The sequence below is a fragment of the Asterias rubens genome, chromosome 10, assembly GCF_902459465.1.
Source record: "Asterias rubens chromosome 10, eAstRub1.3, whole genome shotgun sequence".
NCBI classification, from domain to species: domain Eukaryota; kingdom Metazoa; phylum Echinodermata; class Asteroidea; order Forcipulatida; family Asteriidae; genus Asterias; species Asterias rubens.
In genome coordinates, this window is record NC_047071.1 from 18,369,806 (window position 1) to 18,430,372 (window position 60,567).

Here is a 60,567-nt window from a genome sequence, read left to right on the forward strand (position 1 = left end):
AGAGAATCTTATCTCCTAGCATGATTGTGCTGAGACCCATTTCTTTAAGGTCCCATCATACAGTGAGGAAAAGAAGGGAAGATTAAGGTCTTGTTCTTCTTTTGGTATTCGCGGTTGATTTGCTAGTGGCACTTAAAGGCTCTGGACACGTTTGGTGCTTGTCAAAGACCAGTATCCTCACGTCGTGGAACACAACATTGGCATGCATAAAATAACAAATCTGTGAAAAGTTGGGCTCAATTTGGTCACAGGAGTTGCAAGAAACAATAAAAGCAAACAAGATATTACAGTGCGAAAATAACTACCTCTTCATAAAAAATACACGTCACTTCAGAGAGAGAGTCGTTTCTCAAAATGTTTTATAGCCTTTTTACCAACAGCTCTCCACTGTTCGTTACCAAGTAATTTTTTGTATGCTAATTAACATTTTGAGTAACTACCTGGTCTGGTGCATTTAATCCTGATTTGTTATGGTCTGAGATCCAATATCCGTTTACGTGTACGAACTTTGAGAACAAGGTGTGACGTCATCTTTCAGATGAACTACATTTACAATAACATCGAGTCGACTATAGCTTTATGAAAAGCACGACGAGTCACCAGTTGGTTGTTGTTATTAATTGCTTATCATTCCATTCCCGCTTAGTACCCGGTAAGCTAAGCAATCAACAAATCTGATGCAAGATTGGTTTTATAATCAATGATTGAAATAACGTTGATTGAAACCGTATTAAGCATACAAACAAAAATGACATAAATAAAAAAACCCAAAACATTTGCCTTCTTTTGAATCCAAGTTCATTCTATGCAAGACTTATCTTCATTATTATTTTTTGACTATGATTCATTACAGAGACTGTGCTTTTGTCCGAGAACCGCCCGGCTTGGCAGACGTCGACCCAATCATACCGAGGGCTCGCTCGTGGGGCCAGGCTGGCACTAGACGGTGTGACGGATGGGGGCTTCTTCGGGGGAAACTCATGCACTCATACGGGTATAATGTACTTCTGAGACTGGGTCACGTACTGTTTGGTTTTTCTTCCCGGAGGAAATTCATATTTAGCTTTTCGTTTTCAATGAAACATGCGCTGGGATGATATTGAACGAAAGAATATGGTAAGGGGATGGGGGGGGGGGGGGGGGGGGGGAGGCAACACGTTTTTGAAACCACGGTGAAACAGTTTTCTCGCTTCTTTTAATATTCCGGCATTGTGTTGGCAATAGATATGGCTTTGTTTTATGAGATTATTGACTCATATCCCTAACTTGGAATATGATGAAGAGGTGATCCTAGGTCTAGTTGATAAAACACTCTGAAAAAATCTACAACAGTTTCTACTTTGACCATACATAGAAAAGGTTTTCAATGCAAGATTCAAATATGTAAATAAATTCAACTGTAAATGTCAATATAATTACGACTTGGACTTGGTCACTCAAGCGCAGGCATCAAAAGTTAGCAATATTTATGCGGGTAGGTTTTTTTGTTCAGTTTTTGCCTGATTGCAAAAAGGCTTTTGATGGAAAAGTTTCCTTTTAAAATAAAAGAGAGAAAAGAATATATTACTTTTTGTCGAAACGCAAAATAAGACTGAAAATATTCTTTTTGGAACCACAATTTTATTCACCAGTGATTAGTAATATCGGCGCCCACATGCCGTGATCAAGAAGATTGCCGTCTAGTAAATGTTCTCTAGCTGTTGAATAAATCATAAAGGGATGTTCAATCTTTTAACTCCATCGTGGGAAGGAAAACGACTTGGCATGGCGCTTTTTGTCCACTCTTGAGTTTTATTAAAGCTATTATGATGTAAACGAGTTCCACGTAAATAAATCCATGGCCGAGTTACATCAATTGCGTCGTGTTATATCACATCAGAAGAAAAGTATAATAACAAACGCACGCCTACTTTGACGTATACAGAATGTAAGTATACTATAATACCGCTATATTCACAGTACAAATATAACTTCGTGTATTGCGAAGGCCTACCTGTACTAAAATAACGTTTATAAGCTGACATTGTGCACCGGAAATACAACTCACTGAAGGTTGTTAAATGTCAATAAAACTATTTATAAGTTGAACATGCGGTTACAGTTTGATACTGTAAGGTTTTCTCTGGCATCATAAAATGGGTAGAAAATTGTGTGGTATAATTATGAACAGTGGTTTCTTTATCACCTGGTATCAGTTGCAAATGTGAATGTTATTTGTGAAAAGAATACTTTGTTTACATCATTTTCTCATACTGTGATTGCGTAAATGCCAATATTGCCAACTTAATCACCCTTGTGGTTTATGTACTGGAAACTTAATCACCAAACACACATAACCAACAATCAATGTGTACAGTAACAGCAAACAAAGTGAAATGGAAAGTTACACTTGATTTGAAGGCATGGTGAATTGCTTGTCAAGCCTACTACACAAGCCAATGGCCATTGAAACTTCCTTGGTAAATTAATGGTTAAGTGCACTGGAGAGCTGTTGATGTTATTATAATGCATTTAAAGGAACATGTTGCCTTGGATCGGTCGAGTTGGTCTTTGAAAAACTTTTGTAACCGTTTGTTATAAAATGCATGGTTAGAAAGATGTTTTAAAAGTAGAATACAACATTGCGTGGTTTTCCTTTTACTTTGTGAACTAACACGGACTGCCATTTATCCATAAATGGCCGACTGTGTTTGTCGACGAGGTAAAAGAAAAACCACGCAATTTCGAGTGATACTTGTTTGGATCATTATGTTGTACTTTTCACAGACCAACTGGACCAATCCAAGGCAACGTGTTCCTTACATGTACATTGTTTAAAACAGCCCCCTTTGACATGTTTCAAGTAACGTATAGTTCTAGAGAGAGGGTACTTTTTTCAGAAAAAATGTCTCTGAGAAAGGCTACTGGCATGAAGCCTATTCTGTGGCATTGTTGAAAGCACACAACAAGGGTGTTTTTCTTCTTTCACTTGAAATATCTTGCAATTGTTGATCAATTGAGCCCAAATTTTTACGAGTTTGTTATTCTATGCAACTTAGGATACACCGAGTGAGGATAGATACTGGTCTTTAACACTTACTAAACGTAACTAATACCCTGCATTTAATGCAAATTGATGATTTGTTTTTACTTTGAGAATTAAACTGATGGTGAACAATGTACATAGTCATACATGTATGTATGAAATGTTTACATTTGCTTCCACATAATGTACCATGGCATAATGGCCATAAATCAAGCTTAATCCTTTGATTTTTAACTTTTCCTGTCACCCGCAGTATCGATAAAGTGTCAAAGGTGACCTCACCAGTTCTGGTAATCCACGGCACTGAAGACGAAGTCATCGACTTCTCTCATGGCCTAGCGATCTACGAGCGCTGCCCTCGCACTGTGGAACCGCTGTGGGTAGAAGGCGCCGGGCACAACGACGTCGAGCTTTACGGGCAGTACTTAGAACGTCTGAAGCAGTTCATCACTCAGGAATTACCGGCAATGGCATGAATGTTGCCGACTCTCTCAACATTTTCTATCGACAAGTCTGACCCAACTCTGTTGTGAACACTTATGGGATGTGGATGAATGTGAACTGGTTGGTCCCTTTGCAGAAATCTCATCCTAAAGCCTTGTTCAGACTTAAAAGCGGATGTAAAATATAGAGCAACTTTGTGGCATCAGAAGTGTAAAATAGCACAGAAATCAGTCTCACAAATATAAGTGTGGAGTCACATTCTGTATTGCATTTACATATCTCTGTCCGATAATAAAAATCAGGATTACCTAAACCACTACCTTGAGCTCTTGAAAAGAAAGTATTTTCATATTAAAAGGGAAAAGCAAGGTGTTCTGAAGTGTACTGTTTGGCTTTTGAAACAAAAAGCTTCCTTTAACATTAGTGTATAATAGTACAGTACAAGGACCAAACCAATGCAGCATTATGCAGCTTTATAGCTCAGCTTTCTTAGTAGTTATTTGGGGGAAAAGTATTTAAGTCACGTTAGAAAATGTTTGAAGGTTGGTTCGTTTCTTACAGCTTGCAATACATGTACATTGTAGATTTCCAAGTTGACGAGTACACTGTATGTGCATCGTGTAGATGTTTTTAGTGTGTTGGTACATGTCTAAAATGCATTTATTCTCTTTCTGTAGGTTTAGGAACTTTCACTAATTCGTTCAACTTGAAGGCAGATTTATCACTAGGTTTCTCATCCGGTATTTAGTGATCAGCTCGAAAAAACGCTTATTCTTTGGTGTGCTTCAAGCGTTTAAAATGTAATCTGAATTCAAATTGTGTGACAGGATCAAAGTCCCAATGATCCATCTGTAATGGAAGTTGAATGATTTAGCCACGTTGACGGGTTGATTGCGCATCGCATAATTATACATGCTACAATTCAGCGGTATGGTAATATAATCAGCTTGAATGCAAATTATTGTAAGCTCCACTTGCCCATGCATTACTTACAATACAGTCAGGCATGCACAATAATTGCCTTTGCATAGATGTGTCTGAATTGCCCCTTTGCTTTATATTCCTGTTCTATAATGGGCAGTCACAGCTTGCGGTTACCCCTTCATTGCAATTAAACAAGGCTGGCAGATCACTTGAAGAGCTAATAAATTGTCACAATCGCAAGCAGACATTTAGAAAAGTTATGCATGATGAAGTACAATTTACATGGGTGCCACGTAGATGACTACATGTACATTGTAAGTCAAAAAGTACATTTAGCTTTTTTGGTAGCCTCTTCAGTCAAATCTTTGTAGGTCGATACTTCATGGAGACAAATAAGCTATTCCCCAATGCCACTGGTCAGCACCAAGGTAACCTTTGAAACTTTGAGGCAGGGCCAAATTTCATTGCACCAAATTCTGCGCTTTCAATCACCATTCTCAGCTTACTGTGCAAGCGCGGAATTCCTGCGCAAGCTGTGTAAGCACACAAAAATGCGAGTAATAGGGAGTACTCGCGCGTACAAGCAAATATTCCCTGCTAACCCGTGAAATGTGTTGGCGTAAGTAGTTATCCCTGCAGTTTCTGTCAGCTGATTCTTGAGTTAAAGTAAGCAGGGCCCAGGAGATTTGAGATGCCACCTGCACTCTTATTGGTTTCATTAGATAATGCCAAATTGTTAAAGGGTGCCTAAGAGCATACATGTACTAGGCCAAGTTTAGTTAGTCCAGTCCTGGTTAGTCTTCACCAAATAGCGGGGCAAAAAAAAAAATCCCACAAAATAAAAGCAATCTTTGTTTAGGTGGATGATTATTTTCAAAGCAGACTTGAAAGCTTGTCAAACAAAATGGCCCCAGGTGACCTAATGTATTTGTAAAATTGTTTGGCAGGTAAGTTAAGAACATTAATGTAATGTAAATAAAAACTGTACGTATGAACTGTATTCTTTAGAAATAACTATCAATAAATATTAAAAACTACCTTTGGACATAATAGTGTGTACATGTGCTGTACTGATACAGTATAGTGTACAGTGTATAGAATATGAAGAGAGGATCTTTGGTGTATCGTGTTAAATTCTGTTTTCAGATACTCTTGGGCCAATACCTCCATGATTTCACAAAGAGTTAAGATTAGTCTTATCTCGAGTAAGGATGAGTTACTCATCCTAACTTAGGACTAGCCTTGAGTTTTTAATATCTCCTAGGACTAGTCCTAAGGTGGCCTAAAGCCTGGTTCATACTAGACAGCGATGCGAATTTGACGTCACAACTCTATTTTCACTGCGAATATTCGCAAAAGTCAAGCACAGGTCATCTCCGGCAAATTATTTGTTGCAAATTTGTGACGTTGACATTCGTGCAGGAAGTATGAACCGGTCTTTACTCTTATCGACACCAGCATACACAGCAAGGGATGTATCGCGCTAAACACAACATTGATGGTTTAATGCTTAAATCCCTTACAATTGTTTTAATGAGTCAGTTGGTAACATACTTTGAAATTTCCCAATTATTTTTTAGCTTTTTTTTGGGGGGGGGGGGGGTAATTTAACAACATTAAACAAAAGCAAATGGTTGCACTACAAATCGGCTTCCATGCATAAAACTTTGCCTGTTGCCACCCTCCCTTTTAAAGTTAAGAAAGATAAGAATTATTTTTGTTAATTTAATTGTTTTAACGTCTTACTCTCGTACTTACTGATCATACATAAACTGTGTATTTTTTTTGGTTAGTACAGTAATGTTAAATAATTATAGTTTTACTGAACTTGTGTCAATGTGTGAAACATATATTCACTGATTTCATTTTTTTTATTTTGTGTTTGGACACATTTTTATTTTGAACTTTTATGTATGGTAGGTTTGGTGCTCATGTTAAATTGAATATCAAACATTTAATGGTTTTAAAAGTCACTTTATTTAAGTAAAAACTAAAGAAATTGTGTTAGAAGCACTTGTAAAAATAATAGTGAAGGAAAATTCACCTTAATTCTAATTTGCTTTCATTTTTGTACTGTACATGATAAAAGACGACTAGTCGAGTTACGACCGGAATTCCCTACCTTGGAGATTATGTCTGATTTGTTCAGAAACAAAACTTCCAATTTTTGTTTCTTTCCAACTTCTCAATAGGTATGTGTTGGGCTCATTTTAGCCATCGTCAGCTTGACCTTGTACATAGCCAGTGAAAGCATAGCCAAGCGGTTCAACACAAAAATTATTAAAGGAACACGTTGCCTTGGATCGGACGAGTTGGTCTATAAAAAGCGTTTGTAACTGTTTATTATAAAATGCATATGGTTGGAAAGATGTTTTAAAAGTAAAATACAATGATCCACACAAATTTGCCTCAAAATAGTGTGGTTTTCCTTTGACTTTGTGAACTAACACGGTTAGCCATTTATCCATAAATGGCCGACTGTGTTAGTTTACGAGGTAAAAAGAAAAACGTGCAATTTTGAGGCATTTTTGTGTGGATCATTGTATTCTACTTTTGCAACTTCTTTCTACCCATATGCATTTTATAACAAACGGTTTCAAAGACGGTTTCAACTCGACCTATCCAAGGCAACGTGTTCCTTTAATATCTATAACCAGTAATAACTGATTGTTTTTGTTGTGCTCATACCTTAACTTGAGACAGATCTGACTGCTGTCCACACATGTCATAGTTTGTATCTCTAAGGTGGGCTTTCCATAGCTTATTATGAAGTGTTTTCTCACCTGTAACTCCATTCAAAGTTGTTTTCTGTTAACACTTTCATAATCCTTGCCATTGAGGTTTATAGCAACTATGTTTGTAATTATTTTCAGGGGCTGGCATTAATTTATTGGAAAGTAGGTTTTGATAGCACATTTTTTAAAAGAGAACAGTGATACGGGCTTGGGCAGATTAATCGATACGTTGAAACTGGTTGCAACTCTTACAAACAAGACCCATCGGCTGGTGATTGTGAAGGTTCATTGTAGAACAATAATCTGTTCTATGGCATTGTTGAAATTAATTTGCAGGAAGTTGATTTTACACAGAGGCAAAAAACAGGGTCAAATTGGGAACTAAAAATTGCCGGAGCTGGTGGAAATTCCAAGTAAAAATGTTGTTATCTAAAAAGTACAGAAGAGAAAAATGTTGCATGACATTGATTATATATTTAAGCCATACTTTTTTCTTGTCTTTATGTGAAACGTAGTTCTTTATAAAAGTGTGAACTTGACACAAGATGTAGTAATAAAACGAAAAAAACTATTATGATCTTTGATAAACGGTTATCAGAATGTGTGTCTTTTTGTTCCTTTCTTGGTTCTATGAACCAGGATATAAATATGCTTGCTAGATGTCATATAAGGCATAGAAATGTATCTGCTCCAAATTAAAAAAGTAAAGTCAACCATTTTTTTTTTTTTGGGGGGGGCTTTATTCATTGCCAAGCATAGAACTACCCATTTCATGACATTGTCATCACAGTATTTCTTGCAATATTTAACTTTCAAAATGGCAAAGCATAAACTGAAGGCAAATTGCCTGTAGATCAAGTGTTTTTCAAACCCTTGGACAAACCCTTGGACCCGTTATCAAATTTTACAATGGCACCCTCATGCCTTTCTTCATGTAAGCCGCGTCAGTGCGCCTCCCCTTTTAACTTTATCGATCGTCAGTAATTAATTCATGTATGATTGTTGAAAACAAAATAATAAACCTGCAAATAATAAAAACAACACTAAAAACATGGCAATATATAAGCAGTTAATGTTCAAACCTTTTATAAAGTTTTTTTGTGTGACCTGGTCATCAAAAGTTTTTTAATGAACACCCAGGGCGAATGTGATGGAACAATCTACAGAATTCCAACCGATGTTCTCCATTAAAAAAAAAAAGGAAATAGAGCTTGGTTGATCTCGAGCACGAATCATGTCCCGTTGAATGCGGCTCAGACGCCGCCGTTCGGAGACCGTCAACCGTGGTCAAATCTCCCAAAGTAAAAAAGAAGATGACAAAAAAACCTCAAATAACATTAAGGCAGAAAATTATAATGTTTACTACACATTTTGTCTATGTGGAAAGTGATGGTATTTAATAGTACATTATCAGGTAGAACCAATTTACAATATTGTGTGAAAACAAGTTAGACATTGCATACAATAATTGAGGGCCAAGTTTATAGAAAAGGTGCAACATGTATGGCCCTATACAGTTCAGACAACCCAAACCCTTTACGAGCAACAACGCACATTAAATTTGGTTTCCTAAAACAAAAACCATAATGGGTTAAAAGGGTCAGTGCTCCAGGCGCAGTACAATAACAACTTTAGGTAAGGACACAGAATGAAAGAAAATAATATAGAAGCCTACCCAGTGTTTATTAGGCTCCATAATGTTGCCTTTTGACCCAATTCGCATGACTTCATCAAACCACAAACCAAGAGGGTTAAAAGACAGGGTGTACTTTTGGTAAAAACTATTTATGACCATAACAAATTACTTGGCAAAGAGCACTGGAGAGCTCAGCTGTTGGTATTTATAAAAGAAATGTAGCTTTAGAGGAAAGAGGTCACAATTTTTCACAACAAAAATTGAATCTGACAAGGCCGCATGCATGAGGCTTTAAGCAGGTATCTGAAAGTACACAATTCTATGCAACAAGGGTGTTTTTTCCTTTCATTTTTCTCTTGCAACTTCGATGACCAATTGAGCAAAAATGTACATTGTTTGTTATTTTATGCATAGGTTGAGATACACAAAGTGAGGATTCTGTTACCAAAAGTATATTGTTTTTGATCAGTGTAGTTAAAAATATTTTAACTATAGTGTTTTACAAAGGACCGCTCTGTCCATGCATATCATTAAAGAAGATGTGCATAGAATAGAATCTAAAAAAGATTTGTTAGTGACCCATCTATAACATTTAGTAAACCACACTTGCTCTTAGAGCCGAACTTGACTTCCGATAAGGAACAAACACCACGTTCTTAATTTAACTTAAAAATATAATAAAATATCATACCACTATAAAGTTCGTCAATAGAAATTTGCGCATAAAATCTCAATTTGTACACAAAATATACAATTATATTATACTATATCTTGACAGTCCGCACTTACATCGGGACCCAATTTCATAAAGCTATTAAGCAAAAAATACTTGTAAGCAAGTATCTTGGCCAAGCAAGAAATGACTGGGGCACCAGTCACAGCAACAGCAACTGTACGGTATTCTGGCTGATAATCTATATTTGCTTAGCAAAAGATTTTTATGCTTAGCAAGTTTTTGTGCTTACAGGCTTTGAAATTGTGCCATGATGAGCTTGGCATGTCATAAACTCCTTGATTAAGGACCAAGGCAGACAAAGGCAACTTGCAATGCAACACAAGTCCAACAACATACAGAATATACATTTTTTAAAGTTTAAAATTTGCTAAGCTACTTATGGTGTTGTAATCATACAAATATGACAATAAATTATATTATAACTAGTGTTATTATTAATGGAACCAAGGATGCCTCATAATCACTGTAATCCAGAAGCCAGAGGAAACCTGTAGACAAGGGGTTCTTGCAATGAACCAGAAACGCTCTTCCCCAATATAGACTTGTGGACAAGTCGTTATGTCTGTCGCGGTGATAGCGTTCCGGACTTTGGAACACTAGGTGGCAGCAGAGTTACCAGGTAAAGTTTAATTGTGTCTGTAGTTCTGAGCATGTGCACATTACATAGAACAATGCATTTTACGTGGTAAAGCGTGGTTGTTACTTTCTGTGACTGCAAATGTGATACAAATTTTGACACCACAAATTCGCAATGAATAATTCACATCAGTTGACTTGTGCTGATCTCCTGTGAAACATTCGCTGCGAAAACAGCACTGCGACATCTAACTCGCTTTGCATTCGCAGGAAGGAAGTATGAACCGGGCTTTAGTCTGCTGCCACCAAGCGTTATACAAAAGTCCTCCATAGTAGTATCTGATGTTTCCATTTTTTTTAGGCGAACATAACTTTTCAGATAGTAAGGCAGACTATAGGAACCTTGCTCTAGTGCACTTTTAACACCGCTTGACAAATCTTACTGAAGGACAACCTATCAACAGTGTATGATATCGCTTCACGCTTATTAGGCTATCTTCACTTTTTAGATTCTAAATCAGACTATGTAGGAATATTGCTCCAATGCACTTTGACTTCTTAACAAATACTATTGAAGGACAACCAATCAATAGTATCTGATACCGTTTCATGCTTATTAGGCTATCTTCACTTTAGGTAATCAAACTAGAAACCTTGCTCTAGTTCACTTTTGACAGCTAAATAATTAATGTTTTACTTTGTGCATTGTACAAAATGTCATACGCCCCTACAATGTTATCAGAAGGAATAGAAGAACTGGCTAGGAGTCGAATGCCAGAACATCAAAGGAACTCTACTTTTCATTGGAGGATTAGCATTTCATTTTTTAATAAGGGAATCAATGTGTGGTGAAGAGGTTTTCAATTAGTGGTTTAATCCCAACGAGGCCTGGTTCTTGATAATTTTACCGAGATGAAGGGTTAAAACCGATTCAACACACTTTGATTCCCATTCATAAATACCTTTTCAGTCAAAAACATCAACACTTTTTGGTCAAAAAGTAAAATAAATGCAAAAATTATAATTGTTCAATGATTTCTTTCAACACAACACCCCTCCAGCTATGAAATGGTAAAGCCCTCCGCCACCCTCGGGTAAACAACTCCTGATAAGGGAATGCTGTGCACGTCGCATGTATCGCGTGAGTGGCACAACTGTTTCAGCCGTTGCTCTCGACCAATAGGAATAAAGAAACTGTCTTATAAGAACAGGTGCAAGCTCGCGTGTCACGCCCATGTTTCAACACTTTTCACTGTTCATAAACAAAGGTTTATACACACCCACGTGACGCGCTCTCCACCAATAGGAATAGCGAAACTGTCTGAGGTATTTATGAATGAGAAATTAAGGTTGGGAAACAATGGGATAAAAACAGTACAACAGTATAGACCTTTATCACACTGTCACCATCTTGGTCATGTTCCCTGTTTCCATAACAGTAATGAATGCTAACATTCATTGCGTAAACATGGCACCAGAATATTATTTCCTCCAGCCTCAGTTTGGTTACAATGAGTTGGAATGGATTAAAATCAAGATGGCCACACCGTGATAAAGGTCTATTCAATGAGATCTGGGCCCAATTTCATAGAGCTGCTAAGCACACAAATTTGCTTAGCATGACATTTCTTCCTTGATAAAAACAGGTTTACTAACCAAATTGTAATTTGTTGCGTATTGCTTTTTACTGGTATTCAGCCGTTATTGGCTCATCCTGAAAATCATGTGGAAATAATTATGGTTGATAATCCTGTTTTTATCGAGACAGAAATTTCATGCTAAGCAAACTTTTGTGCTTAGCAACGCTATGAAATTGGGCCCTGGTCTCAGTGGATACAGTGATTGAAAACTAATAGCAATGTCATATGCAACTGTTGGGTACAGTCTCTCATCAGGCTGAAACAAATCGTGATCTTCTCAAGTGCGTTGTGTGTGGTGCATATTTATATGGAATGCTGGTGCAAGTCTGATTCTCTTGCCCTTTACTCTGTAGTCTAGGCTCAAGACATCAATCATCACTAGTGTATGTACGCTTGTTATATTTCGTAATAGAGCGCCCTCTTATGGCATGATTTAACCAACTTGATCTGCTCACACTAACGTCTTGGGAATCCTACAGCAAGGTTGACTTTTTCTTTCAGTAGGATTTGAAAGTTTGCATGGTGGGGTATACATGTAACTAGGTGAGGTTTGTGGTAGTACCATGTGCAAAATCTTTTTTTGAGTTGGTTCTTTTCAGAATCAACACTGCTCAAAAGAGATTTATACATGGTGCTATCGCCACCCTCACTTTGCCTTTGTTTGTCTTCTCCCCAGCTTTTTCTCAAGAACCAATCAGTGCTCAACCACAGTCAGTGATTGCTTGCTGATTTGATCCTGAGGAAAGTTTTGGGAGAAGACAAAGAAAACTTTACCACATTGTTGTACAACAAGAGACCCCACTATCGACCACTGACGTCTCGAGCCAAGACTATTATTACCACATTCACTCTACTAAAGATGGGTTCAGGGCCACTCTGCAGAACCGGCCCTGTACAGCTTCTTGTAAGGCAGAATCAAACTGATTGAGTGAGAAGGCTGGACCCACTAGTTGCTCAAAGGGATACTTGTTGGCTGTCCTGGACATGAAGGCCACAGCCTCGTCCAAATGGTTATCAGCGTAGTTGTGGATACCTGCAAAAAGATAAATATAAAAACACGGGTTGCTTGTGAATTGTCTCTTGTGAAATGGCCCCAGGATTCACTATTCTATTTCAAGGCATTAAACAAAAAACCTTTTATGGAGACATTTAAAGCTGAACCAAACGACCGGTGCCTCCATAAGCCTTTTTGAGATTTGGCAGACAACACTATAGGATTGCACTGTTTGGTGTGGGTGTATACAGTACAGAATTTACCCAAACTTAGTAGCGTCAAAGTATCGCGACCGCCATATCTCAAAATGGCTTAATGCCCAAATCCAATAAAAAAAAAAAAAAATGGCGCCTGTGTGCAGTGGTTTTTTTTACCTCTCCATCGTCATCTGCCTAACTGCAGTTCGTTTAGTACCTGCTACACAATTGAAGGTGAGGTTTGAAAGCCTTGACATTATAGAAATCGTAGGACATTTGATGGTGCAATCTAAGGGATTTTTCAGCTTTAATGGACTGGATTCTGTGTACTCTTGCAGTATTTTCAATGGTCAAGATTTCAACGTATCGGGCAGCCATGTAAACGCCAGTCGTTTGCATGCACAAGGTAACAATACATTTCACGCAACCCTGCTCTGTGTTCTTTTGACATGCGGTGATGTGGAACTGAACCCGGGCCCAGTGTATAGGTATCCATGTGGTACATGCGAAAAACCTGTAAAATCGAACCAAATGGGCTTACTGTGTAGCGGTTGTTCTGGTTTCACATAAAATGTCAGGATGTTCTACCAACTAAATATGCTCGCCTGTTCGACTTACCCGACGAACCCTGGATTTGTTTGACATGTGCCTTGCCCCAGTTATCGGACTCATATTTTAACTCTACATTGAGTGATGGTAGTGTCGTCGATCCTGATTCTACTTCGTCGCCATTAACAGGTATATTTGATAACACTGCAACTAAAGCGATATTCGGTGCCAATATTAATGCTAGGAGTGTGAAAAATAAAATCCCTGAACTTCAAGCGGTTGTGCATTCTATGAACTTGTCACTTGTGGCTATTACTGAAACATGGCTGGATTCATCTATACCGGACTCAATGCTTTTCGACAGCCATATTGTCTTTAGAAAAGACAGAAGTCGGCGTGGTGGAGGTGTTTTGGTCGCTATATCTGACTCTCTAAAACCAACATCTGTTGATGTGAAAGATTTGCCTCCTAATATTGAAATCGTTTTTGCAGAATTCGTCCTTAATTCTGAAAGATGGTTATGTGGTGCGTACTACAGGCCTCCATCGGACGATTGATTTGATATTTACATCACGTCCAGATCATGTATGTGATGTTAAAGTGGAGCCCGGGCTCTCTACATCCGACCATAACTTGGTTTCTTTCAGAATTCGCGGGTCGCCTGGAAAATTAACACGTCGTGTAAGGGAAATCTGCCAGTACCACAAAACGGACCTTGTTCATTTCCAGACTTTGCTAGCTGCAGTTCCTTGGGGAGTGATTGACTACAACGACATTAACGATGCTTGGGATACGTTCAGTGATTTCTTCCTCAAGGAGTGTGTTCCTGTCCGAAAAGGTAGCAAGAGAGCTAAGCCCTGGATCACCGAAGAACTAACTTCATCGGCTCATCCTTGAGAAGCGAAGGTTGTTTAAACGAGCTTGTGTAAGTGGAACTGAGACAGCTTGGAAACAATTTAAACTTGCCAGGAACAAAGTACGCAATCTCTCCAAAAGGGCGTACAGTGACTTCGTAACTGATTTGTTTAAGAAAAGAGATAATCGGAAAACTTTCTGGTCTTTTGTGAAGTCCAAACGCAAATCTTCTCAATCTACCGATTCTTACTTCATCAATGGTGAAAATATAAGTGACCCATCTCGGATTGCAAATGAGTTTAACTCTCTTTTTGCCAGTTTTTTCTCCGGATCCACCAACCAGGACCGTGTCACTTCTCCCACGTTGGAATTTCCCCCGTTGGAATGTTTTTCCATCACTTCAACTCAAGTTTCGTCTGAGATTCGGAATCTTTCCGCACACAAAGCAAATGGACCTGATGGTGTTAGCGCCTAAATGTTTAAACTTGCTGCTCCAGCCATTGTTCCTGTTCTCACAACTTTTTACAACCATACTCTTGCTTCAGGTTGTCTTCCAAGTGCGTGGAAACGTGCTAATGTAGTGCCCGTCTTCAAAAAAGGAGAAAAGAGCAACTTGATCAATTACAGACCCGTTTCTTTGACTCCAATAATCTGCAAGCTTTTAGAAAAAATCTTGTGTCGTCAAATTCTCGACCACTGTCAAAACAACGGACTTGTAGCTGACCAGCAACATGGGTTCATTCCTGGGAGGTCTTGTTCTACAGCATTGGTGTCAGCTAGTTCTCAATGGCTTCAATCTTTGGACGCACAGGTACCTGCAGTGGATGTAATCTCCTTAGATTTCAGTCTTGCGTTTGACACTATAAGCCACAATCCAACTTTGCTACAACATAAAGGGTGCTGCTCTTGACTGGATTGAGTCGTTTGTAACAAACCGCCTGCAACGAGTTGTCTACAAAGGCTTTACTTCAGACTGGCTACCGGTCGGTTCAGGAGTGCCACAGGGCTCTATACTTGGCCCCCTGCTCTTTGTTTTGTACGCGAACGATCTTCAACTTCAACTTTCTTCAAACCTTGTACAGTACGCAGATGACACATTTTTGTTCAAAAATGTTACAACTGACGCGCCGGATTCTCTACTTCAGAAGGACCTAAACACCATAGTTGACTGGGCTAAATTGAACTGTTTGCGCTTAAATGCTGACAAGTGCAAATCGATACGGTTGACATGGCGACGTATGAGCAAACCAGTATACAATCTTGGAAACTCCTCCCTGGAATGTGTGGACTCCATCAAGCTTCTAGGCTGTATATTCAAGAGTAACTTATCTTGGGATCTTCAAGTACAGGCTGTTACTTCAAAATGTAATAGACTGATTGGTTTGATTCTCCTCATCTCTGGCAACTGTCCTTCGTGCGTATCGCTCCATTTGTTTAAGACTCTTGTCCAGCCAATCTTGGACTACTGCTCACCCGTCTGGTGGATTCACCGTAAAAAACACATCAATTCAATCGAATCGGTACAGCGCAGAGCCAGCAGGATGATACTTCGGCAAAAATATATGGAACAGCCTTATCAAGAACGACTGAAGACTCTGGGTCTTATGTTGCTGTCTGACAGAAGAACTTTTTTAAATATTTGCTTTATTGTAAAACTGTTGATGTCCACTTGGTATAGTTTTATGAATGACTTAACTAATCTGTCTAAAGTTAACTCACGTCACACAGAATTGCCCACTTTTCATCACCTAAAACCTAGGACGGATGCTTAGAAATTTTCTACCATTGTTTGCTTTCCTAAAATGTTCTCAGAGCTCACATTGGATACCAGGGATGTTTTGATTTTGGAGGGGTACAAGTCTTTTCGTATGAAGCTGAGGGGGGAATTTTAATATGTTAATAGTGCTAGTTGTTTTTATTGTTGTTTGCTTTAATATTTGTCTAAGGGGTCTTTGTACTTTTTGGGTGGTGTTTGGGGAGGCTCTCTGCTATCATTGTCCTCAGCCCAGTGGGTTTGGGATGAATCTGTGAGGGTGCACTCTGTGCCAATTTTATTTTGGGTTTTTGAGGGTTTTTAGTCCATTCTATGTTTTTTAATTTTTTATTGTTGTCCTGTCCTCTTATCGCTGCGGTGTTTTGTTGTGGGTGTAGTTTTATGTCGCTGCGGTGTTTTGTTGTGGGTGTAGTTTTATGTTTTCAATAGTCTGGTTTTGCTTGTGTTTTAATGTTTTCTTTTGTGTGATTTTTAAATGTTTCAGTGCAATCACCTTTTTATATTGTATAATTATATTTTTATCGTTGGCAGGGGTCTGGTTTTACACATCTTTTGATGACAGTTTTATACTTTTGTTTTAACCTTGACAGCCCCTGTACAACTTGTAACTATTGTGTATGTCTAAAGAATTAAAATAAATAAAATAAAATAAATAACACTTTGTGGCCTAGCGTTCAAGAGCATTATAGACGGTGTGGGTGTGTGGGGTGTATACAGTACAGAATTTACCCAAACTTAGTAGTGTCAAAGTATCGCGATCCGCCATAACTCAAAATGGCTTAATGCCCCAATCCAACAAAACCACTTCAGGGCCTAGCGTTCTAGAGCATTAGACGGTGTGGATGTGGGTGTATACCATGTATACAGTACAGAATTTACCCGAACTTAGTAGTGTCAAAGTATCGTGTCCGCCATATCTCAAAATGGTTTATTACCCCACTCCTACAAATACCCTTCGTGGCCTAGCGTTCAAGAGCAGTATAGACCCAAAGCTCTGGTGTCTCTGGTCAGCAGAGTGTGAGTTCGAGTCCCAGTCATGACACACTTAACCATGGTGCTTCATCCTTCGGATTGGACGTAAAGTCAATGGTCTTAGTTGTGTAATGAATGTAAAGCCGTTGGTCTTATAGTTGTGTAACAAACATTAAAGAACCCAGTGCATTTATCGAAAAGAGAAGATGCTCGTGGTTTGATCAGTATTATTGCGCCACAGGAATAGGTTTCATACCTCACAACATAGCTCCACATATTTAGCAGGAAACAAAAACCTAATTACTTTGCCACGCCCCTTAGGAGCATGACAAAGCGCTATATTATATATATTACTCCAATCTTCAAAAAGAGGAACAACGATCCCGAGAGTCTTGCAAGTTATAGACCTATCAACAATTTGCCATTTCTCGCAAAAATCCTCGAGAAAGTTGTGGCACATCAACTCTCACACCACATGTCACAAAACCATCTGGATGAACCTTATCAGTCTGCTTATCGCAAATTTCACGGGACCGAGACTGCTCTTACACGCATACAGAACGACATCCTACTCAGCATGGACCAAGGGAAAGTTGCTATACTCGTTTTGTTGGATCTCAGTGCAGCTTTTGACGCTCTCGACCATCAAATCTTGCTGGAGAGACTACAGTCGCACGTCGGTGTGTCGTCGGATACGGCTTGTTGGTTCAAATCGTATCTCGCTGGCCGAACTCAAACTGTGAACATTATAACCGACTCGGAAACAGGTTCATCATCTTACCCTTTAAGGTACGGAGTCCCACAGGGGTCGGTATTGGGGCCCCTCCTGTTTAACATTTACATGCTACCCATTGGTCAAGTCATTCGCAATCATGGTTTGACCTGTCACTTCTACGCAGATGATACTGTCCTGTATGTATCAGCTTCACCAACTTCAGATGGTGTAACAATGTGCACTTCACTTATTGAGAGATGTTGCACTGACATCAAACGTTGGATGAACTCAAACTACATGAAACTCAACACTAACAAGACCGAGCTGCTTGTTATAGGTACACCTGGACATTTAAATAAAGTTCCTGCCTTCAACGTAAACATTGGAGATGACTGTGTAGAAGTTTCAAAACAAATCAAGAATCTAGGGGTTGTATTTGACCGTAACATGAAAATGCAAACTCATATTCGTGAAGTAGCTCGTAATGCCATGTACCATCTACATAACATCAGTAAAATTAAACAATATCTGACTTACTCGGTTACTGAACAGGTTATTACATCTCTAGTTATGTCCAGGGTTGATTATTGTAATGCTCTGCTTGCAGGTCTTCCTCAATCTACGATTGCACCTCTACAACGTGTCCAAAATTGTGCAGCTAGAATTCTTACAGGTACTAGAAAATTTGATCATATTACCCCTGTTCTCATGAAATTGCACTGGCTTCCGGTAAAGTATCGTATTATTTATAAAATTTGTCTGCTAGTTTTTAAATGTATAAACAGTCTAGCTCCAGGCTATCTTTGTGAACTATTGCTTACGGTTAACTCAACTTCACGTAGGACCACACGTTCATCCTCAGATAAAACTAGATTGCAACCTGTGAACACTAGATTATGTACTTACGGTGACAGAGCTTTCTCTGCAATAGCACCTCGTCTGTGGAACCAGCTAAATGTTTGTCTCAGGGAGGAAAACTCCCTCTGTAGCTTTAAATCTGGGCTTAAGACACATCTTTTTAGGGAAGCATTTTTAACTTAAAGTATTTTTCTATGTTCTTACTGCCCTGCTGCTTCATATTATTGTTGCGTTTTTTTTTTTTTTTTTTTTTGTTTTTTTTTTATTATCATAATTATTGTTTGTGTTTTTTACTGGGTCAAACAATTTCGGTGGCTTTTACTCAATGTGTTTAATTGATTATATTCATCTTTTTACTTGTACATGTATCTTTATTGTTTTATGATCATACTTTATGGATTTTATTTTTGGATCTTTTAATTATTTAGTTTTTGTGGTTAAAATGTTTTGTTGTTGTAAAGCGCCTGGGAGCATTTTTTATGGATTTGGCACTATATAAATGTTTATTATTATTATTAATATTATTAAGAACCTTGTGTTATTCATTACCTTTAATTGTAAGGCACTTTCTGATGATGCTTTCTGCAGTCACATTAAGGTGTGAATCTGGATGCACAAGGCCTACTAAGATGTAAGAACCTCCAGGCTTCAAAAGTTTCATCCCGATATCAAAAGCTGCACTCACGCCACACACCTGGAACAAACCAAATACAACATAATGTAAGAAAGATAGGGGGTCAGAAGTACATATTCTATTATTCTGATACCAGCTCAGCTGTCTTGGTAGGATTTGAACCCACAAGCTTGTGATTGCAAGTCTTGCAGTCTAGCCACTGGACCACAGGCTAACCAACACCACTTCAAATTTGATGTACATGTACAAAGACTTTTATCATAAAAAGCTATTATCATGACTGATTGCCACTTCTGTCAAAAACCTTGAGAATGGCATCAAGTTTTCAGGGGGAGGGGGGGGGGGGTGCAAGGCCTACTTCATCTCCTGACATGAAACACCATTGTCAGGTTTTGTATGGATGGATTCATAATATTGCTAAATGAATACCGACATATGGTTTCAGAATTATGCTTTTCAATGCCAGATGATAATACGATCTGAAGATATCCCCTCTCTCAGTTTATTTGAAGCTTGAAAATTGCGACTGTATCGTCTCCAACTCCAAAGGGACATGAAAGGAGATACAGTGGCGAGTAAGCTCTTACATGTAACTCTGTAATTTCCATTAGCTGGTGTGTGATGAATCGTGACCGCCGGCGTAATTGAGCAAATTTAAAATGTTACATCGACATGTCCAAACCTCATTAGCTACATAAAACATGACTGATCGTGTATAAAGGTCAAACTTGTGTTGAAGGCAGGTGTTTTTTTTCTTTTTGTGTGATATATAAAACTGAGATAATTAAAAAACGTGTATTTACAAAATTTAATTGATTAGCGGACTTGAAATTGGTAGCAGCATGACCTACATGTATCAAGAATAATGCTAATTACCATATAGCATTTTTCAGCTAGCAAACAACATAGTTAAACAACAAAGTTCACTTTTCAGAGGAAGAAAACACCACATTATTTCAATTAGACCTTGACTGGTCCTTGTATTTGTTGTACTCGTTCTCACCGGGATTTTCTGGGCCCAAATTTGCGAATGTTTGAATTGGCCGCTGAATTGAAACAAGGTCTTCATAGACCAGTATGTTCACTTGGTGTATCCCAACATGCCCTGGAAACAAGGTCTTCAGAATGTTCTCCTTCAGAACATGGCGTTTATCGTGGTTTTCAAGTCCTACCACGGAGTCTGGATGAGTCTATATATGGTTTTCTCTTGATTATTTTTCTGAAACATTTGCAATGTAACTGGAATTTCTGCGTATCATCACGCAAATCGCACGATCTGTTACCTATCATGCGAGAACCCTTGTCCACCTTAGAGAACAGTACACAATTCGTATCTACCAACATTTCTGTGACAGATCTGTACTTCTAGTTAGTGATTGGAATATCCATTATTATTATTTATATCAGGCTTCCAGAGGCAAAGATATATCAGCGTATTGAATGCTTTCGTAAAAAGTACCCAGATGACAGCAATATTGTGTCAGTAAATGTTCCCGGATGGAGCAATACTGCTTCAATATTGCTCCATCCGGTCATTTTAACAAGTTTAGTTGGTTCCCATATAGTCAAGAGCGCGCTCACACTGCTGTCAACCAGTGAACCAAGCTGCACATATAATTAACAACAATGGCTGCTTCTACAAGCGGCGCGAGATTCGCTTCGGTTTCCGATGAGGATTTTGAAGAACTTTTAAAGAACAAAGACGCAGAAAATACCTTGAAAGCAAAACAAGCACTACATGTTCTGAGAGCTTTTACCTGACGGGAAAAAAAATCTTCCAACGAATTCCAACGAGTTTTGAAACTTGGATGTTGTGTCAGAAAAAAACATAATAACATTGAATTTGAAAATCTGGAATCAGGTGAGCCAAAATAGTGCTGCTTTGGTCATGGAGGTAGTGCTTTGATCAAGTCCTCAGCCTGGTATAAATAATAATAATATTGGATGGCTTTTTTTCGGGGGATACAAGAATATATTGCACTCGCTATGACAATATTGCACTCGTCTTCTACTTGTGTACAATATTGTCATAGCTCCTGCAATATATTCTTGTATCCCCCTCAAAGCCATCCAATATTACATAATTATTAGTCATACCTCAATGACGATATCAATCTCATTATCCTGTAGCACGTCTCTCTCTTTTCCTAAAAGGTCAAAAAACAAAATGAGAAAAATTTAGATGATTTTTTTATTCGAGTATTGTGACCATGAACAGAGCCATTTAACCAGAAAAGAATATGCAGCAACGAGCGCAAGTAAACAATTTAGCCATCAGAGTCAAGAATGTCAGCATCAGAATATGGACTAATAATGGAAGCCTTGGATCTAACAAAGCATTGTAAGCGCTTGTATGCGACAGGTTGACGTATTAGTCCTTTGAACATTTCATTTGCAGTAGACTCGTTACGGAGCCCCCCCCCCCCCCAAGGTTTCCATTCCGCTCATTGTGAGTTTCCTCATTAGTCTGCTTCAGAGCTACTGAATTTCAACTGATTACGAATAAACAGAGTAAGCTTTTCACTGATGGGAGTCCTGTACATATTATGAATTTTTTCTTACACAAAAGTCGGTAATTATATTTTGAGTAATACAATATTTTGTGACAGACAAACATGTTGGTGACTTTTACTTCCCAGTTCTTAAAATATCTTCAAACTGACTTGTTTGTATTTATATGTTTCCCCTGTGGGTTTCATTTGTTTTGTTGTAGGGCTTTGTTACCGCTGGAAAAGGTAAAATAACAATATGGAACAAGAAGGCTTGCAGAGTGTTAAGTTTTTCTGAAATGCTTTGGACTTTACAGGAATTTTTTTTAAATTAAGGCCTGATTTCAAAGAGCTGCTAAAACAGAGAAAGCAAAAAAAAAAAAATATTTCTTCTTAAAATAAAAAAAGGTCTACCAGTCAAAATACTATGTCATTTGTACCATTTATGACTGGTTTCCTGCTTTTTCACTCAGCAGAAATTTTGTGAGCAATATTTTGGAGGGACTGGGGAATGAATTTACAAGTATTTTGAGTCAGATGTTTTTGCGATACAGATATCTCCTCTCTGGTTATTTGTTGTGCGTATCGGAGACTTAAAACAAAACAAACGTGACCAATCAAGACTATAGACCTTTATCACACTGTCACCATCTTGGTCATGTTCCCTGTTTCACATAACAGTAATGAATGCTAACATTCATTGCGCAAACATGACACCAGACTATTATTTCGTCCAGCCTCAGTTTGGTTACAATGAGTTGAAATGGAATAAAATCAAGATGGCCACACCTTGATAAAGGTCTAGGGTCTGGGTTGATTCAAATAAAATGTCAACATACCTGTAGGAATAGCTATCCCACCGAATAACGAGACCAACTTGAGTCTGTTGAGATTCAAATCAGAGCAGTATATCTTACCAAATCCAGCGTCATGAAGTAAGGCACAACCATACATCCCCAGTAATCCAGCACCCTGTTGTCAATATCAAAGAGCAAATTAGTAATTTATGTACAATATTCATGAATCGTGAAGTAGCGTATACATCCTTCATTGCTTTATTGTTAGGGATCTGTTCTACATGAACGGATACTCCAAACCTCAGTGACAAACAAAATAATGTGATATTTTGTAATAGCGCCCTGAGCACTTTTGTGGATATGTTTGCACTTTATAAAACTTTGTTATTATTATCATTATTATTATTATATGACTCATCACCTACCTAATGCAGTCTGTGCTGTAGTTTTATCAAAACAGAAAGTCTAGTAACACCAAACACTAAAAGCAAATGTGTCTGGTGCATCCAATCATTTCTACATTTAGACACATGACACAAGAAACAGAGTCTCAACAACGTCAGCCCACTGACTACAGTTAGATTCTCAAAATCTAATAAAGATCCCCACTATATAAACACAGCAAAGGGTGCTGCGGCTACTTGTCGCCATCTAAATCACGTTAAATGCGTGGTTCGTTTTCAATATTGCTTGTTTTGCCAAGTGTGCTTTTGCTTCATTATGCAAAAAATGTTTCTGACTTGATGTTCACTGTCTACTGACATAACACATAGAAAAAAAGGCAATAACAAATGTGATAGCCAAAACCTCACATTGAATGATTGAATGGTAAACCTTTGAGACGCTGGCATCAGACGTAACGGTCCCTTTTTGGTGGCTTTAGCGCACACATGCTCAGCATTGCGAGCAAAGGTATGAGCACACGGGTGAAAAAGGGTTGCCAAAAATCTCATTGCAGATGATACATTGGGTCTATAGGTGTTTGGGCACCCGAAAAAATAAAGAAAAAATGTAATGTACCGTTTATAGCATAAATTCTTCACAATGAGGCTGACTGTGGTATTGAAACCAACGATGCACAATCCAGAAGCAGCTAAAATCACAGAACCTTGAGGAAACCTATAAACATGGACACTTGTTTTTCTATACTCCTCACCAATATCCATTCTAAGCACTTACATGTATATAGTCTGTGAGAACTACTCATCCTAGTATATAAAGACCTTTTTAAAACATCCCGTCTGAAGGACATTTCCATTAACAGGTAGAGTGTCTGGGTCTAGGAAAATAAGTAAATGCTATCACTAGGACAGGCAAGTCTTTTAAAACCCATTATTCTGATTATTACAAATAAAACATGGTGAAGACTGTTCCAGCCACGCCATGTACTTTAAAAACTCATTTACCGTTTATCGGGAAAAGTGCAACTCACACGACTTGTAGCCCAAAAATAATTTGTTATATTCCACAAGAAAAGCATGACTCTAAAAGTGAACTTTTAAAGATAGGTTTGAATCAGCATGCAATGTTAGCATGTACCATGCTATAACAGAAAGTGTTATTTTCAAATGACATGCTAGTGTACGAATGCTTGGGGGCTATACTTAGAACCTATAGACAGTCCATGTTGCAAGGGGTGAGACTAAGAGTCACTGCTGACAGAAAAGTCTGAACTGGGATCCAGATCTTAGGAGGTGCATGTACATAATTGCTGTTTCAACCCGCTGAGTCCTTAGATCAAATTAAGTACAATTTTGTGATCAACAGTGTTGGGTCATGGAGACTCTAATTTTGTAGACAATTGTGCAATTTTTTTTATTTTGCTAAAAACTCCAAGGCCCAATTTTATAAAGCCTGTAAGACCCCAAAATCTGCTAAGCACAGGAAATTCTTGCTAAGCCCAAACAGGCCACCATTCATGATTTCTGAAGAATTCAGTCTGTGCATTCTCTGGTAACCATGGTAACTCAGCATATCCTAGTAAAGGCTTTTATTACATCTTCCTAGAAAATGGCGTACTGGCATCCATAACACCCTCCAAAACAAGAAAAACGGCCCGTTCTATTCCATTGTCCAATGTCTTAGAAAAGTGTTAGTATCATCTGGTTAGTAAGGAACACAAACACAGTCTACGCTCAGACATCTCATAACTCAGCACTTCATAACACATAAATTTATCCAACCAATTCTCAACAAAGAGAAAAAAAAACAAAAAAACAGCAAATCATAATTCAAGGTTATTTCTATTCACTGTTCAAATACAGACAGGAACCGCACAAGATTGTTAGTATTGAAATCGGAAACCCAATTTAATCCGATGCTATTATTATACCTTCGGATCCACTGAGTGTATCGCTTGAATGGCTGCACGAAATGATATGAGAAGTGAATATAACGAACATGATTAAATGGCAATCTGACTTGAATTGTGACGACTTGGAAATTAGCAGAACAGATATCAAAGGGGGGTGGGGTGGAGGGGAGGCCTTTACAGCTCGCATAATTTTGAATGAATTATCTGCTGTACATGTAATTATTGTTTGAAGCTTTGCATGGTGTGGAGAAATAAGTAGAAACTATAAATAACTAGTAAACTTGCGGGTACAACCATGTGTAAATCTCTTAGGGCGAGTGTTGGCTCTGAAAAGAGCCGGTTGGGTCTCTTTGTTTCGAACAGTATACTCGTTTTGAAGAGTATAGTCTGCTCGTCTTCAGAAGAAGACGAGCAGAGTATACTGTTCGATGCGATGTTTTGAGCCAACTCATGCACTTGAAAAATAGATTGTGAAATCTTGTATATTAATTTCTTATTCACAGACGGAGTCATTGAAACTTAGTGGAGTAACCGGGTGGGGGGGGGGGGGGGGGGGGGGGGGGGGGGCGGTAGGTGGGAGGATGAGCCCAGGAGCTGTGTCGTCATAATCAAAGCTGGCCTGTGCTGTACATGGAATTATGAACACTCATCCCATCAGTTAATGCTGCGACTTGGTGAGAGCTTTCATAATTCCATGTACATGATGCAGGCCTTCAGCCATAGACCTGCAAGTAGTTCATTATGACACAAACCCCCTTTAATGTTTATCAAAGGAGAGGCACCAAACCAACAAACCTTTTGTGTCTGTGACCCACACTAGCTGTAAAAGTGTAAGATCCAGCATAATTCGTTTCACTTTACTTACAGATTGAGTGGTCCAGTAATGGCATAAGTCTGTGTAATGTATACTGTTCCCCCCTATAATTACCTGTATGAGTACACTCCTCTTCGAGGGCCTCTTATGCTCAAAGCTTCCCACTGCATTCACCATTGTTGCTAAGGCACAGTTGATGGGGGCAGCCATTTTGTCAGTCACATGATCTGGTAGTTTCACGATGCGCGTTCCTTTGTGTAGAATGATATGAGAGGAGTAGGTCCCACTCAGCCCTGAGCGAACGTGTAGAGATGAATGACCATACTGGAAAGTAAGAAACGAAACAACAGAACTTTATCTTTCAGTGACACTCTATAAAACTATTAACAAAATGTGTCTTAATGGGCTATACTTCTCAACAGGTCATTTGTCATAAGCAACCCCGCTCGATGTTCTTGCCAAAAAGACACCCACTGTAAAATATGGGAGTCATTGGTTCAAATAACCCGAGATATAGCCTCCTTTTTTGTCCCCACACCGGAACATAGCATTCAGTAAAACACAGCTGTTATCAGACATCAGTGTAAAGGATTATAAAACCACATTTGACGAAAATAGTATAAAATCCAACAATTGTGTAGTAGGGGATAGTTCCCTTATCAAATGACTGTGGCTGCAAGGAACAGTCGACTCTTGCAGGGAATGGGCCAAACTACCTCCTTATAATAGGAACATCGTTATAATAGGACCGCAAAACCTTGAAGTAGAAAATGAGATTTGGGACTTCAGAGTGTGTAGGCTACTCTTTATAAGGAAAACCTCTCTATAACCAGTGCTCTTTATAATGGGAGTCGACTGTATAAAGTGATATTCAGTTTGGTTTTACCCATACATACATCAATGTGTGTTCGCTCTGTGTACTTATACTTAACCGAGTTCTGTGAAAAAAATCACTTACTCGGGTGGGATTCGAACCCACAACCTTTGTAGTTCTAGATCAGTGTCCTACCAACAATAGACCACAAAGATTGCGTGGTGGCTAGAGGCAGTTTGAATCCTGTTTTAGTAGCGGGTCATGCAAACGATTGTATAAAGTAAGTTTCATTCCAATCCTATTACACTGTACGATACAAGGTACAGCATTTTTTACACGACATCTGAAAGCAGAGGTCCAACACGAACAGAGTTAAAAGTCAGGAGATTTCTCCCTGCCCTGCATCCGTTCAGCTGAAAAGCGGAGCTAAAATTAATGGATAATTTGTGCACTTAGACTATCTGAGTAGACTCAATAGACGAGCCTTACTGCCTATTGTCTGTCATTGTAGATCTCAATGTACATTGAAGGTCAGGTTTGTCTAACCTAGAAAAGAGTTAATTGCATATTACTAGCTATCAGTAAAGCAAAATTTAATCAATGTGAGTGCATGTGGAGAAGTACAATGTTCATGTTGTTAGCTTTTTGAAATATTTTTTCGAACACAAATTTGTACTTACACTGTTGGTAATTACTCAAAATAATTATCAGCATAAAACCTTCCTTGGTAATGAGTAATGGGGAGAGGTTGATAGTACAAAGCATTGTGAGAAACGGCCTTCTCTGAAGTGACGTAGTTTACGAGAAAGACGTAATTTTCCACGAAATTGATTTTGAGACTTCAAGTTTAGAATTTGAGGTCTCGAAATCAACCATCTGAAAGCACACAACTTCGTGAGACAAGGGTGTTTTTTTATTTCATTCATATCTCGCAACTTCGACGACCAATTGAGCTCAAATTTTCACAGGTTTGTTATTTTATGCATGTTTAGATACACCAAGTGAGAAGACTGGTCTTTGACAATTACAAATAGTGTCCAGTGTCTTTAAGTTATTTATTTATTTATTTATTTATTTATTTATTTTTAGGGGGGGGGGGGGGTTTAAAAACTGGATTTGCGGTTTCGAATCGAGAAACCACAAGTGAGCTGCATGTACCATTGTACCGAGAGTGAGATCACTCATGTCTCCTCAGATTATTTTCCTTTTGTCCGAGCTTACAAGGAATTTTTCCAAACAATTTGCTCACAGCATCCATGGATGAGTTTCCAATTTATGAAACATTATTCTGTTCTTCCTCAAGGTTACAGCTGGATGTAAAAACACAATATGCTGATTAAGCGCTATACCTTGAAGATACTGTGGCATTTCTGATTCATTCCCTCTGCGCATCTCTCACACTCCCCGCAGCTGTCAATCACCGAGAACGTGACGCGGTCTCCAGCAAGCAGGTTGCTAGGGTTACAGCGCTCATTCAGGACTATTTCTGCAACTCCTTCATGTCCGAGAATGCTGGAAAATAAATGAAAAAGACAGATGAAATTAGATTACGGCTCCACTGACATAGTTTGTAAAAGCTATGCATTATACTCATTCCATGAAATACGTTAAGGTCAGGGTTGCAAATGTTCCGTTAATTCATTGTGCAAAACAAAGATTAATGGCAGTACGTTTCGACACTAGCAAAGTCTTTCTCGAAGGCTAAGTGACAACACAACTAACATGAACAGGTATGTAACATATCTGTACTAGCATGACTAGGGGAGCTGGAAGCAAAAGTGAATTTAGAACAACATATAAAAAAAAACTGAAAAAAACAAGACAAAATGTAAAAAGGGAGGTATGTAAGATCACCAAAGCAGAACCCCAACAGATCATTTAAAATTTACTCAAGTAGAATTTGAAACTTTGCATGGTGGAAATACGATATAGAAAGGTTTGCAGTAACACCATGTAATGACTATATAATGAGTTGGGGTGGTTCTGAAAAGAACCGTTGGCTTCAACTCGGCGTTTCGATCAGTATGCTCTGATCATCTTCTGGAAAAAGCTGGACTCTGATGCTGCATGCTGCTTTTAAGCAGTACTGTGGAGGTGGATTAGCTTGGTGATGCACGAAGGCGGGAAATAGAGGCGGGAAATTTACTCAGTTGCACCCCCTTAAGGTGATCCCTTGGTTACCACTTTCCAGGTTGTTTGGGTGTGATCCCTGGCTACACAGCAGTTAATTGTATCGCTTTTGAGTTCTGACTAGCACACCCAACAAAGATATTGACACTTATTGAGAGATCATGCCGGCATAGGGCTAGGTAGCTCAGTTGGCAGAGCGATGGCACGTTAATCTGGAAGTCCTTGGTTCAAATCCCACTCAAGTAAATTTGTCTTTGTTCAACCCCAATAATATTATTTCCATTATCTGTATCACAACCATTCTGTACAATTCTTACAATAATAAATGGACAACAACAGTTTTTCATTTGTCTTTGTTGCGATATTTTCTGTTTCTAAACTGTTTGTGTCAAGATTACCTGCACTTTACAATACATGGCAGTGAGATGCTTTAGTGATTACATAATTTGTCAATTTGTATAAGTGTGCACATAATTAGGGCAAAGACTAATCTGTTTGTACAAATATTTCAGTGAATCCATCTGCATCAACAGAAAAAGCATTTAGCTTTAATGAAGTCTTCAAGGTAAAAGAGAGAGATACATGCATTAGTAGAGAAAGCAAGAGCAAGAATTGGGGGGGGGGTGGAGGGGGGGGTGAGAGGCAGCGAGCTAATGTACAAACATGCATGAAATTCTCTTGAAGGCTGAGCATACAAAAGCAAATTAAAACAGATAAATATGTAAATAAAGCATGTCATATTTAAGCCATGATGTAGGCGACAGACAAACAACAACAGCCATTCTGAATAAACTAATGTAATAAACATAAACATTTCTCTAAAAATTGTTTTTCAGCCACCTATCCATCCTCCATCCCAATGTTTTATTGCATGCAAATAAATTTCAATAATTCAATAATTCAATAATAAAAGGGCAGAGATGAAACAAAATTAAAATAAAGCATACTATTTTTTTCTTCTAAAACTTAAAAGAAAGACAAACAGTGGCTATTCTTATACAAAACCAATGTTATAAAATTTCATATTTTTTTTCTCAAAAATTGTTTTTCGCCCACCCATCCATCCCAATTTGTTTCTGTATGACAATAATATTGACTGGCAGATCAATCACACTGCAGGCCTAACATTAAGACAAAGTGGTGCATCAAATGAAGCAGATATTTAAGATTAACTCCTGTGCCAAGCCCATGTCATTTCTCAATTAATGTGGTATGACTGAACTGACAGAAATAATAACAGTTTGAAACGAAACTTCAAGAGGGACAGGTGAACTTTCATTGATCAAGAGTCTGTTCATGTGAAAACAATCTGTGGTCATATTTTGTATAATGAGAGGAAGGAAGGGTATAACGAGCCCCCACAACAACAAAATAACAATACAAAATCAACAAAGAAATAAGTAAAAAAAGAAAAAAATCTAATAAACAAATGAATAGATAGACATTACCCGCCTAAAGTGTAAATAAAGTACATATTAAAAAAATAATTTATTATAATAACAGCAAATATAAATGTTTTATTACAAAAATGGTAATGGCAAAATAAGTGGTCTGTCCCGCCAACAGAGAACTAATTAGTTACTTATTACATAGGCCTATCTCTGCTGGCATCGGTAATGTTTTGACCTTTTCAGGAGACAGACGCCTCTAACCCAAAAATACACACCCCAAAGAAGCTTTAGGCCTACTAATTCACTTTCAAAGAGGAAACATTTGTGAGGATTTTTTGTTTACTGTCAGGGAGAATTTAATTTGTTTTCAATGTCAGAAAGCATACTGATAAACTCTCTTGCTTTCCAAAAATCAGCAAAACCAACTCTCTTACTTTGAGGCATAATGTTTGATGGTAATTTAAGACCTCAGGTTGAACTAACTCAATCAAGTCTTAGCTTTATGCAATCGGTATGGTACAGTAAGCCCCCAGGTGCACTCATTAGCTGTTAATGGCGTTAATTGCCGTTTAATGAAATTATTCCTGCTGTTAAAATCTCTTATCTTGTTTTTATAAATCTGCGTAGTTTAACGATCAATACGTCAAATGTATTATGTGAAATGAATGCAAGTTTTGCTACCTACATGTAATAAAACCTTGAATGACTTTCGGTGATTATAATTTTAAAATGTAAAAAAAATTAAAAAATGAAAAACAACATCTTAAAGGGAGAAGACTACAACAATTTCATTGAGTTGCACTTTTTTTTAAAGCCAAAATTGGGTCCACCTAAGTTTCATTGAAATGATTCTCACACTGCGCCACGCAAAACACTAGTACCCATTCCCCCCTCCCCCCAATTCATGCGCTGAACAAAGATGCAGAATAACCTCATAAAATGTACAGTCTTCTCTTCTTTTCAAGCTTTGCATCGTCTACAACAATTGAATTCTCAAATTCCTTCCTCATTATTGTACTCCAGGTCTCCTGGTCGCAATTACATTGTAGATTGCAGCGTCTTCAAACATTGTATTATTATCGCAGTCTCTCGCTGTTTGATGCGAGCGTGGAATATTGAACTCCATCATTTCAAATCATGCGGAACGTTTCGTTTGGGTCAAGTGTGTACAATTTGAGGGTGTATTGATTTGAATTACAATAAATCACAAAATTTTCGTTCCAACATTTCAAAAAGATGATTTTCACCTGCACTGCGCAAGACAATGCCCCCCCCCCCACACGCACCCCCTGAACAAGATGCAGTTAGTTAACCTCTTTTATGTAGTCTTCTCATCTTTATTATGTAGCTTTGCATCATCTACAATTGAATTCTCAATTTTCTTCCTTGTTATTGTACTCTAGGTCTCCTGGTCGCAATTAGATCGCAGCGTCTTCAAAACATTGTATTAATATTGACGTTATATGCACACGGTCTCTTTCTGTTAGAAGCGTGGAATATTAAACTCCATCGATTCAAATCATACGGAACATTTGATGCAGGTCAAGGGCTTACCATTTAAGGGCGTATTAAGTTTTTTTTTTATGAGCCTAGGAAACCTACACTGATGTGCAACGAGAGCAGGAAACAGATGCGGCCGTTCCCTGCAGCAGAAATCTATGTCAGTGTTTGTTCAAAGTGAAAGTAAACACATCTGTTAGGTTGATAATATTATCAATTTTTCTTTATCTGACTTGTTTTTTATCTGATACAAAAAATAAAAACTGTCGGCTTAATTTCAATCATAGAGGAAAAGGAATTTACAATGCTATACATTTATAAGCTATTGATTTTCGATTGACACTTCTTTTGCTTTTGTATTTAAGTCGTTAGGGGCTTAGCCACGACCCAGATCCAAACAAATGCGCATTGTACAAGTAAGTGGGTATAAAATATTATACAAATATTGAGTGGCTCAGAGTGGAATGGAAGGAATATTATCGCAAGGTAAAATTTGGACTGTTCCATTTCACGAGGCAAAGCCGAGTGAAATGGACAGTCCAAATTTTACCGAGTGATAATATTCCTTCCAGTCCACGAATTAAAGCCACTCAATATTTGTTTTATATAGCTGACATATAGATCCTTCTCATTTGATGTGTTTTAAAAGTATAACATTATGAAAACATGACACTACTTTCAGGGCTCCAGTTAAGGGTGAAAACCACAGGACCACAGGGCTTGTACTTTTGTACGTATGTAGGTCATCACAATATTGACTAGACTAGAAGCCTGATTATTTCACAGAAATTTACAGTACCTGGCGAAGAGAGAGAATTTTCCACAATCTACACAGTTCAAAATGTATGTTAATGCAGGACTTATGGGATGCTTCTTGGCCTATGCAGAATTTACAAGGTAATCCTTTGTTCTCGGTGATGTGCAGGTGAGCAGAACAACATAAAATATGGAAATTTACTTGTAAGTCGTCTAGGGCCTATTCATGTAGCAATCCAAAGTCTGACTCTCCCGCTGTCAACTGTTTTTATTTGAACAAACACAAACAGAGAGCTTATTCCAATGCACAATGACGACAGAAAGGGGGGGGGGGGGACACACACCAAACTACATAATCCAGCATCAATAGTTTCAGCCTTTATTAAAAATTGCTAGGCCTTTTGCAATTTCACCTAACACATGTCAAATATCCAACCAGTGCAAGAGCAGAGCTGTCAGCAGCATTTTCACATTTAATACAATTTATTGGCAAAGCGTCAAGCAAAGGCTGATCCATCCACTGTACATTACACGCCATCCCTGTCTAGAAAAATGTAATAAAATTTAAGCCTTTGAAACCCCCCCATTTGCAATTTCCACACCAGCAGCCTATTGACAGATAATTTAATAACCACCGGAGCTAATGGAATCTCTAAGCCAACATTCCATGAAGGATGAAAAAGTTCCCTGCCAACTGATTCCCGACACAATCAACAACGCTTGCTTTTATCAAACATGCTTAACATATTAATCAATTGGTTAAATATCAGGTATGAAAACTCTCATAAAAAAACCTTATGGGTCAATACAACATTACAGCACTCCCAAACTCCTAATGTTGACACAGTAACTGTTGGAAAAAAAATTAATAATAATATGTTTTTAAATAAAAAAATATACTATGGCAATGCACTGCACAGAAGAGGGAGAGACTGTTTCTACATTCCGGGCAGGGCCGCAAATCTGCAGCTTATAGTTTGGTTTTTACCGTTATTTCGGTATTAGGATTAGATACTCAGGTAATTTCTTGAACTTTGTGGTACAAACCAACAGGCAAATCACTGGGATGGGATTCAAACACATGACCTTTGTGTTGCTACATCAAAATGTCTTACAACTATAGTTACTAGACCACCCAGCTACATGTAGCTAGAATAGAGGCAGTTTGAATTCTTAGCAGCGGGTACTGCACAGATTTAAACCTGTCACAGTGAAAGTGCTGGCACAGTTTTCCTATATTTGTCAAACTGCACAGCTAGACTTTGCAAGTTTAGTGTTTCTTTGATGAAATTTTGTTGGGCATCCGAGAAAACCAACAAGGAAATCAACCACTCCACAGGAAAAGATACTGGATAGGCAACGTTTCCAAAAGTTTCTACATCCTCTGTACACAGTGATTTGATTGCACTTTTAATTTCAATTTGTGTTACGCACTTTAACAGTTGCCGTGTACGTTTATTGATAAACATGTCTGTTGTTGTTAATCATATGTATGCATTGATAGTTAATCTGTGCATAACATCTGATTGACAGTTATCAATATGTGTTCGTACGTTTGCGAGAAGAGTGAGATTTTTGTATTCATGTGGGATGCGATCGCCGATGCTTCCGTGAATAATATGACGATCTGATCAACGCAGTACAACAACATTAGCATGACTGATAAATTATGATAACACGATCAAAATAAGAATGAACAAGTGAATACCATGTGTACTGGTATACTAATATACAGATGTCCAGCTTGAATTCTTTCATCTTCATACAGTATTTTATTTTTCTTAAAGCCATTATACACTTTTGGTACAGAAACAAAAATTAAAGTTCACAGATTCACAAACAATTTACAGGGTTTACAGAAGGTAATGGTGAAAGACTTCTCTTGAAATATTATTCCATGAAATGCTTTACTTTTTGAGAAAACATTAAAACAATATAAATTCTCGAATCGAGAATCACGGCGAAACGTGCGGAAACAAGGGTGGGTTTTTCCGTTATTTTCTCCCGACTCCGATGACCGATTGAGCCTAAATTTTCACATGTTTGTTATTTTATATATAAGTTGTGATACACGAAGTGTGGGCCTTGGACAATACTGTTTACCAAAAGTGTCCAATGGCTTTAATGAACAATTTAGTAATAATCCTCCTGAACAAAACCTGAGCCTGCACTTTTCTGTTGAAGTCCCACAACCACTAGCTCACTGTCAAGTCTGGCAACTTGCTTGAGCCATCTATCATTGTCTATCCATCTCAGCAGACTGAGTCATTTACTTGCAGTTATTGCGCACAAAATAATGAGAAAACTATCTAGCAAGCAGTTTAGCACTATTGTATTGTTGTAACTTGTATTGTAATAATAACAACACTTACACTTAGAATTCGAACTGCCTCTAATCTCGGTAGTCTAGTTGGTAAGACACTGCTCTAGAATTGCAAGGGGTGTGGGTTCGAATCCCACTTGAGTAACATGCCTGTGATATGGTTTCACAGAACTCGGGAAAGTACTGAGTATACAGTGCTAACACACATCGGTGTATGGGTAAAAACCCAAATTAAAATTCTTATCACCGATGCAAATTTAACATCTATTCAGATGTTAAATTTGCATCGGGGATAAAGAATATTAATTTTGGTTTTTACCCATACACCGATGTGTGTTAGCACTGTATACTCAGCCTGTGATATTTTTTTCACAGGACTCGGGAAAGTACTGAGTATACAGTGCTAACACACATCGGTGTATGGGTAAAAACCAAAATTAATATCTATTATAACGTTGCGGTACCTGCTGCCAAAACATAGGATTTGAACTGCCTCTAGCTACCGGGCAATCTCGGTAGTCTAGTTGGTAAGAGAAAACTAAGACACTGCTCTAGAGTAGAATTGCAAGGGTCGTGGGTTCGAATCCCACCCGAGTAATATGCCTGTGATATTTTTTCACAGGACTCAGGTCAGGAAAGTACTGAGTATACAGTGCTAACACACATCGGTGTATGGGTAAAAAAACAAAAATTAACACTTTCCCTGCCTGACAGTAAGCAATGTTAAGCATGGATGGAGATAGTGTGCTAAGTAGTGGCCATGTTATGTAATCAGGTATGCAATAACCATGTGCTGTGTGTGTACTGTACTTGCCCTACTATAAACACATGGTAAACGTTGACAGTGTAAAAAACAAACCATACACAGATTCAAATCAATACCTCGGTGTTGCTTCTTTCCTCTTCCCCTGCAAAGTATGAATATCTGAGCCGCATATTGTTGCCAGACGAATCCTGGCGAGGACTTGGCCCGGTCCGATCTCTGGGATAACTGAACTGTCAACGATGTATTGTGGGCATTTATTAGCGCCTAAAAATACAGCTCTTTTGCACATGCCGTTTGCCATGTTGACAAGTTCAGCTTCACCGCGGCGCTGCTAGCTGTTGTTATGCTGTGTGTAGAGTGTTGGTCCGTCTGTTCATCACTAGCACTGCATGCTGTGTGTGTGCTTGGTGAAAAGGCTATACGATCCTAATGCGGAAGTGTAGTGTGCATGCACACGATGAGTTTTGTTTACCTGAAACTAGTCTTGGCCCAAGACTATGATGCTTGATATTGGATAGTGTACTACGCGCGGTTTAATCACCAAAGCGCACCCGCCACGGTATGATTTAGTTAACTGGACGGCTTGAAATCTAGACTATACCAGCAATATTGTCTAGATTTCAAGCCGTCCAGAAAACTAAATCATACCGTGGCGGGTGCGCTTTGGCGATTTACAACTGCGCGTAGTACACTATCCAATATCAAGCACCATAGTCTTGGGTCAAGACTAACCTGAAACGTGTGCATTTTTATACGAACATAGAGGGCGTTATTGTCAGATTCGAAGATCTTTACGGCCTGTGTCTTTATAACACAGAGTGAGTCGACGGTGTTTGTTTTATTGTTATGTATTAAAGACCTGGACACTATTAGTTATTGTCAAAGACCAGTCTTCTCAGTCTCAACATATGCATAAAATAACCAACCTGTGAAAATTTGAGCTCAATATTGGTCGTCGAAGTTGCGAGATAATAATGAAAGAAAAAACACCCTTGTCACGGAAAAGTTGTGTGCTTTTTAGATGCTTGATTTGAGACCTCAAAATCTAATTCTGAGGTCTCGAAATCAAATTCGTGGAAAATTACCTCTTTCTCGAAAACTACGTTACTTCATAGGGAACCGTTTCCCACAATGTCTTATACTATTAACTCTCCATTACTCGTTACCTAAGGTTTTATGCTAAACATTATGTTGAGTGTCTATGTAACAGTTAGGCCTAGCTAGGCCTAACTAGGCTACTTGATTGGTACAACTCATATTTACTCATGTTTTTATCTTCGTTTTTGGTAAACCACCTTTTTTGTTATGAGAGATTGTGGCTGTTTATGTCAGCCTGGTTTTATACCCTTGTTGTTGTGGGGGGGGGGGGGGGTACTGGCAGGCTGCACGAGATTATTCTAGATGGAATGGTGCTTTACAATGTTCTAACGTGTGCTGAAAGAGGATAGTTTAAGGGGATATTATAAACACCAGGCTGACATAAAGAGGGCGCTGTTTCCGGAGGACAGAATCCCCCAACCGCACTCAGGACATGATGGCTCTTTCACTATGTTTCCAGCAAACAGTTATCTGAGATTCAACATTAGTGTGTATTTTCCTATTTTCAGAAGCAGCTATTGTTCAACCTTTGGTGACGTACCGACCCATGCTATCAAGTTGTACACCTCGGTGCATCGATAGCAGTATTGCCATTAGGCATCGGGGCCAAGAGGTCTTGCTTCCGAGCAACAGCAAAGACGCCACTTGGACATTGTTCCTTGGTAATTGTTGCTTGCGCCGTATGCCTTTTGCATGCTCGGATTCGGGCTGTACAGTAATGAAATATTCATCTTAAATAAATAAGCCATTTTCACGTTGATGTCTTTTTTTCAATTTCAATTCCATTCGGAGTCATTTATTTTTCAATAATCATTGGTTAACAATAAACATCCAAAATAATAATAGAAAACTTAGAGAAGTTGAGGCAAACCCCGGTAAGCAGAGGCTTTGTTTAGGACAAGAGAGGCATGGACAAACAAACAGCCAAAGGAAACATGACACAAAAACAAGCATACAAACGACTTCAGACAGTAACAATTTGTAAATTATTGTAAAATTACCATTTTCATGAATAAATGCCTGAATTATGTCATATCTTTACAATAAGAATTTTCAAGACAGATCTTATCTTGTATAGGCATAATGACTCATCTGAATGCTGCCCTCTATCGCTTATTCGACAAAATCGTTTTATAAGTATTATTGTCAGTGTTTGCACGCTGCTCACGGTCGCTGTACTATTTCTTGATTGTAATTAGCCGACGCAGGCCTGTAGGCCGTGTCAACACTTAGAGTAAGTGTTTCAAAATGTGTATGCTTTGTTTCAAATCTTCAAACATCTCTCGTCCATCCCATCGCTAACCTGCCCCGGGCGTTGCAGCTGCTATGCACGGTCTAGAAACTCGCCTCATCCCGCCCCATTTCTCGGTGAGTGGGACATCCGCCTCTGATGAGATTAATTTGGAGTTGTTTTATCGACCTGATGCTTTTAAAAAATATTGTCACTACTAGAACAACAAGATGAGGTAGCAAGATGATAATGACGAACGGTCAACAGTGGCAAAGTGGTCTTCTTCTTGTCTCTGCTACTGGATGTGGAAACATTTAGTTAATGATCTTTATTGGCGATTCATTTAGTGAGTGGGAACTTGAGTAAACACTAATATCTATCTTCCATTCGGTACATACATTCATTCAAGACATGCAGGACAGCCGTGGAATTAGAACTGTGTGAGGTTCAGCATGTGAACTAGCAGACATAATTATTGAGCATAATTTTATGGTTTATAGTAGCACAAAAACAATGCTGATCACTTGTAATTTTTTTATTTTTTTTTATTTATTCGTTTTGAATTAGTCTGTAAGTTATTATAATCTTTATAATGCCTTCCAGTTGTTTTTATGAAAAATGTTTAAATAGTTATATCAGTTAACGTATGTTTCTATAATATGAAAACAAAACCATAAAAATGTCCTTTGGTGTAAACATTCACTCTTATAACTCCGTAATCTGGACTGTGGAGATGTCATTATTAGGCCTCTATTTATCATGTAGTTTTGATAAATTCACAAGATGATGTCTTCATAACCCGCCTCTAGACTATAATCTATACTAATTATTCCTGGCCGGTGAGTAGTAACAATCGAACAAGAAGTGTCCTCAGGTGATTCTTTCACTGAACCAATCCAGAGGAGAAAAACGAGTTCAATGCAGAGTCAACATCGAATTAACAGAGAATTGGTCGATTAGTAGTTTTCTATGATTTCAAGACCTCCCAACTCCCAACCCCATCATCCCTCCAACATCCACCCGGGCAGCTCTCTCTCTCTCTAAACACGGTAGCATAAACCAGTCCTAAGAGGGGATCGATATGTAAGTGTTTCTGTTATCTAAACACACCAAAGGCTATAAGGCCGGGCTGATCCTGATGAGAGGGCCGGCCATCTCACTATTGTTGGCTTTTGTCCGGTTAAACGAACAAACGCCTTTCACCCTACCCCACCACGACACGGGATCGCAAGGTGAGGACTTAGAGGAGTAATTTGTCATCTTGCTTATCAATATTCATAAGGAAGACGTTGCTTGTCCACTTGACAGCGACTTGATAGACATGACAGACAAACTGATGAGTTTGTTTTAAAAACTGAGACGATCGAAGTTGTTATACAGTCATCAATAATCGCACCCGAGTGACGTGACCACGTCGATTTCTGTTAACTTCAAACCACAAGCTTTTTGGGTGTGTAATAAAACTTTTTTTATTTAGAGGAGGAGAGAAAATAACGAGAACTGAAACAAAAATGACTGCTGAGTTTGCAGCCGATGTGAGTGAGAGTGATGAATGCTACATCGAGAAACATCCTAGTGATGGAGAAAGGGTGATTAATAGTCATCATATTTCGGCTTCTCCGTCCTGCGAGTTACTGGCAGAAGATGACAGCGGGCTTGTACCGTACCGTGACCGGTACGGAAGCACCGGGAGTGGAGGCTCCATGACCCCGCAGAAACGCCGCTTCGCCGACGTGAAGCCACCCTACTCGTACATCGCTCTCATTACCATGTCCATCCAGAACTCCAAAGACGGTATGGTGACATTGAACGAGGTGTACGCATTCATCATGGAAAAGTTCCCGTATTTCAGGGAGAACCAACAGCGGTGGCAGAACTCTATCCGTCATAACTTGTCTTTGAACGACTGCTTCATCAAGATCCCGAGAGCGCCGGGCCGGCCTGGGAAGGGGAACTACTGGGCGATGCATCCGGACTGTGGGGACATGTTCAGCAATGGGAGTTTCCTACGGAGAGCAAAGCGTTTTAAAGTCTCAAAACGGAGGAATGAACCGGCGCAGATACAGCACGTGAATTCCTTCGGACATTTCAGCCTGTATGGCCCCACCTTCTCACCGCCTGCTACGGCCTACCACACGGCGAGCTCATTCAACCCTTACTCGGCACATTACCCGTCCAGTCTCCCACCACAGTCAAGACAGTATTCCCCTTCGTTTGACTCATACACGGACACCTGGCCCACACAAACCTCATCCTCGCAGAACTATTGCTCTTCGGCCACACCGTACTACCCATCTTCGGCGATCGCACCGAGCAGTGGCTACCTGTCCCTCGGGGGAATGAGCGGCATTCAGACGGCACACCGGGCTGCTGCCGCCTCGCTGACCGGTTACCCGAGCTTACAACAGACTTACGGGGCAACCTCGTGTTGTCAGATGAATCGACGAATTTCACAACATGCTCTGTAAATAATATCAAAATGCATTTATTGTGTGTTAACTATAGTTTTATCCTTGATGTAACATCGGTCAAAATGCGTGGATCATTGTCTTTGTTGGAGTTCTCGTCCAAAAACAACGAGAAACATTTCGCCAACTTGAAAGTAACATTTCTAGTCTAGAAAAGTAACATAATTTTATAGGCTGACGGTTCAAAATATTAGTATCTTATTTCTCAGTGGGAATGCCATCCTGGTTTTATCAAAGAACAATTTTCTAGAAAGATTTTGTTAGTTTACTTGTATCTTGGATTGTTAAACCGGTCAACACAAGTGGATAGTCTTGTTGTTGCAGATACCATCCAAAACAATGAGAAACATGTTGTACCGAGTTCAACTTCAAAGTAAAGCCATCTCTTAAAAAAAAAAAATATATCATTAGCCTTACGATCCAAAATGTTAGTATTATTATTATATTTCTCAGTTCGACTTTCATTAACCTCCAGGTTTTATCAAAGAACAACTTTCTGGAAAGACTGGCGCTTAACTTTTATGATTTCTTCACTCGTTCATAACCATGCTTTTAATTTTGTTTTAATTATACCTATTTGGGTTTCGCACAATCCAAAATGCTGTAAACTTTATAGTCACACCATGGTAGAATCATGTAACATGCAAATTTGAACTTTTTTGACAGAATAGCTTGTCTGACGGAAAAATCCCCAAGTATGATTGCAACTTTTATAGTATAGCTTTTAATACAGTTTCAGAAACGCTATTTATTTTAAAGAAGAGTATGTAATTACAAATGACCACAATTTATCTTTGAAAGAAAAAGCAAATGTACTTTTGAATGCATACATAATTTGAAGAAAAAGCTCATGAACCAAAACCTTATCGGAACCATAATATAATAGAAAAACGAAAATGTCTGTGTGCTTGAAAACGAAACTGACGGAAAAGATACCAAATTTTGATTTAATCAGGGGACAATGCGCAAATTCGATTGTTTGTCAAGGTGTCTTTGGTTAACGCAGCTCTTTTTGGAAATGTTCCCCTTTCAGTTCTCCTTGTGGTTTGTTACTGGATAAAAATCGATGGTTGCTGATCGGGAAAACCTATGCTTTATTTCCAAGTAGCAATTAATGCGCATTTACTGGAGATTCCAGTAAATGCACATTAATTGCAACCATAAAAAATATGCAAAACCTGTCTCACCTCGGGTGGAGGTCCCACTTTTGCTTTGATCTTTGTGACCGTAGGCCTAATTGTGTATTTTATTGATAATCAAGGTTGATACAAACCTTTTTAGAATGAATCGACAGTGACTGTTTCATCTCCATTTTAACTTACTTGGCATCTTTTCTTCAAATATTTTTTACTATTTAATTTGAGATCACACATTCTTCTGAAAATGAGAAAAATATTTTGCGAACAACGTCCGCAAAAGCATGGGCCTAAAACAAATGAATATCACTGGTTCAATGCGAATGAGATTAGTACTTTAAATTTACCAAAAGTCAAGTGTGATGAAAGAGATAAAGAGAGATCAGAAGAAAAAGAAACTTTCCCAAAGAATGAAAACAAAACTGTCACACTTTTGCAAACAAAGAACATTGAGTCGGGAAACATGCAACACTCCAGTATAACACTTTAACTGGTGGCACACGTTTGGGTGACCGCCATATTACACAATGATTCAATGTGATGTTTATTATTTGTTTTCTAAAAAAAAACCCGTGGAAATAATTTGTTCTCACAATTTGAAATGCTCATTCATCTGTATTTAAAATTAGCAAACACAGACTCATTGGAAAATGAAGACCCACTTTTTTATTATACAAAATGGTTCTTATAGATGTTAAATTTAATTGCATCAGTGACAAAGAACATCAATTTTGGTTTTCTCCTTACACCGATGTGTTAGCATCGATACTTTCCCGATTTCAGTGTCTTACAAACTAAAGCATGTGTCTTACCAACTAGACAAAATATTGAATTAACTATTACTTCTACAAAATGATGCAAATAGTTGGAGGGGATAATAATTTCGGTATAAGAAAGTGTTTATTTAATTTTTGTTTGTAACTTCCTCTCAATTTCTAAATTTGTATTGAAGACACTTTTGACAATGAAAACAAACTGTTAGTTAGATCTTATAAGAATATGGCATTTTTGACTAAGAAATAAGGTGCGTGAAATTATATTTTGTATGTTTATATTTAAACAGAGAATGACATTTGCAACAACTCTTTAGTATAGTATTTTGATGATTTTAACAAGAATATTATTGTACAGTTTTTGACTAACACAAATACCAAAGATAACTTAAATAAATTTGTGCCTACAATAATTTTGTTCGTCTCTCAATTTTTATAAGTTTTTCCCCGATTTTAGTTAAGCCATTTTATATCAAATCGTTTTGTGTTACTTGCCTACCCCCGTTCCCTTAAGAAGGCAAAACGTTAAAAAAATTATTCTTCGTTTTTCCCCAGTGCAGATATACCCCCTTAAAACATGTATATTATAACATTTTTTGGTAATTGTAAAAAGAGTACCTGCACTATCTGAACCAACAATACATGACATAACCAACCCGGGAAAATTTAAGCGGCCATCGGAGTCATGAGAAAACTGTGAAAACACACATAAAAATAATATTTTCACTGTTTTTAGACATCGAGTTTTGGCAGGACGCGCGCATTAACAACAACTTAATTGTTTTACTCATTTTCTGAAAGCTATTAACTGCATTTTAAGCAGAACTAGTTCAAGGAAGGTTTTCCCACCACATTTTGCCCAGCACTCACTTTTCAACCAAACAAAAGCTGAATGAAGCAAGAAAAGCTTCCTCGTGTTCACCATACGGCATCAATGTCTTCTTCTTTCGGGTTATCATCTATACCCGTCATTTGGGCGCATCTCACAGCCTTCTCGTTTTGTGTGTGGTTAAAAATACAAAACGACGGGATATAGGACAGCAATAATCAACTTTTTTTACAAGATCACTTCAAGAAGGGAAACAATTAATCTGGTGACTCTGCTGATCTCTCATTTGACAAAGTTCCCAAACTTGACACATTGGCCGAGTTATGGACGTTTGAAGATTAACGATGTCACTTCCAGCTTCAAAACGCAATCAAAACATCAGCAACTTCAAGTTTGTCTTTTAGACAGTGGACACTAATTGTAATTACTCAAAATAATTTTTAGCACAGAAACTTACTTGGTAACGAGCAATGGACAGCTGTTGATAGTATACCTAAAACAATGTGAGAAACGGCTCCCTCTGAAGTAACGTATTTTTATTTTTTTTTTAAAGAAAGAGGTAATTTCTCACTAATTTTTTTAAAAGTCTTCTGGCCTGAATGAAGCCTCTTTATACATCTGAAAGCAAACAATTTTGTGCAACAATAAAAAATTTTTTCTCTCTCATTATTCATTACAGATTCGTTATTTCATGCATAAAATATGTTGGGAAACAAGTGAGAATACTGGTCTTTGACAGTAAAATTACCAAACGTGTCCAGTGCCATCACATCAGTGTAAGAGTACAACTAAATAATTATCCCTCATCTTTCAAATACATGAATCTTTCCACTTCCAAGAATTGTCTTTTAAAGACAATGGACACTATTGGTAATTGTCAAAGACCAGTCTTCTCAATTGGTGTATCTCAACATGTTTAAAATAACAAACCTGTGAGATTTTGAGCTCAATTGGTCGTCGGAGTTGCGAGATAACTATGAAAAATAAAAAAAATAAAAAAACTTGTTTGAGTGAGAAAGTACCTCTTTCTCATAAACTATGTCACTTCAGAGGGAGCCGTTTCTCACAATGTTTTATACTATCAACCTCTCCCCATTACTCGTTACCAAGTAAGGTTTTATGCTAATAATTATTTTGAGTAATTTTTACCAACAGTGTCCACTGCATTTAAAGATTGGAGTTATACGATTGCTAATCATATCATTTCGGAGCTCTACAGTTAACAGATATAATGTCACTCTGTCTTCCTCCTCCACCGAACAGGATCAAACTATTACACAAGACCGGAACAGATCTGCTTAAGTCCGATTGTTCGCAGAAACCGTACAGGTACACCACTGCACTGTCCGATTTCCCAGCAAAGTGCTTTTTGTTTTGCTGTTGCACACAGGAACCAAGCCAAGAATCCGTATAATTTAACGAGCGGAAGGGAAACTTTGGAAAGTTGATACCGATGTTATTTCAGTCACCACAAACATCATTATTGTCCCATGATAGAGCTCGGGTGAATAAACCAAAACAACAGCAACAACAAGACATTGTGAATAACACACTATAAACAAACTTTTGAGCGCAAAATAAGAGCGCTAGTAGTTAAACTAATATCAGGTACTAAGTACAAAGAAAGTAAAAAAAATAAATCCTGATTTATAATCAGAGTATATTCTACTTTTAAAAACCGTGGATATTCGATAAGATTAATTGTTAGTTTCGTTTTGTTTGCGCCTTGTTTTCAGACGTACATTAGATAGATTGCATATATTGCCCACATTTAAAACGTAAAGCATGATAAAGTTTCTCTATGATACTGTGTATACTTTACGATGAGCGATCGAGCCTCCAGAATGTACCTATTTGAACATTTATCAACATTTGAATTTGTATTTTGTCTAAAATGTTAAGTTCACCACAATGGGTGACTTGTAGGTTTAGTCCAAAATTGAACGTTTATACCTCTTCGAAAAGGTATGTAAGGTTTGAGGTTTTTGCAGATAGTTCTTAATAATTAAGAACTATATAAAATCAACAGTTGACATGTGACTTCATGATAAATACTCAATATGACAGCGGCTAATCGAAACGTTGAGAAAACATTGTGTTTGTGTTATAGGCAGTGGACACTATTGGTAATTACTCAAAATAATTATTGGCATAAAACCTTTCTTGGTGACGAGTAATGGGGAGAGGTTGATGGTATAAAACATAGTGGGAAACAGCTCCCTCTAGAATGTTGTTTTCGAGAAAGAAGTAATTTTCCACGAATTTGATTTCGAGACCTCAGATTTAGAACTTGAGGTCTCGAAATCAACTATCTAAAAGCACACAACTTCGTGTGACAAGGGTTATTTTTCTTTCATTGTTATCTCGCAACTTCGATGACCGATTGAGCTCAAATTTTCACAGGTTTGTTATTGTATGCATATGTTGAGATACACCAACTGTGAAGGCTAGTCTTTGACAATTGCCAATAGCGTCCAATGCCTTTAAGAACTTTATCTGATGAACGGTTCGTGTGGCAGAAATTTTCTTTAAAAATAACAATAGCGTTAAATTCCTCAACAACAGTTTTATTTTTGACTTTTTCTGTTTTGCGGTGGCGTTACACAACTTTGTTGATACCAACTCTACAATGAACCATTTCTCATAGCTCATTGTATTTCCCTTGGGCTCTGAATCACTTCTAGACGCCAAACATTGTTTTTTCTCTCTTTGCATCCTGTTGTTCTCCTTCGCAAGTTTTCCTAAGTGGTTTGCTCTACGTTATCATTCCAAAACACAAGAAATGGTTTCTCGCCGAAAGGTGCAAAATATTTGCATGGGGGAATGGAATTTTGTACAAGGGACAGAACAACAAATCAAGGGAAGGGGTTTGGAAATGGGCCCGTCACATTTATAAGGGAAGCCAAGAAGTCAGCAAATATCCATAGGGTATAAGGGTCTTATTAAGATCACCGTAAACAGAAGAAAACCCTACCGTTCTGACTCGCAAAGATACCCGTGTGTCCCCAGTGCCTTTACTTGGATGTCCCCAGTGCCTTTAATGCTTGCCTGATACAATGGTGTTTTCCCGGTCTTTTAGAGTGACCAGGCCCAAGACAAACATCGCAACAGGGGGTTATTTTGAAGAAATGTCGAGGAAGTGGGGTTTATAAAAGAAAAAAGAGAGCAGGAAATTAGCTACCAAATTCTGGCTTCAAAGGTCGCTGGACAAGGTGGATGGTCAAGAAAGAACCAAATAATTATAATCACTTTCACATGTAGCAGAGATTTCTCTGCACTATCGTTATCATCATGAGGTTGTGTTCGTCCATAGTTGGATGAAGCCCCACTTTCCATCATGCTCTCCTACTTGAACTGGTCCAAGTGGCCGAGTCTCAACTATATACCTTTATCGTGCTGCCTCCATCTTAGTCATGTTCCTCGTATCGAATAACAATAGTGAATGCTAATGATCATTTTGCAATTAGAAACCAGACTATTTTGTTTTTACAGCCTCGGTTTGGTAACATTGATATAAATGGGAGAAATTCAAGATGGCTGCACCATAGGTCTATTTTCTGCCATAACGATAACCAGAAGGGCAGTCGTGTGCAATTTGAATGTCCAGTATTACGGGGAAAGGACGATTGAATTACCATGACAGTAACGATGCAAATGAAGATTTAAAAGTTGTAACTCTTCTTCGAAATACACCAATATGCTCCGATTATAACCGTACATTAATCATTACTTATTTCAAACAGAAATGTACACACCTTAAAGCTAGGCTATACCAACTGATGCAAATTAGTAGTATCGTCTGTAACGGCCATCTTATCACCGTTTTTGTGTGGTCTTGTAACAATTCCAGACTAAAAACAAATTTGCCATAAATGGTATTTTCATGCTATTTGTTTTTAAATATTAAAAAAAGACACAATTCTCAAAAATAAAAAACCCGGAATACTTCGAAATAACGTAAGCCCGAATTTTCCAGAACATTCGCTTTAAGAAGTTCGGGCCGATGATTGACGTACGCATAAAAGAAAACTGTTTTGTTACCCAAACAAAAAGATAACTCTTGTTATTTACTAGAAGACACTTTTTCCGTACCCAACCGGACGAAGGACTGCAACCTCGGGGGGGACTTTTCGCTCTTTTCAACGGTACAGAATTGGCAGCCTGCGGCCGGGGCAACATGTTGATTTTAACCCTGTGTGCGGCTGTCACCGTAGCTAGCGATAGCTTACTCGTGATGAGAGTATACCCATTCACTAACCGTACAAAGAGAAACATCCCTTGATTTTGCTATTCATTAGCCAGCACAAAGACTGATGAAGTGGGCATTTGAAGAATCCGATCAATATTGACCAAGGAAGAGATACATTAAATGGGGTTGGGGCTGTTCTGCCTTAGTCTCTTACACCCCTTGGTGGAGCTGCTAAGATGTCCACTTCAGATATAAATAGAACTCAGTGTTATTGTAGATCAGAAATTTCACCAGGTCTATGGAAGTTTCAAATTTAATTTACCTTCCTTGCTTGGATTGTTATAAGTTAGTACTATTTCATCTGCTGCTTTTGAGCAAGAGTCTAACTAATTTGTTCAATCTCGGTGGAAATCATTTTACATTGCCATGGAAACAAATCACTGACCACGAGAATAACACTATTTACAACGTGAAACACGCATCATGTGACGACGAAGGAACAGGGGACCAGAAAGAAAACACATGTTTGAAGAAAACGTTTGTTATGCGCTTTGTGTTCACACTCTCTAATGATTTTTTTCATGCGATCGAAATCATTTTTAGCAATAGAATGATTTCGAGCACCTGAAATAATTTCTATCGAATGCACAAAATGATTTCGAACGTAACGAAGTAACTATTGTCGAGTGCGTGAATTGATTTAATGAGCACAACTTATTGCAAAAACTAAAAACATGGCTGATTGTCGCTTATAAAGGGCACGAGTAATGCAAAAGAACTGTTTGGAATTGCCCGAGTTTATATTGACTTTTTGTCTACACATCGATTATAAAAACCAAAATGATAACACATTTTAAACTTTTTATGTGACGTCACTCTATTGATGAAAGTGATTTTTTTTGTATATGAATCTACACTCAACTGTAGATTCTTACAAATGTACCCTTAATAGCCTTTCTTGGTCCACTTGTTCTATAAGAAGATTTTAGACCAAATGAATGATGACAGCACTCTCGTCCATTCTCCTTAACTGCATCACATAGACATGACGATACACCGCAATCACGTTATCAGAATCAATTATGCTGATTTCCTGAAAATAATAACCCAGCCAGTTTCCCTTGTGGTTTATTGTTTGATTTTTCTTGAATTGTAGGACTTTTAAGCAATACATAATAGTTAAACTTGCGATACAACAATGCAGTCAATCTGTTTTGAGGGGGTCCATGCTGGCCCTGAAAAGAGCCGATTTAGTTTCGACGTTTCGACAAAAATATTGCTCGTCTTCAGGAGAAACAGTAAAAATTACCTGTGTAGGACTTTTGTTGGAATTAAATGACTTTCAACTCGAAATAAGAAATCTTTCAAAGGAGTTATACGCTTTTTTATATATTTTGTTTATCATTTTGTTCACACTAGAGCATTCTGTTCATGACAGTTGGTGCCAAGTTTGAACTTCCGGCTAAATTGAAAGCATTCGACCCTCCCCAAGTCCCGCCCTTTCAACGTGTATTGAGAAGTCGGATGTAGAAGCATTTGTTTCTGAAAAAGTGAGACGTGTCAAATCCATTCATTGAGGACGATTGTGCCAAAGGGCACTATAACACCAAACCTCTGTTTGGAAAATAAAAACAAGTCGCAGCTTCGTGTGAGGGCCAAACAAGTTCGACTTTCTACCAGAGTGCAAGTTGTTCACTTCCATAAAACATCTTTTCATTTTGTCCCTTTTCGGAAGCAACGCCTTCGCTGTGAACATTTGCTTAAGTGGTCTTTTGTAACAACTGTCCGATGTTAGAAACAAGAGGAGAAAGTGCATGCCTTGCTTGCAACCAAAAACCTCACCGCAGGCTAAACCAAATCGATAGCTGAAAAGGGGGCCTGCAAAGTCTTTAATCCACCGCCCTTGGTTATTTGAACGACCGTCTTAACTCGTGGACAACATCCAACCTCTTCCCATCTTATGAGGAACACAGAGACAATGGCCTGTCAGAAGTCGCTCTACTCAAAGGACTCAAGCCAAAGCTTCCGCGAAAGATGTTCCACCTAAAAAGTGCCGTCGTTTACGTGGGCAAACAACCGTGCAAATATTTTCGTATTGTGGGGACTATCAAGCGGATTTTAGCTCCACCGAGTTACGCCCGAATAAAGGCACAATTACTCGGTCGTCCCCGGGCCAGAGGTCTGTTGACAGAGTCTATTAATACTCCCAAGGAAGCTGCCGTTAGCACGGGGTTGTTGCAATTCCACGCACGCTCAAAAATACATGTTTACCATACTTCTACCACTTTCTTGTTCTACTGTTTTGTTGCTTACGGGAAGTAGTCTCAAAGAAGAGCTTCCTCGCGACAATGAAACTGCCATTTAAACCAAAGTCCTGCTTTTCATCCTTGGACGGAAAGAAAAGAAGAAGAAGAAAGCTTCCTTCTGACAGGTTGTTAGGTAGTTAGTCAATTCAAAGAGCTGTGTGCAAATAAGTGTATCAACAACCCTGCTCTAATTTGTCCGTAATAAACTAACCACTCATAGGGTGTTTGAAGAGGCCAAATTGGTTTCATTAGTAACCACAGTATTGACAACTACACAAACTTGTTTTTGTGTTGACAAAAACTCATCTGCTCAATATTTGAAAGAAACCTTGTTAGGGGGAGAAACCATGAAGCAATACCTTACTTTGCAAACCTATTTTCTTCTTTCTTTTAATGATAACTACAGTGGTTTGCAGTGTTTATTCAACGTGACGGAGTCAGTGGTTGCTTCGTGGGTAGAATAGGGGAGGTCTGGGGGAAGGGTTAACATTGTAAACATTTTCGTTATAATTATCTGGCGATGTGACAGACTGACGAAATATGTTCTTACTTTTTTTCTTCTTCAAGAAAACTTGACATTTTTAGTAATTTAGTAATTGTCCAAGACCAATATTCTCACTTTGACACAATCTGTGGAAATTTTGACTCAATCGGTCATCAAAATTGCAAGATAATTATAACGAAAAGAAAAAAAAGAAAAGAAAGAAAACCTTGTTGCACAACATTTGTGTGCTTTCAATTGCTGTGCTTTCAATTGCATAATAAAATGATTCAGGTCTGAAGTAGCTCGAGTGTTAACATACATATTTCTCAACAAGAAGGGCGTTCCTCACAACGTTTTATACTATCAATAGCTCTCCATTGCTCGTTAATGCCTAGTAACTTTTAATACTAATATTATTAATGCGAGTATCTACCAATGTTGATGCGCAGCACTTGTGTGAATCAGCTTTACCCAGTTAGGTTTCAAAAATATATTAAATCGAATGGTTTATATTAAGATAAAAATAAGGCAAGACAAGTTGATAATCGATCTGTCTGAACAAGGCAACTACTGGTAGTTGACATGCCAAATATAACAGAGTGGTTCTGGGAAAAAAAACCGAACGCCCACACGGTTCGGAAGACGCAAAAGCGTATCAAGGTGTAAAATACATTTCTTTATTTACGTTGACACAAAACAAACGTTTGACTTTTGAACCCCCTCCCCGCAGAGTGCCGAAAGGTGTGAAATAAAGCTAACCACAAACTTGTAACGGACTGCCGTTTAAGTTTGAACAAACAGTTATGCATATACAACAGTACTTTGCGCAACCAAACTGTGGTCAGTTAAGATTACACTTGTCCAGGCAAACATGGTTTCGTGCTCGTTACAAATTTATTTCAAGTGGTAAAACAACATTAGTGACTGTGGACAAAGTAAACCTTTTCACAGTCATAATTTTGTTTGTGAAGCCTACCACTACATTAGTAAGGTCTTCGTCATTTAGGAAATATCAACGGCCCTAGATGAGAGCTTCTACAAGCTTGGGTTGAACGAAAGAAAATAACAAAAATGTAATTCAGTCTCTCAGTCTCTGAGTTTTTTGCAATTTTGGAAGGAATTTTTGAGGAATATATGACGACCAAAAACCACTGCAGAAAAATGTATGCTGCCATTAGATGTGCATCTGTTGAAATCAGTGGCCTCTTGCAGGTAAGATTTGAGTTATAAAGCCTTGGAAATTTTCCGCCCCAGAAATGGACCCCGATATCCAGGACGTCACTGTAGTAAAGACGAAAGTGTAAGGCCGCCAGGGCTATGTCTGAAGCGGTTTCGCCAGGCAATCAGATTTCCTAAGGAGAAAACAACAAGAATTTACATGTATACCATAGAGCCACGTTGTGGAATTTCGCAATATCGATACATTAGGGCTACATTTTTTGATAATAGACCGAGACCCCCTTTGTACCTTAATTGTCATTAAGTGCTCCTTCTTTAAATTGTTATAAAACAACCTTATGTGACCTCTTGTCTTCTTTGCTGCGACCCCCGAGAGGTGGTTTGTTGCAATAAACACTGACACCTTCAAGATGGGGAGCAAGATAAATAGGTGATAAAAGCTTTCTTTGTACTACCGAGCTTCTTTCAAAACCACTCGCGTTTGTGCAAGACAAATGCCATCCCCAAAAGATCAGCTCAGAAGATACTTTATTTGGGGGTGTTTCGGAAATCAAAAAAGAAGAAGAAGAAGAAGCCACCTTTAAAGGGAACGTCTGCGTTTGGTAATCACTCCTAAAGATAATGACAATAACAACTTTTAAGTACAGCTTTCGATAAAAAAAACACTAATTTATGCCAAATCAATTATAAGATGTTTTAATATCAACATATTTGTTGTATTATCTTTTTGATTCTCCAGTATGTGACAACACCAATTTTAACACCATAATTATTTTTTCTAAACCTACGGCGCTCTGGAGTGGTCGTTCATTTAGCTCTTGTCAGGGGCTCACCCGAGTGAGCACCGCGGGGTAGACCCATGGAAGCTAATCGAACGCACCCATTATCTCATCTCAGGCTATCAACAAGTTGGATGGCATTTCCTGAGATCCGTACTTTACTACTCTGTCTGTCCATATAGAAAGGACCAATGCCCTTTAATATGTACTTTTGTAACACTTAAAAACTACCAGACATTTCATGCTCCTCTTCACTGAACCGGTAGACCTGAATTGACCACTAAAAGTGTGCCCATTAATGCTCGTATGCCACGGCAGTTTATCGGGCATCAACTATTCAATTCACTTGATCACCCGTGATAAATTTCCACCACAAAGCCTTAATCCGGTTCAAAAGAGCTGAAATAATAAATTAGCCTATTTGTTTTGCCAATGAAAAGCCCCTTTCAAAGGATCTGTCACACAGAATTGACTGCCCGAGCCGACCGGAGCTTTGGATTTGTTCACTGTAGATCTGTCTTTTTAATACCAGTTGTGTTTGTTCAGAAAGCTTAAGGAGGAAAAATAGTTTTGCTTTATTCTCTAGAAGAGGCTTTGGGCACGAAAAGTGACACGATGACCCGGAGGAGTGGACAGGGGATGAATGGGCGGTGGTAAGGAAGACCACTTCGATGTGTAATAATCCTATCGATTAGTGAGCCCGTTTTGAGGTACAATCTGTCTTGTTTCTGACCGGGATTGTTCGTCTAAAAGCACGGGCTGGGTGTTTGGAGTTGACTGTTCTTTCATTGGAGCATTAATCGTGGGGAAAGGTGTTGTTCCCTTTTGGCCCTGGTGACACCTTCTAGGCTTGGGTTAGGGGAGAAGGTGATGAAGTGAGGGAAGAGAAAGGTTTGTGGTTCTTAAAGGTCCGTGGTCCTTTCTCTATGGTGTGAGTTTAGGAGACGGTGATGGATAGATAGGAATTGATTGATTTGGTTAAATCGATCAACTTAACTTGTTAGTTGTTTCGGGAGACTTTGTTAAGAATGGCGGGATAAAGTACCATTAAATGCTAAGACCCGTCTGTGTTATTTCAGAAGTGTGTTTTGGACCCTTGCATAATTGATGCACGCGGGACCTTATTTATCCTTACAACCTTCACCAGGTGTTCGGGAGACAAATTTGGCACAGATACAAAAAGGTTGTTTGGAAATTTGAACCATTTGAGTTGAAATTATTTGAACAATTTGAGTGCAATTGTAACTTGGTATTGCAAGAAATATCTTCCTCTTTAAAGTCACCTGGAAGTGGTATTTTTTTTTCAAAATAAAATGTTTGTCACCAATATATGTGTTTTGATGAGTGGAATGTGAATAAACAGTTAACTAAGGTTCTTCAAAATTTGTTCTTTTTTTTATTTACAAATTTAAGAGTTTACCCCGGCCCGAGAGGGCGCTGTTCGTGACGTCAATCGAGGCGCGCTATTTGAAGAGAAAATGTGCAGACTGGCCCCGTACACTACGTCTGGTACTTGATCGGTATGATGCCTACGTACACAGAACTACGGTCCACGGAGCAGACTGCACACACTTCGGCTGCTGTGCGGATGGTCCACTCGGATTACCCTGCCCGGTGAATCGCATGCAGTGCCAACCAAAAATCGTGACGCTAGGCGCACGCTAAAAACATGCCCTCAAAGTTTAAACTTATTGGTCTTGTGAGTCTGACTATGCAAACTGACTCACCTTTTGTTTTGCTGCATCCAGCAGCTGCAATACACCTGGTCGGCATTGCCGGAAAAATGTGAGAACAAAACTTTTTTTTTTCAAAACGTACAAACTCACGACCCACTCACATGTACTTGCATGTTCGATCGAGGCAAAGTCTGCCTCGATTGACGTCACACAAAGGGTAGGCGGAGTCCACCCCGTCCAAACAACTTTATTTTTTTTTTAAACATATAAATCGTGGCAAACAATTATTACTAAAAATATTTTTTTTATTGTTCATAAACATATACCCTTATGTTTGAAAAAATAAAAATTCAATTTCCAGGTGACTTTAACTCTCCACAAAAGGTGGAAGTATTTTCAGAAATATTTTTACAACTATTCATATTTTGCAATGTTGTCACATGACCAAACGAATGTAGGTTTGTTTAAAAAAGTCATAATGAAAGTTATCTGGGTGATAGCGGTTGGTCAGAGCCGTATATTGGGAGAGTTACGACAACTTGCGATTAGAAGCCATTTTGTTCCCCAAGAAACGCATGGGCGAATATGTGTTGCATTTTGAGACAACATGGCGTCCAGCAACCACGTGACCAAAGAAAACTGGTCCCTCCATGTCGCAACTCTCTCAATACACAGCTCTGTGGAGTGATAGCGCCCTCTATTGTCTGAAATTTGTGGAAATACAAAACGGGGACGTCTTACATCAATACTACTTTGGCCGCAGCATTCACGAACGGACACCAAGACACAGTAATATGAGAAACATTTATGCATGAATCGTATCTGGAAGTGTAGTGGCCGAGCGGAACGAAATCATAGCGGTGTTTTTCAGAGCGCCCCCTGTCGACTATTATAGAACGGTCGTACTTTTGTGACGTCGTATAATAATATCCATCTTAGCTACCCCTTTGGAATACGCCACTGAAGATGTTTGAGTGATTTGGTCTTTAAAGGCTGTGGACACTATTGGTAATTGTCAAAGACCAGTCTTCCCACTTGCTGTATCTCAACATATGCACAAAATAACAAACCTGTGAAAATTTTAGCTCCATCGGTCATCGATGTTGCGAGATAATAATGAAAGAAAAAACACCCTTGTCTCACAAAGTTGTGTGCTTTCGGATACTTGATTTCGAGACCTCAAATTCTATATCTAAGGTCTCGAAATGGCTCCCTCTAACGTGGAATAGTTTTCGAGAAAGAAGTAATTTTCCACGAATTTGATTTCGAGACCTCAGATTTAGAATTTGAGGTCTCGAAATCAAGCATCTGAAAACACACAACTTCGTGTCACAAGAGTGTTTTTTCTTTCATAGTTATCCCGCAACTCCGACGACCAATCGAGCTCAAATTTTCACAGGTTTGTAATTGTATGCATATGTTGAGATACACTAGGTGAGAAGACTGGTTTCTGACAATTACCAATAGTGTACAGTGTCTTTAAGTCAGCATCGAATTTTGTTAAATATTGTGTCCCCCTGTTATTCTAGGTTTTGGCTGGGGCCTTCAAGATAATTAATAGTTAAGTCAATGAATGATAACGTGTACACTGGAATCGACAGCTACTTGTGAGTAATACGCATACATGTGACCACTAGAGCTCAACAATAAATTGTGATGGTGTTATGAAAAAGTGCGCCACCGCGCGGCGAGGAAAGATGCCATTATTTTGCACGTTAAGCATTAGGGTCATGAATCGGATGGTGAGTTTCTCCTATTTAAATAATACTTTATGATCAGGTAACGATCACAACTTAGTGCTTGACATTTTTTCAGAATAAATGATAGACATTGTTTATAATTCATATTCGGTACATTGTGGTAGTGTAATTACGGAAAATGTTTTAATTGAAATTTGTAACAATTATTTGTAGGTGTCGGAATTACCATCCGTTTTAGTACAAACCCAGAGTCTCATGTTGATTTGTATTTTAATCGCATTTCACTTTTCATTTATTTAGCAAAATTGATTTTAATCCATGTATTTTCTTGTATTTTTTTTTCTTCAGACCATTCATACACGGCTTCATCTCAAGTTAGCAAAATATCAAATTATTTGCTTAGCTTGGTTTTATACAAACCAGTCCCAAAATGATGTTCCTGTTGGTCACTGTTTGATTGTTCGTATTATCTCCTCCAATGATTGTTACTGACTGCTGTATTATTACTTATGATAAAAATTGTTTTTTATTTAGCATAATAATGTATTGCACGATGTGAACTTCTTTTCTAAGGTTCAATTGAGAATGATGTCATTTCAAACTGACTGTTATCTTAACACATTGTTATATGTATTTCTGTAACTACTCATTATCGTATGTTGTTTCTTCTTTTCGCTCGGAAATAATTCTACTTAGGGCTATGGAGAGATGACTCAATCGAATAATGCATGGACCGTGGAGAGGAAAGAGGTCACTATAACAAATGGCTCTGACTTGTCTCAACATTGCCTTCACGGTTCATTGATCCTACCGCCTATGCCACGCTGCCTAAACGGAAACTCATTTTTTACTTTTACAATTCAGCCTTTTACAATTCAGCCTTGCCCTTTCGATTTTCGTTTGCTCAGCTCCATGCCGGTCCCCTCCCAATCTTTGTAAAAAAAGAAGAGAGAGAAAAAAAAAATGCTTTACAATGAGTCCATGCTGAAATGGCCGACCGACAGAACGAGTATCACATCCGAAGGCTCCCAAACACAGGTGATCAAATTATGCCTTGCATGGCGAAACGTTGTGCATACGTGTTGCATTTAAGGAGTCTGTCCGACCATTCGAGCACAACCTCTTATTGTTTGGCACTAAGGTCAGAATCGCCATTAAACAGGTTAGGTTTGAACATACCTTGCAGAAAAGGTTCCGATGAATTTAATTTAATTGCCAGAACAGAATAAAGAAAGGGGGTATTGGTGCTCCTTGATTCTGTTCTCCCATATTTTATCGAGGTTTTTTTTTAAGATGAATTTAATTAATTAAGCTATTCATTTATTTTGTCTGTCTTCTCTTGCAATGTTTTCTACGACTCTTCTTTTTGCCCTTGGCAAGGTCGGTCTGTTTGGGGATTTCTATTTCTACTTTCTGTGAGGACCGAATTGGAAATAAGTCTAAATTATTGGCCTTTTGGTGCAATCATTGGCTAAGGTTGCAGTTTTTCTTTCTTGGGTTTTATTTCGGTTTATTTGTATTCCATTTTGTTAATCTCTTGATGTTGGTATGTATTTGTGCCATGTTTTTGTTGTGTTTTTATCCGAATAAATTCAATGAGCCAATCGAGCAATACCACGCTCCGGTGATGATCCCATTGAGAATTTTAAAATACCTACAGCTTGGTACCGAAACAACGATCACATTATTATGCGCAATAATTACAATGTGGGTTTTTGCGCCGAGATTTATGACATCTGAATAAAATTAACAAGATATAGACCTTTTCGCAAATACCGGGGCGCGCGCGTAAAGCTTGGAATTAGGTGCATTGTGGTCTTGCTGGTATCCAAATTTGATCCATATATATCCCACAATGCACCTCATTCAACAGTCTGCGCTTGCGCATTGGTATTTGCGATAAGGTCTATGCACACGACTTAATTTCAGTAGGGCGCCCTCGGCTAAACGTTAAAACCAGGGTGCTCATTGGCCCCTCTTTTGGGCTACGCATAGCAATAGATGTGTGTTTTCCTTAGTTTCATGATCGTTTTACCTCTAAAGATGGCGGCATGAAAACGTCAATGCCCAACCTCGGCGTCTGCAATAGAAAGCGTCAATTGATTTCGCTCAAGCAACGACATGAAGCTTTGTCTGCTCGATTGTTTGAGATTAAGAGATTTATGGAGTTCCTATTTCACTTTGAATCGAGGTGTACGAGTTTAATACAACACTCATTTTCATCTTGGCCAATGAGGGCGCTAAACAGTATAGACTTCCAACAAATCTGGTCATACACATCCGAATAAGCAATATATATTAGTAGATTTTAATGCAGGTTTATACGGTTGTTAACTACATTTGTGTTTTAAACAGTCTCACAATTATTATTAAGTCTGTTTTTTTTTATTATTGAAGTTGAAAACTTTACTATATATTTTGTTGTAGGTGCCACACTGTTGTAGGCCTATTACAACCACATTATATATATATAAATCTATTTTTTTAAATTCAGAACTGTATTGAGTCCGAGGCTGGGATGATTAGCCCTCTGGATCTTGCTTTTGAGATAATACTTTGCAGCAACCTGGGTGAATAAATTCAAAACAACACGATACAACACAACACAACATTTTATCTTTATCTTTATTCGGCCTTTGATTTCTTACACCATTTTCGTCATGGCGTTCCGTTTTCCAGCCTGCCGTCTCATGAGGGCGCTAGACACAACACACCCACGACTGATAATCGGCACATGAGACAAGATTATGTACTATTCGAATCTCATAGAATCTAAGGCCGTATCCGAACTGGCGTCTACAGCTATGACTACGGCTGTCTCTAAGGGTGTTGCTAAGGACGTCCTGTACTTCAACGCACAATGAAGCAGAAATCTAGGTGTATTCCCTAGCTGTAACCGCCAATTTGGACACGGCCTAAGCAACCATGCAGGAGAGAAGGTGACCGGGAAGATTGAAGTCAATCGATAGTCCCTTACAGGTCGATTAGATCTTCGCCATTGATGTATTGTGTCGATCACATGATTGAAAGACAACCTCAGAATCGCACAAAATGAAAACCTTAAAAAAGTGCAGTAGTCCTCAGTGTCTTTTATTTCAATAATTTATTTCATAATTGCTGGCATAAATACTTGCATGGTAACGAGCAACGGAGAGCTGATGGTAGTATAAAACATTGTGAAAAATGGCTCCCTCTGAAGTAACATAGTTTGTAAGTAAGAGGTAATTTTTCACTCAAATAACATGAAACCCCTTATTATGTATCTGAAAGCACACAAAGTTGTGCGACATTGGTGATTTTTTCTCCGTTAATATATTGCAACTTCAATGACGATATTGAGCCCAAATTTTCGCAGGTTTATTATTGTAAGATTGGATACACCATACTGGTCTTTGACAATTCCAGACGGGTCTTTTGCAATCCAAGTTTTATGTAGGCTTCGCCCTGCATAGGTAACTCACATAATTGATGGCATCGCTACTGAATCTCCTTTTTAATAAAGGTGCAGTGTATACGTGCTGGTGCATACTCTTTTTATCTGAGTAAGGTGCACTATCGGTAACATGCCTACTCTTTATTGACTGCTGGTATGCGTCTGGATTTTATTTGATTCCGATAGTTATTTGAAGTAGATAGTTTAAAATGTCTGTTAGTTTATGTGAGAATACAAAATGGTATTTAAGGCATAAGTGGCTCTTACACCGAAATCGTCATAGACACGATTGCACTTTCAGTGTTCAATTAAACCTGAGCAAATCTTACATACCTTCTGACATAACCGTCTCAAAGTAAGGTTAACAGTACCGCAAACAATTAAGTTATTAAGATTAAACGTTGACACTAAAACCTGGCAGCCCTTTCCTCCAAAAAACGAAGAAAAACAATCAACAAAACAAAACAGCCACATTAGTAAAGTAACACCATGACAATAAAATAACTATTGTTTCTTCCCTCAAATCACTGCACTAAGGTACACTGAGTGGTGACGTAAATTCATACATACTGTGTCTTCATCACTGTGTGCTCGTTATTAACTAAAGCAACATTTGAAAAGGCGGCATATACATTTTGGCACTGTTTCAGTTTTGCTTTTACTCCAAAGAAAGTCAAGTATTGACAAGCCGTGAGTAACCTGAGTCTGGTCGGTCATAAACCGACGAATATTGTTCTAGACATTCACGAACGGGGAAGATGTATGGTCCAAACAGGAGGCAAACATGGAAAACAAGACTGGTCAAGCAAACGAGACAGGACTTTCTGTACAAATAGCAGCTCCATGCAAATAAAGAAATCAAAAATCAAACAGCATGACTGAGGCCGAGATGAGGCACTGAAACGAGAAAATACAACGAGAGAGAAACTTCATTCTTCGGGACACTTGAACCTCCTCTCTGCTCCTGCTTGACTGTGTTATTTGTTGGCGGATGCAGTTTAGTTATTGTAATTCCTCTGAGGGAATTTGTCATGCACATAATGGAGGACAGCGAATTTTTGTAGACAATTTCACCCAAGGGTGTGTTTCAAGTACCCAGTAGAACGTCAACAAAGTGTCCCTGTAAATAATGGTCATGGCACAACACTGCTCTAAAGTGGTTTTATAACATTAAAATACTACTTACTAGGGAAACAGTGATGGTGGGGTTGTTTGGTAAAGGGAAATGTAACGCACAAGGACTATACACTCATTGGTATTAAAGGCAATGGACACTATTACTCAAAATAATAATTGGCGTAAAACCTTACTTGGTAACCAGTAATGGGGAGCTGTTTAGTAACGTAGTTTTTGAGAAGGAAGTAATTTTCCACGAATTTGATTTCAAGACCTCAACATTTGAATTTGAGGTCTCGAAATCAAGCATCTGAAAGCACACAACTTCGTGTGACAAGTGTGTTTTTTCTTTCATAGATATCGCGCAACTTCGACGACCAATTGAGCTAAAATTTTCACAGGTTTGTTGATTTATGCATATTTTGAGAAGACTGGTTTTTGACAATTATATCAATAGTGTCCAGTGTCTTTAAGCAAGGTTAATTGTGTTGGTAATAGATGATACCCGATCTCAAGTTAGAGTACATTAGTCCTTCACTGATTTCTGTTGGGATGTCAGTTTGATAGCATCTCGATTACCTTTTGTCAGCTGGAGTATTTGTGCACAATCAACTTCTTCGAACGTCTGAATGATATAGAGAGAAATCATACGAAACACTGACTATTAAATTATGAGTGTTACCGTTCCAGTGTAACTTTCGAGTGTCCAGCCCATCGATTTCTGTGTAACAAGCTCATGTGATAAATCCATTCTAAACATCTATTCACTATGCTCTTCACTCAGCCGTCTTAAAAGACCATTAGCTCCAACA

The 60,567-nt window shown here is 38.4% G+C and overlaps 2 protein-coding genes across 2 annotated transcripts; one reads left to right on the forward strand and one right to left on the reverse strand.

Moving 5' to 3' along the window:
- Positions 1 to 11,862: 11,862 nt before the first annotated feature.
- Positions 11,863 to 35,755, reverse strand: LOC117296162 (L-threonine 3-dehydrogenase-like). Its single transcript, XM_033779045.1, has 7 exons — positions 35,475 to 35,755; positions 27,842 to 28,004; positions 25,793 to 26,002; positions 22,593 to 22,725; positions 21,362 to 21,411; positions 19,180 to 19,324; positions 11,863 to 12,749 (listed from the first exon to the last, which is right to left on the reverse strand). Exons 1-7 carry the CDS (start codon positions 35,657 to 35,659, stop codon positions 12,562 to 12,564), a joined length of 1,074 nt encoding a protein of 357 aa, XP_033634936.1. The 5' UTR covers positions 35,660 to 35,755; the 3' UTR covers positions 11,863 to 12,561.
- A 3,443-nt stretch (positions 35,756 to 39,198) lies between these two features.
- On the forward strand, positions 39,199 to 40,155 carry LOC117296107 (forkhead box protein B2-like). Its single transcript, XM_033778978.1, has one exon. It carries the CDS (start codon positions 39,199 to 39,201, stop codon positions 40,153 to 40,155), a length of 957 nt encoding a protein of 318 aa, XP_033634869.1.
- The last annotated feature ends 20,412 nt before the right edge of the window (positions 40,156 to 60,567 follow it).

What these genes read in the sequence shown, in the direction of transcription:
- LOC117296162 (XM_033779045.1), bottom strand. Translation starts at nt 35,659, where the DNA reads ATGGCAAACGGCATGTGCAAAAGAGCTGTATTTTTAGGCGCTAATAAA. An exon ending in AGGAAAGAAGCAACACCGAG is followed by an intron (nt 28,005 to 35,474) that starts GTATTGATTTGA and finishes TTTATTTTCCAG; the next exon opens with CATTCTCGGACATGAAGGAG. An exon ending in AGATTGATATCGTCATTGAG is followed by an intron (nt 19,325 to 21,361) that starts GTATGACTAATA and finishes GGTTTGTTCCAG; the next exon opens with GTGTGTGGCGTGAGTGCAGC.
- LOC117296107 (XM_033778978.1), top strand. Translation starts at nt 39,199, where the DNA reads ATGACTGCTGAGTTTGCAGCCGATGTGAGTGAGAGTGATGAATGCTAC.